Raw genomic sequence first — 72,089 nt, forward strand, 5'->3', positions numbered from 1 at the left:
AAGAAAAACAAGGGAATGATTACCATAAAAGTCAAAAGATTGGTTACCTTTCTGAGAAGAGAGGAGGTGGTTATTGAGAGCAGATTATAGCAGATCTTCAATACCGAGGTGCTGTGTTCTATTTCTTATCCTGGGTGATAGATACACAGTTCTTTGCTTTATGACAAATGAGGGAATTGTACATCTTTCAGTATACTTTTCTATATTATGTTATAAATTATAATTTTTAAGAATAGGATGAGGAAATGAAGAATTACTAGAACTTATTTTACATTTTCAAATATATTTATAAAATATTTACATGTTATTATCAGGGAAGATCTCTCTGCTAAGGCAGAATTTGAGCAAGGACGAGAAGAATGTAAGAGAGTGATGTTACATAGGTAGCTGGGGGAAAGGCTTTGCAGGCATAGGAAACAGGGTATGCAAAGGCCCTGAGGTGGGAACATATTTGGTTTGTTGGCAGAACAGTGGGGCTGGACTATGATGAGTGAGGAAGATAAAGGTAGGAGACAGGAGCATAGAGTTTTTCATGCATCGGAAGTGGATCACGTAGAGTCTTGTAGGACACCATAAAGAATTTTAATTTTATTCCGAGTCAGATGGAAAACCACTGGAGGGCTTTGAGCAGGGAAGTGAAGGGAACAAAATGGCATTTTAAGATCATTGTGGCCTCTGTGTGACAAATAGAGATGTAAGAAGGGAGACTAGCTGGGAGGCTATTGCAGTAGTCGGGTGAGAAATGGTGGTGGCTTTGGCCAGGAAGGAGTGGCAGCGGACACAGGGAGAAGTGGTCAAACTCTGGATACAATTCAAAGGTAGAGATGAAGGATCATCGGAACAAGGAAGTCAAAGGGACAAAACGCCAGGATTTCTGGTCTGAGAAACTGGATGGAGTGTTGCCATTTACTGAGACAGGGAAATACATGAAATATTATCCTTCTCTGCTAGGGTGTAATGTACTATAAAGTCATTAAATGGAAGTATTTCCAATGAATAAATTAGAGCCTCTTGCAAGTTACTTTATTAAAAATAGTAGAGCCAGTGAGGAGTTGAATGGGCCCCATTTACTGGGGTTTCTAAAGCTGTAAACGCTCTGCAGTGTTTTGAAGTGATTAGTATGCTGTTTAATTTCTTAGAAACTCTAATGTGCAATCCTTTATTTTGGGGAGATGAATAATAAAACTTAGTTTTTGAAATAAAAAACAAAATGAGTTAAAAATTAATCGAAGTTTAGGCTACCTCTCAAAATACATATTTCCCCATCCACAGAGATCATGTGTTCTTGAATTTTCCTTATACTTTTCTGAAACACAGATGACTATCCAGGAAACTTGGATCTGGGGCTGAATAATTCACATTATCATACTTGAGTACAAATATTTATAGCCTGGGGTCTTTAGGAACATACTAAGTTCAAGGTATGAGGCTTCAGACATACGTGAATGGGGAAATTTAATGCATCAAAAGGATTAAGCTCATAATCTAGTGTAGTAAAGAGTTTGAGTTTGGACACCTGGGTGGCTCAGTTGGTTAAGCATCTGCCTTCAGCTCAGGTCATGATCCCAGGGTCCTTGGATCAAGTCCCATATCGGGCTCCTTGCTCAGCGGGGAGTCTGCTTCTTGCTCTGCCTGCCACTCCCCCTGCTTGTGAGCTCTCTCTCTCTGACAAATAAATAAATAAATAATCTCTTCTAAAAAAAAGAGTTTGAGCTTTGGAGGAAGGTAGTCATGAGTTCAAATCCTAGTTCTGCCACTTAAAGATGGTCTGACCTTGATCTGTCACCTTGCACCACAGCCTCCCCTTCTGAAGACTTGGGTCAGTCCCAGGGCCCTTCTTGGAGAGTGCTGTGAGCAGTAGGTAATATGATCTACATAAAGAACTTGGCAGAGTACCTGGCACATAATTTGAAATGCTCAATAAGTGTTAGGCGATACATTTGCCAGAAAACAGAGTAAAGATCCAACCCGCTCCAGGCAGAGCACCGGCCCATAGTGGGTAGGCAAGCCCAGTCTAGACTTCCTTCCAGTTGAATTTAACTGCTGGAAATAAAGACCTATAGACAATGTTTTGCTCTCACTTTTTCCTTAAAGGTAGATCAGCACATGTGTTTGAAGTCACATCATTTTGGAGGATTAGAAGAAAGAAATAGGTTGGTCTGGAATGATGATGACGCTCTGTGGCTTTGAAAATCACAACTGTTACTCTTGCTGCAGCTAACACCAGAACCTTCTTCCCTGAATTAAATTAGTTTCATTTAACCCACATTTGGTTCCCCACCCATACAACAGGGAGTTCCAGTGGTTGACTGAAGCCCTGTATAAAGAGATGTATCTTATACCTTTGCCTAAAAATTATTATGTCAGCACCGTGCCTGAATGCCAGTTGAATTGAAATGTATGATTTCCTTAAGAACATGTGTTGACAGTTACTTTCCTCTTTGGTCTTCCCTCTTGGTTCCAAGAGCCCATAAAATCTTACAACCACACAAACCAAAATTATACAGGAGACACGTAGTTATGTTTGGCACAAACTATATTGTGTGTGAGTGGAACCTCACTTCTCCCTTCCAGGGACTCCCCACACTCTGCCCCTGGACATTGGTTCGGCCTCTCCTCTGGTTCAGCTATTGCTTCCCTCTTCGTTCCTCCTCTTACACACCTTCCTGGTCCAGGAGAGGCTGTTGGCCTCTCTCACTTGTTAAGGGGAACAGACAGGTTGCATCTATTCACTTAACAATTCCTATGACATATCACTGAAGTAAACTTAAGCTCTGGATTATAAAGCTTTCTGGCCCTTCAGTGATTTCCAAGGCCACTCAAGGAGCTTTGCTAATACAAGGAGGTATTTAACAGACAGCTCTCACTCAATTCAGCTTCTCCAGCTACACACGCCCAGCTGTTCCTGGAAAGAAAGACTCAGCTGTCTAATGCTACAGAGCCACTTCCTCCTTCTTTTTACACAGTGACATCCATCAATATTGACCCCTCCAAAGCATTGTCCCCAAACATTATTTAATGTGCATTAGGTGAGGTGGAAACGCCAAATATTTAGGGAAGCCATGTAAATGGCCGAAAGTCATTCACAGGACCCGCTAGGCTATCTTGACAGAAACAAGGACGCATCTTGGAACTTCTTGTATTAAAACCTCTTAATGGCTCCAGGACAAAAAAGAAGTGCCATAATTTGGAAGACAAAACCCTTTCTTTCTACTTCAGTCGCCTTACTGCCTCATGTCCCTCGCCCCCTCACCATGCACCTGCACCCACCCACACTGAATTGCTTGTGCCTTCTTCTCCTGGGTCTCCTTCTGGAAAGGTCTCTCTTTCTCTGCCTCATGAACGCTCACTTGTCCTTTACAATTCAGCCTAATCATCCCTTCCTCTAAGAAACCTTCCCTGGCATAATACTGTCCTCCAAGGTTGGTATATTCGCCTGTACTCTGCTTCTCTACATCTGGCTAGAGTTGAAATTCCAAGCAGCTCGGTTCTAAACAATCTACTTTTCACAAACTCTTCAATGCCCAAATGTGCTCCTGAGAAGTTCCACGGAACCAGAGTTCTAGAAACCAGCTATTATTTTGGTTGGATACGCATAAGCAGTATCAATGTGAAGAAGCCAAGTTATGAATCTGATTTTTAAGAGAAACTTTAAAATAGATTTATGTCAATTATCATACATGTATATATTATATTGTATATATATAATTCTATATAAAGATATAACATATATACTATTTATTAATATCATAGTATTTTACATATTTTATACTTTAAAATTTTAGATTAAAGCACACCAAAAATATCTGATATGCTCTAATAGGAGCTCTCCACTTGGTTGGTTGGTTTTGCCACTGATGAGCAGATCCACATCTAAAGCTAATGGATAGGAGGCCATGTCAGCCATGTCACCCTTAAGAATTTTTAACCCCAGCTACCACAGCTCTCAAAATCTTGCAATCCCCAATGTAGGCCCTAGCAAAGCTGCTAATATTAAGCACATTGTTCTTTTTTTTTTAAGATTTTTTATTTTTTTATCTGAGACAGAGAGAGCGTGCGCACAGATGGGAAAGAGGAGCAGAGGGAGAAGGAGAAGCAGACCCCCGCAGTAAGCAGAGAGCCCAACGTGGGGTTTGATCCCAGGATCCTGGGATCATGACCTGAGCCAAAGGCAGACGCTTAACCGACTGAGCACCCAGGCACCCCTAGCACACTGCTCTTTTTATAATATTCTTCTAACAGTTACTAATGCTTGAGAAGAGTGTCTTGGGGGGAAGGGGTGCTGCACTTACATCATAGAGGGGATCTTGGATCTGGAGAGAAAAGAATTTTGAAATTCGGAATGGAGGGTGGACAGATGGCTTCATTTAAAGTCTGCCAAGATCCATTGGAGATCCGAGGAAAGTCACTTTTCCTCTAGGTACCCCAAGTTCTTCTCTATAAAACAGACTCTGTCTCCCATGTAAAAAGAAATTAAAGTACCCAGAGAAGGGAGATTTAGATTGAAAGTCGAACAGCTAATTTAGGAAGAAAAAAAAAAAACAAGTTGAACCTATGGGAACAGTGGGTTGTGGAGAGATAACCCTAATTAGAAATTTCAGAACTCCCAAGGCCTCCCCACCTTCACAGCCATCAAAGTCTGTGCTCGCCCTGACCACACATGCCCACACGCCCCTCCACTGGGCCTGACTGTATGAGAAGATCTTCCCCATTTCAGTCTGTTGTGTGTTTGTGTGGTTAAGAGCTTTCACTGACTCTACCAGAGAAAAATACTTCTCTAAATACACACATGTGTCTGTTCAAATCCAGACCATCAGCAATGACAGCAGCAAGGAGAAACACAGACCCTCAGCGGCCCTGCTTGGAACGCGGTTTAATTGTCATGCTGGTGTTCTGTAAACTGGTGGAGCTTTCAGACAGCTTTTCCCAATGCAAGCATGCTTACGGAGGTATTAATTTTTGGTAGACAACAGACTTAGTCCCCTCTTCCACTTTTTAAAAAATCAACAGCTGTAAATTTCTCTTTTTTAAAAAAGATTTTGGGGCTCCTGGGGGGCTCAGTCAGTTAAGCGTCTGCCTTCTGCTCAAGTCATGATCTCATGGCTGTGGGATCGAGCCCCACATCATTCCCTGCTCAGTGGGGAGGCTGCCCCTCTCCCAGCTTGTGTGCCCATGCTGTCTCTCTCTCTCTCTCTCTGAAATCTTTGATTTCATTTATTTGTTTTGGAGAGAGAGACAGAAAGAGCAGGGGAGGAGCAGAGGGGGAGAGAGGGAGGGGGACAGAACCCCAAGCAGATTCCATGTTAAGCACCAAGATGATTTGGGGCTTGATCCCACAACCCTGAGATCAAGATCTGAGCCCAAACCAAGAATCAGATACAGGCAGAGATGGAGGCTGTGCTCTTGTCAAGGGCTCCAGCAGGGCTGAGCAAACACCTCTGATAGGTTACAGTAAAACAGCCAGAACCCTTGAGGTAGGCATGCCCCAGGATGAACCCACCACATGTGACAATAACACCTCCCATCCAGTGAATGCATCTGACATGTGTACAGTTCAAACTATATTTCCCATAATTTATCTCACTTTGGGGAAACAATAACCTTGTAAATTAAACAAGAAATACACAATCTCCATTTTATCATCGAGGTTATGGAGGCTTAGAGATGTTAACTGCTCATGCTCCAAAGTTAGAAAGTGGCAGAACCAAGACTAAAATCCACATCTGCCTCTTGGATCATTCCAGATCCTAATTGGGTCCAGTCTTGAGGGACCCAAAAACAAAATCAAGACCCAGTTGAACAGATGATTTCCAGTGACTTGCCTTACCCTCCTACACTGACTGCTCCATATCAATGGAGTTGAGAGATTCTCTGTTGTTTGTCTGGTTTGTTTGTTTGGTGGGAGCCATCTCCTCAACCCTCTGTTGCATCTGACAGAGGGAACACAGGGCAGGTGCATGTTTGCTCAGGGCACTCTCGCCCTCTGCCTCCACCCATAAATCACAGAGCCTTTGAGAAGGCAGCCACGTCTGGGCTGAACACAGCCAAGTGTTGAGCTGTAAGTAATAATTTATACCACAGAGTAATTTCAGACTGAAAGTGAAAAAGATTTCTCGACCCTCCCAACGTTGAAAGGGGACGTAAGTCATATAATTTTATGCCAGCAACACATGTATCATAGGAAGGGGGAAATATTCTTTCGACGACCCGAATGTTATGTGTTGTCATTAAAATATGTTTAGCCAAGGCTGTGGCTCAATTTGAAACCCATTTGAGGGTATGTGTCATACTTGGTCTCAGGCCGGACCTGAAGCCAATTTAGAGAGTGTGTGGTATGAGAAGTCTTCATGGTAGAGGTGTGAAATTTACAGTCAATAGAAAGTAATTTTCTGATTGGAACTTGGCCCAAACATTGCAATGGATACAGTGAGAATGCCATGGGGCCTGTAATATCCATCAGTGACAGATTCTGGGGTTTAAATTCTCTCTCCAGGCAAAGCCAGGGCAGACAAGATGCAAAAATGGATGAAAAACATAAAGAAGTTGTGTAAATTAATTAAGTTCTTCCCAACACCATCTCCTATATAAAACTTCTCCAAAAGTTGCCAGTAAGCCTTTGTTAATTATAATCTCGACAAGTAGATCTCCAAGTATGGTTTATATCCTTTATCATGCCCTCCTGCTTCCAAGCCCAGCAATTTGGGGACCTTTTATGTCTCATTTATGTCCACGTGTCCAAGTAGTCTACTTTTAGCCATGCAAGCTTGCTTAGGACCCAGCTATCAACAAAAGTCATCATGACCATTTCCAGAACCTCCACAGTTGTACCTTGGAGAGTTGGAAGAATTTCTCAGAATCCTGGAACTCCATCTCACCACACCCATATTTTTTATACCTTGAGATCCAGCTCGGGAGATCTGAAACTCATGAACAACTTAACAATCTAACACGTGCATATAGCCATACCAGACCATGGGCTGGTGCCTCAATATTTCACACATCCTCATGCTTGGGCTCTATCCAGGCCAGTATAGTGAGAAACTACATATAGTGACCGTGGGCATTAATTTTTTTTAAAACTCCCCAGATGATTCCAATGTGCAGACAAAATGAGAACCATCATCCTAATCATAAGCGTAACCCAAACTTCAAGGTATGTAAAAATCACCTGAGGATCTTATTTAAATGCAGATTTTGCTTCAGTTGTCTGGTTGAGATCAGAGATTCTGCATTTCTAACAAGCTCCTAGCTGAGGCTGATGCACCTGGTCCATGGATCATATTTTATGCATCAAAGTTCTAACCTATTCCTTCAAAACTTAGCTCAAATGAGCTTCTGTACTATAAAGATTTTCTGTAAAGATTTTCATGATATAAAGATTTTCTGTAAAGATTTTCTTCTGTATCTTCTGTAAAGATTATCATGATGTTCTCAGGAAGAATTAAGCACTGTGCTCCTTCTTCTGTGTTCTCATACATCAGTGATGGTCTTATATATGTCCTTTAATTGCTCATTTTCTTGCCTCCCTGCACAGACACATACCCCCAATACACTGTGAGCATCTTAGGGGCAAAAGCAATGACTTATTTATTCCTATTGTTACTTCTATCACAGGTGTTTCAGAAAAGTTATAAAGGAAGAAAGAATGAGAGGGAGAGAATTTAATGACTTCCCTGTCTCTCTCAATCTCTCAAAACAGAGCTGTGTTCATAATAGCTTAATTTCATATTGTAATTCTGCTGAATCTATTACTGAGTCTGTGTTTGCCAATTCAAGGAGCCTCTGATGCACAATTTGTCAGCAATGGAGAAGTGTTTCAGTTAGCTACTGCTGCGTAACGAACTATGGCAAAGTTCAGCTGCTAAAAACAAATAAAGAAGCATTTACTGCTCACACGTTATGGCCAGCTGGTTGGCAACAGGATTTAATAAAGAGGTTAACAAGTAGTCTTTTCTCTCGTAAGAGTATAGTACTTCAGTTACAATACTTAATCACTGGATTGATAATAAACTTCATTTTCTGTGGTGATGAGTCTACTGCCCTACTCTGCATCACATACCAGGCAATCAGAACTCTTTAGACAATTATTTCCTTCCTCAAGTTTGGTTTTTGAAGTACTTCTGCATTTTTAAATGTTATTTAATGAGGTTTATTATCTTATCTGTGTAAAAGAAAGATACTTTTTAATCAAACTGATTGCAAATAATAACATAAATATATATATTCAGTTACGTTATGTTTTTATATGACAAGTCTCTGGAAAAGACCTCTGTGCTTAAAAATATTTCTTTCTAATCCTGCCAAAATGTCTAAAATTCTAACCAGAATATCTAAAATTCCTTTAGTATTAAAATGCAAATATTACTTGGGAAGACTGATGTGTGATTTAATAACTGTCCATGAGTGGCTTAATTTGAGTTCATTAATACGATACATGTGGATGGAACCTTGAAGGAAAGAACCTCAAACAGGTACCTCTGGATTAGAATGGGAGGTCCCACACCCACCCCCTGAGAACAAGGCAAGACATGGAAAAGCTCCTTTGAGATGCAATCCAAAATCTCGAGGAAGCTGAGAGTCAGGGTGAGGCTCCCAGGCTGCTGAGGAGCAGACGGTCAGCTGAATGAGCCCAAGGAGAACAGAAGGGGTCTGTGATACGTTCCCAGCCTTTAACTACCACTTGCCTAGACCTCCTGCATTATAGGAAGAATCCCTTTCCACTGGAAGTCTATTAGTTTTGCAATTATCCCAAAGCAAGAAGGCACTTTGTGATATCTTGCACCTGGAGACCTAGAACGCATATTTATTTTATGGGCTTATTTCTCTCCTTTACCTCCTTCACCTTCCCTTTTTATCTTCTGATGCTTTTCTATCACTTCTTCTCTTACTCTTCCCCTGTGGGTTCTCCCTACCCCTTTCTTGCTCCCTCTTTTAGTCTCTCGTTGTTATAAAAGCAAGGCAATCTCCAGGGAAAAAAGAGAAAAACGGTGAAACAAGTGAGGCACAAACAGCTCCCTTAGAAGGGTCATAAGGAGTTTGAAGTGGAAATGTCATTGTTATTGTGTCACAAAAATAATAGGCCTACACTGCTTGCACCAGACATGGATTTTACTTCGCTGGAACGGGAAATGGTGAAACGCTCCTTTCGAGGTTTGACTTTTCTTCCAGGTTGTGTTTGAAAAATGTCTTAATCCATCTGTTATTCTCCCCACACACTGCTTCACAAATGTGGTGAGTCATTTGGCTTTGCTTCCATACAGTTAGACAGGAGGAGACAAATGCAGGAGGTATCTGGAGTGCTTTGCATGTGTCCTTCTCTAGGCTATTAGAATCTCTGATTGACTCAGGCCAACAGTTCTGATGGGCATTGGAGCCCAAAGGCCAAAGGCGCATTAAACATGTATGCTGGCTTCCCCTCTCTGCCAGACTTGACATTTACCAGGCTCGTAATCCATTAGCATCCCTCTTTCTTTCCTTCTCTCTCATAGCTCACCAGGGACCAAAAAAAGAGCTGATCAGTAGAAGACAGGAACCTAATAAGATGAAGCAGTAAAAGAGAACAGGTCTTTTTAATCTTCAGATAGAGTATGCACATTAGTGCCTCAGTCTGTTTCTTCCTGTAATCTTGGTTGGGAATGAATGGTGGGCAGAAGGAATGATAGTTCTTGGGTCTTCTCTCCCGCGAATAGCAAAAGATCCTCCCTGACTTGTTGGCTGGAAGAGAATGAACAACACTAACCCAAACATCTCGAGGCAAAACTTCTGGTGTCGGGCTGATCAGGTCCCAAGTTAAAGTGCACTGGTCAAGCTGTGGTCCATTTGATGATGAATATCTCATTTGAGGACAGAGACATCCAAGTTTGAATACCAGAGCTGCCATTTACAAATTGTGTGTGTTTGGACCAGTCATTCATTTGTTCTTGCCTTAGTTTCCACATCCATAAAATGGTATAACACTTCATTGGGATATTATGATTTTATTAAACAGATAATGGCTACAAGTGTCTGCCACGCGGTAAGCACCCATTAAATGATACTTATTGCTATTATTATTACTCTTTTTGTATTCATTGTGGTGTAGGCAATACATCCAAAAACATGTGGCTATGATAGAAATTGATAAACCTCTCACTAAGCGATGCAGAGTGGGGTGGTCTGGGTATGTGATAAAGCTCTGCTCCTAGAGGTCACCCAGGGACCCATGTGTTTGTCATCCTTTAAAATCCGGTTATTCCAAGTGTGGCCCTGGACCAGCAACATCAGTATCACGTGCGACCTTATTAAAAATGTTAACAGGGTGCCTGGGTGGCTCAGTCTGGTAAGCCTCTGACTCTTGGTTTCAGTTCAGGTCGTGATCTCGGAATCCTGGGATCAAGCCCCGAGTTGGGCTCCACGCTCAGCAGGGAGTCTGCTTGTCTCTCTCTCTCTCCTTCTCCCTCTGCCTCTCCCCGAGCTCAAGCACACAGTCTCTCTCTCTAAAATAAATAAATCTTCTTAAAAAAATGTTAAAGCTCAGGCCCTACCCATGCCTTCTGAATCAGAATCTCTATTTTAACACCATCACTGGGTAAGCAAATTAATATTTGAGAAGCATTACTTAAGAATATTGCCATCTGCATGGTTAAAATTGGCCCTTTAGCACCACATCCAAGAAAAGAAGAAAAGAAAGAGGAAGGGGATGGAGAGTAATCGATTTCCTCTTAAGGAGATGACATGGAAGTCACACCTATCACTTCCACTCACATTGGCCACACCTAGCTCAAGGGAGGTTGGACAATGTGGTCTCCTGCTGGATGGTTAGATGTAAGAGAAAGAAGGAAAGGAGAAGAGAAGAAAAAAGAAGAAGTCACAATCTTTGTCAAAATTGTTATCTTTGTTTTGTTGTCATTGTTATTATAACACAGGGCGGGCTAATAGGGTTGTGGGGTAGATCTAACTGGTCCATAATTAGGGACTGTCTTTCAAAAAAGTAATATAGTATATTATAATATAACCATGGGCTTTATAGTGCTAAGCTATTCAGACACAGACTTACAAAAAGAGGGGGAAAAAGAGGCTTCCAAGCTCAACTAGCACACTCCCTTTTTTAAGTAGTAAATAGATAACATTTTAGTACCCAAGAAAATGAGTTTAGTAGGGACCAAGATACTCTGTCTTTTAAGGGATACATAATTCACAAGGACCATCTTGATGAAACTCAAAACGGTGGCATTTCTTGGATGGTGCAAAGTTCTTACTGAAAATTCTCCATCTGATTACTAGGAAATTATATACATATATCAATGAGCCCCTCACCGAGACTCAGAGAATGAAAGGAAAAGAGGCACAGAGCATTCACAACAATAATTGTAAAAATGAAAATTTAATACCAGCTTCCCCTATGACAAGTCCTAAAACCTGAATGGTGTCACATAGCAGAGGTTTATTTCTTGCTCAGGTAAAGCTCCATGTGAGTCAAGCAGACTTATGCTATTTTGTAACAATGTCATCTAGAACAGACACTGTCTAGGAACGTTTCAGCAGGAAAGACAAGGGTGGAGAAGACATATCACGTAAGTGCCCTGGGCTGGATTATTTGGCAAGGACTGTCTTTCACAAAGATACCCAAATTTGGCAGCACAAAGAGAAAGTAGGACTAAAGACAATAATTATCCCTTATATTACACTTAAAATAAGTTCCCTCAAACTACTTTTTTTTTCCTTTTACACCTAGATTCCCCTAAACATAAAATTTCCCATCAAGTTTGGAGACTTCTAGAAGTAAATTAAATCAGCAAGCCTCCCTTTGGCTCGTTGGGACTGCACCCTCCCTCCCAAATCAAAGAATAACTAGCCTAAAATCCCAACAAGTACTCAGAAATTTCTTCTGAAAATACACTGGCTTACGTCCGGGTAAATTTTGGAAAATGGACTTCATTTTCCCACTATTGTTGTGAGGGTGCTTTGTACAGAAGGAGCCCATTTTAGAGGAAAGAGCCCAGGGTAAAGGTCCAGACCCAGACTCTTATCAACTGAAGGTGGTATGAGCCTGTTTGCTTGCCTATTAAATGAAAGAAGAATAGATAATCTGTAAGATTTCTTTCAATACTTAAATTTCAGGAATTTAGGACTGAAAGAAAGCAGGTGGAAAATCACCTTCTGAGTAATCTCAAGTTCAATTTATATATCTTTCTTCTAGAGAAATCTTACTATAGACATAATATGCAAACTGACAAAGTTATTTCTTCTGCTTTATTACAAAACATCCATACAGGCCCAAGGAAGGAGACTCAACTTTATAAGACCAGTAAGCAACCCACAGTTCTGATAGCTATGCATCATAGACTTAAGAACTATTGCCTAATGTTTTTTAAAAGGATTAATTTTAGATTAAACCCAGTCCACAGACTGGAAGTGGACAATGATTACAAACCCAAATCATTGCTAGATCATCAAATAGGCAGCATTCAGCTTATCACAAATAGCTGCACTTCATACTCTGAAGTAGACACATGCCTGAAAAGCAGGTTTAAAGAAACTTAAAATAAACCAAATTTGATTTTTCACATTGATTTCCATTTAAGGGGTGAGAGCCGGAATGGATAAGTGCTTTCTATTCGAGTATTGGAGAACCAACTGCCCTCTTAATATGTGTTCAGATATTATATTCAACAAATATTCAGCGTTCCCAACATGAAATTTTAGGCACTACCCTATTTGAGTTCCCTTTCCACATTTGCTGGAAGACAAAGGAAATAAATCCTGATCTCAGGCACTATTTCTTATTTCTTATCACTACCTATTTTCCTCTTGTTGTTCTTGTTCTTATTTCTTCTTTTTTTTTCCTTTTTTGATTATTATCTTTCTAGTTTTATATCACCGCCTTCTGAGGATTCCTTGTAGCATATAATGTTCATACACATATGTATATTTTCTCTCCCATAAACTCTCCTACCCTTACTCTAAAATATCTTCAAGATAATGTGCTCATCTCAGCCTCACTGACACCCTCCCTGGGTGGACCTATTCAAACCTCAGGACTGAGCCCTAAACAAATAGCCTCAATGTCGGAACACTATGTTCCTAAGAGGATGCTTGGGAAAGCCATCCATAATGACACTTCGTTTCTATGCCATGCCTTTTTTTTCCCCCAGAGCAGTTTCTCATAATTTCACTTTATTTCACCGCCACAGTGACTCCAACAGATTGGGCAGGTGCATGTAACCCCTTTTGGAAAACAAGGAAGGAACCTGAGGTTAAAGGCGGGGAGGCAAAAGGCAGGGAGGTATCACTCAGTTGACGTGAAAAGATCATGGGAGCATCTGGTCCAGCGGTTGGTGTCAGTAGAAGGTCAGTAAGCTTTCGCTGACTCTTCAGGGCTGCTTTAGCGCCTCACTCAAGGTCCCCGTTAGGTCTTCTGTGTCTGCGTGTGCGCGCACACGAGCATGCATGTGTAGGGAAAGACGTGTTTTTATTTACGGAAAAAACGGAGTGATATTTATGATCTTGCAGTGGTCTAGAAAAGATACATTTCCTTCATATGCAGCCCCAGAATTAGAGTAATTCCTTTGATCTTCTACCTTTAATTGCTAAATTTTCCTTTCAGTGGATTGACAGTGGGGGATAGGGCTGAAGTCCTGGTTGCCATCGGAGACGAGCCACTGCGTCTGGAGGATGCCTCTCATAACGTTATTTCTTACTCCATCTCATAAAGCCTGTTCTGTATAAATATATTTTAATTAATTAATAAACAGGATGTAATGAATTCTGGCAGGGTGACATTTGAGCACAAAGCAAGGGGTTTAAACAGATCTTGACATGTGTTAGGCAGGAAAACAACCCCCCCCAACACACACACACTCACATTCACAAAAGGTCTTTTTATTCATCGCAGTTATCATGTAAAGTGGAGTTTCATAAGGTTAATTTGACATTTGAGGGGAACTGAGCAAGAGATGCAGAGCACAGGAGAGGCAAATGTTTCAAAATAGTTGACTAGCCATCAATCGCAATGCATCTATATTTCACAACTAAAAACATGAGACCACGTTAGAACTGATTCTTTCTAACAAGCTTGAAATGGCTCATAAATAAATCGGTTTGTTGAGTGAGCAGTTTTATTGTTTCTTACCATAATGTTTTCTAGTAAATCCCATCTCAGTATTCAGTGAAGTGAGTATGGGGGCTTAACCTGGCACACAAGTGTATTCAACAAATATTGAATCATCATTTTCCTCAGCACCTTCCTAAAGCACAGCTACCTTTCTTGTGCAGACCTGGGATGTCCCCCCTGCAGCGATCCCTGTCCTCAGAATACGTATGTATGGAATATTATGGATACATAGTTGGAAATTCAGCTCAATATTGGTAGCCCGTTTTGAAAAAAACCTAGAGAAGAAAGATGACTCTAAGCATCGGAGAACCTCCCTTATGACTTCTCTATGCCCTTTACAAGTTTGCTCTTTCCATAAAAGAAACTCTTTCATATTTTAAATACAATTTGGGTATTCCTTTATCTCTCCTTGTAACAACATGCATGGTAATTGTGCTTCCTTCTTTCCCCAGCTGTACTCTGATCTCCTCAGTGGAAGAGACTGTATATAATATCTTATTCATCCTGTACCCTTACTCTCTGAGTATTGAATGCTCCCAATATATTTATCAAATGAGTGAAAGTTGACCCTCACTTGTATTTATATACTGTTGGGTAAATAACTGCTCCAAGAATCCTAACTAAGAAACTTAATGTGGATTTGCCTATGAAAAATAACTTGACCTATTTCACTCTCCATTATTACCTCCCTCTTGGAAACAAAAATTGGTTCCTTATGGACATCACAATATTAATCATTTTTTAAATTTTGTATCATTTTGTGAATATTGCCCCATGATGTTGCATAATAGCTTGCAAAGATAGCAAGCTATTCACAGTTTTATAATAATTTCTTATTCATAGATTTCTCTATTATTTACTTTTTGTCAATAACTATGGAATAATGGACTATTTAACACCTCTTTTATATAATTTTTTTCTATGTATGAATTGGGTAATTGCAAAATATTCCTACAAATGAAATTATTTTCCAAAACATGTAAACATTAGTGTATATAAATTTATTTCCAAAATAGTTTTACTAATTTTATTGCAAATAACAATGCGCCAGAGTATGTATTTTATCGTAACTTACCGGGACTGAATAATCTTTTGAAAAAACTATTTGCAATTTTGATAAATTAAAATGATAACTTCTTCTTTTGAATTGACTTACAATCCCTACTAGTGGCTGCATTTTCTTACCCCTTATGTGCTCTACTAGGAACACGGTGAACATATTTAGCATCTGTAATTTCTCTTGATCCTTAACTAGACAAAAAATACGTAGATATGAATAAAAGAATATATGGCTGGGCGCCTGAGTGGCTCAGTTGGTTAAGCGACTGCCTTCAGCTCAGGTCATGATCCTGGAGTCCCGGGATCGAGTCCCGCATCGGGCTCCCTGCTCAGCGGGAAGTCTGCTCCTCCCTCTGACGCTCCCCCCTCTCATGTTCTCTCTGTCTCTATCTCATTCTCTCTCTCAAATAAATAAATAAAATCTTTAAAAAAAAAAAAAAGAATGTATGGCTTATGGACAGAAGACTCAATCAGCAAAATGAAATCTACTATAGAGCTATATGTTTAAAAGGTAATATAAAATCTACAGGCAGGAAATATAAGGTCTCGGTTTGGCACCATTGACAAAGGTAAGTGGAAACAGTGAAATTGAAGAGGCCCTCTGTGCAGAGTTAGTGACAGCAACACAAGACTTGACAAGGTCTTTCCAGGATTTACACAAAGGCTGAGCTGGGACTCAACATTTTGGCAGTTGTACGTTGCCATTCTCCAGAATGCTAGCTGATATATCCAATAAACCCACCATCTTTTTAGCTGATTTAAGGGGCCAGGAACAGGAAGCTGAGAGTTCCAGAGAACCACTGTTCCCAACTTGGGACCCTACAAATATGCATAGCTGAGATGGTGGTTCTTGCTTCTGACTTGGCTGGAGAGACAGAAAAGGCCAGAAAGAGCTGGTATTTTCAACTAGTGAATTAGACAGAGATAATAGGAAGGCAGGGGGAAAAAAAGCATAGCAGTACCACTAAGTTTGATTTCATGTGACCTCACTGGTCACATGAAAGCAGAGGAATGAGGAAATCAGACGGTTCAAACCCAAAATATCAAGCATACCTCCTATTTCCTGAATAATTTTAACGAAAGTGTTATTTTGGCCTGATTTATTCCAATAATTGTCATAGAGTCCCACCCCATTTGGCTCCATAGACATGATCACAGATATGAAGTCACTTTTTAACAGTGAGGGTAGGAAAGAGGGAAGTATCACTACATTCCTTATGTCACAGAAATTCTCCTTACTGACAGTTCCCATTACGAGACACTACAATACCAATTTAAATTAAACTTAGGTCAGCTGGTTGCCTAGCAGTAGGAACTAACCTCAACATCAGTCTGAATATAAATCTTAGTTGATATTTATTTCAAGCCTGCACAACTGTGGCTTATTAGTTTATTTCAGGGGTCTTTCAGTGGCCTTTGAGTCTCTGTCGGTAAGGCATACAGAAATTGTCTGTAGGTCATCAACTACATTTGCTTTTTCCCAAATATTAATGCTAAGTGCTCTAGAAACCCTAAGACGTTTTTGTTTTTGTTTTTATCCGGCATGACTGTCAAATCAAAGAAACCCTGGTGGTTTCATTTTATTAAACTAAGTCACTCAAAGGAGGCTATGCAAGTCTCTAAACCACTGAAATAGAAGATGTTTAGAATTATGGAGAGGGGTATTCATTTCAATTAATCACAAATGATTCAAGAATTTTAACCCAAATTGAATTACTCTAAACTTGATATTTATACTAATTCTACTACATATCATTTTAAATCATTTGCAAAACAAGAAAGGGAGAAAATAATGGGATGACTTGCACTTATTGTGGATTTTCCACATAAATATAAATGCCCAGTCAACTAATCATTGATTTTCCTGCCTTGTCAACTAATCATTGATTTTCCTGCCTTGTCCACGTTGCTCCAAAACAATTAACTAAACATAAAAACAGAGGAACCCACATTGCAGTCATTTTAACTTACTAAATGTCATTAGAACCTCATTTATCAGAAAGAATAAAATATTCCTAAATCACTCCCCTTGGTAGATTTTGTCTTTGAGATTTAAAAATATATAGTTACTGTAATTTTCAAAATGCGTGATATCCGTAAGAGCGGGTGCACTGTCTTTCTCACTGTCTACTGGAATATAGGGCCTCATGTGTTCATTGGCTTGTGGTATGTGTGCAAGAATTTGTTGAATTTTTTAAATGTTGCTGATATGTGGGTACTCATTCTAGTTTCAAATGGAACTATAACACTTCAGAGATCAGAAGCCTGGATTTTAGTTTACACACCAAATTTTACAACAAATTTCAAAACTACATAAGGCTCACCAATCCTCATGAAATGAGCATATTTTCTCGCATGTTAGGTTAGAAAAGTATGCCACATCGCAGAGCTTCAAAGAACTTTTTATAATCAATTTATTCCCTGAGAATGTTTTCATAATTTTTTTTATTCTATGTTAATCCCCATATATTACATCATTAGTTTTAGATGAAGTGTTCCATGATTCATTGTTTGTGCACAACAGAGAATGTTTTCATAATTTTTAAAAATTCAAACTCAAATCAAAGATGTAATGTATTGGAATTAAAGGAGAAAAGCCATGTGTGTGAATTCAATCCAAAGATCTAGAGAAAAATCTATGCATCAAAATCAATAAATATTTACCTACTGCAAAAGGTTATAAAGATTTCTTCTATAGTGAGCTTTAGAAATAAGATTAGACTTTCAGACAGATCTATAGTTGAAACCCAGCTCTTCTGCTTATTCCAAGTTACCCATCCTCTTGGAAACTCAATTTCTTCATCTAAAAAATTGGTACACTAATGTCCATTTCACATGGGTGCATGAGAATGAATTTAAATAATGCATATAAAACATTAGCATAGTGTTTGTCAAATAGAAGCATTCCTAGCATTGAACACTGTATCTTGAAATACTCAGGTACAGTTTTGCATGAATGCAGGTAACTATGTGAACTCTAAAGTTTCCTCCAAGCCCTAGACTTCTGATTGCTTATTAAGAACTAAAGTCCAGTGTGGGGGGTGCCTGGGTGGTACAGTCAGTTAAGCATCCAACTCTTGGTTTCCGCTTGGGTCCTGATCTCAGCGTCATGAGATTAAGTCCTACATAGGGCTGCACTGAGTGCAGAGTCTGCCTGAGATTCTCCCTCCCTCTCCCTCTGCCATTTTCCCCTGAGTCTACGCTCTCTCTCTCCCCCTCTAAAAATAAATAAATAAATAAATAAATAAATAAATAAATAAATAAATAAATAAATCTTTTTTCCAAAAAGAATTAAAGCCCAGCTGAGCCACTATATGTAGACTTGATCAGCTATCAGTCACATTGATCCTTATTGGCTTTGCACTGGCCACTGAGGTTTCAGACTGGAAGTTAAAAGTCCAGATCAGGAATGGGGGGGTGGGGTGGGAGGGATGGGGCGGCTGGGTGATAGACAATGGGGAGGGTATGTGCCATGGTGAGCACTGTGAATTGTGCAAGGCAGTTGAATCACAGATCTGTACCTCTGAAAAAAATAATGCAATATATGTTAAGGAGGAAAAAAAAAGAAGAAGAAGAAGATAGCCAGTGGGGAAGAATGAAGGGGGGGAAATCAGAGGGGGAGACGAACCATGAGAGACGATGGACTCTGAAAAACAAACTGAGGGTTCTAGAGGGGAGGGGGGTGGGAGGATGGGTTAGCCTGGTGATGGGTATTAAAGAGGGCATGTTCTGCATGGAGCACTGGGTGTCATACGCAAACAATGAATCATGGAACACTACATCAAAAACTAATGATGTAATGTATGGTGATTAACATAAAAATTTTAAAAATTTAAAAAAATAAATAAAAGTCCAGATCATAAACTGTATTCTTTATGTTAATTGCTCCTTTGAATAAATCTAAATACTATTATAAATACAAAATAAAATGTACCATTATGGCATTAAATAATCATGGAAAATATAACATAAAACAATTTTTTTAAAAAACTTTAATTTCAAGATAATTTCTCACTGGGAAAATTCAAGTTCTGACGATGCTTCTGGCACTCCGCCAAGATCATCAGAAAGCCATGATTTGGCTGGAACAAAAACAGAAAGTATTAGCTATAAGGGATCAACACAGAAGACACTCTGTTTTGAGTTCCACAGATGCGGAATTTGGGGAGTAGTTACTAGCATTCTGCCGGGTGTTGTTGTTTCAATAGTTTACAGAAAGAATGCTGATATGCACAGGTGTGTGTGTGCCAGATACAGAAATGTTGGCAGCTAGACTACTTCACTCTGGAATAAATCTGCGATCACTTTTTGGTCTATAGACAGACCAAGATAAGGCCCTCCTACCCATTTCTTCATGCTTGTGCAACCGTCTAGAAAGATCATGACCATGTAGCGTATCATTAGGCCCCGTTTTCATCCCTGTTAAACTGCAGGGTCCAATTCTCGGCAGCTTCATGAGGATCAGGCTGCTGTAGTTTTTAAGGGATATTAAGTCAAGACAGCTGGGAATGCCAGCTCTGCCAGTCAAGCAGTAGTAAGGGTCAGAGTGTAGCCACCTGCCTATTCCCCCATCCCCTCATCCCTGTCATAGAGTGTGACACTTATCTCTAAGTGAGTCTCAACTCGCTACAAAGGAATGTTTCCTACGTTTCCTTAGCCAATGTGATTGTCACTGGGTAAAATTCAAGCTCCAACTGCGACTAGAACCAGCACAGTTGTTACTAGGCGAGTTTTTCTGACTCTTGAGTTTGTTTTCCTGTTGACTTTCGGAATGGTGCCTATGAGGTGAGAATGTAAGCCAATGCACAAGACGAAGGGGAGGGCCGTGAAACGTAGAGGGTGCAGAGTCTAGCTAATTTCAGTGGTTCTCCTCTCAGAGAGGATTGATATTTCCTGTCTACCTTTTGAGTGATTAATAATACAGTGGCTGATTCTTCTTCACCCAGAGGGTTATTGTCATCCTTGGTAGAGTCTGACATTTTACACTTTAAGTAAGCACACCCTTAGGCGAGGAGACACCAAGAGACAGATTTCCTTATTAAAAGAAGATGTCACCAAAAGAGCAAGTCAACAAATATGCCACTGCCAAGAAACAACCAACATACTAAAGGGAAAGAGAAAATAAAGTAGAAGGAAATAGGAGATTAAAGAGAGAGGGGGGTAGGTGTCACCTGGAGCACAATGCAACCAGAAGACAGGGATGAGCTATTCTCAGCTATTAGGATACAGCTCAGCATACTCAACCAGCTTGCCACTATGAAGTATGAAAACAGGGCTTAATGTTTGTATCATTTATGTGTCGGTGGCCCTCAGTCAACTACGCTGTCATGGCCAGGTAAAAAAACAAAAAAGATAGGTAAAACAATTTCTGGTGCCAGGTTGTGCAGATTTAATTTGCAATTTTTAGGCGGTTAATAGAAACACAATGGCGGGGCGCCTGGGTGGCTCAGTTGGTTAAGCGCCTGCCTTCAGCTCAGGTCATGATCCTGGAGTCCCGGGATCGAGTCCCACATCGGGCTCCCTGCTCAGCAGGGATCCCTCTGACCCTCCGCCCTCTCATGCCCTCTCTCTCTCATTCTCTCTCTCAAATAAATAAATAAATAAAATCTTAAAAAAAAAAAAAGAAACACAATGGCAATGATCAGCTCAAGTGCAAGTGCACGGCACTGACAGCAGTCCCCCAAGAGAGAAGCTGAGAGATTTGAGGTGAGGCATCTCAGGAGGTGGGGGGCACAGGTAGCAGCGCAGGTTTCACATGGATGAATCATACTGACCTGCTGTGACAGTCCTTTCACTGAAAGGACTCCTCGGGTGATGGTCTTAGATCAGGACCCCAGATCTCAGTCACAGAGGAACTAAAATGTACTACACACATTGTGACAATGTATCTTCTATATCTGTATATGTGATATTCACTGAAGTCCTTTGCCCTCACTGAGCTTACAGTCTTGTAAGAAAGACATAAATTAAACAAGACAAATAAAGAAAATATATTACATAATATCAGACAGTGATTAGCACCTAAGAGATAAATAAAGCAAAGAAAGAAGCTAGGAAATGTTGGGAGTGATGGAAAAGAGACATGAAGGAAACTAGCAAATCATGTGGATTTCTGGCTCAAGAGAAAAGGAGAGACGTGAGGTTGGATACAGTAAGCTATGCAACTCTTCACAGAGTTTTATCCCAAGGAAGGGAAAGGATTAGAGTAGCATTTAGAAAGTGGGGCAAACCAGGGTTACTGGTGTGTTTTTGTTCTGCTCTGATTTTTTTTTAATATGGAAGAAATAGCAAACTCTTGAAGAGGCAAGAGAGGGTGAGATGTGATGGACAGGTGGAGGGGCTGGCCTTATGCAGAACACAGGCAGCTCAGGGAAGTGAGATTTCATAAGCCCAGGTGCTAGCAGGACTGTAGACATGATAGCAATTGGGTACGGAAGGTTTTTCACAGTGAAACAAAAAACAAAGTCATCAGTGGAAAGTGAGGACTGTGAGAAGGTATGATTGCAGGGGGGCAGGAGAAGGCATAAAGAAATGGTCTGGTGTCGGGCGCCTGGGTGGCTCAGTTGGTTGAGCGACTGCCTTCGGCTCAGGTCATGATCCTGGAGTCCCGGGATCGAGTCCTGCATCGGGCTCCCTGCTCGGCGGGGAGTCTGCTTCTCCCTCTGACCCTCCTCCCTCTCATGCTCTCTCTCTCTCTCATTCTCTCTCTCAAATAAATAAATAAAATCTTTAAAAAAAAAAAAGAAATGGTCTGGTGTCTAAAAAGGAATGGAAATGAAAGATACAAAATATGATTTCTGGATAGCAGTAGGGGCTCATGTGAGGTTAATAATGACAGTGATGTTAAACTGAAACCAGTCAACACAGTTGTGTGTTCTCCTCCAGCCAACCCAGTTGCAAGTGCAATATTGGTTGAGGGTTGCATTGCTCACAATTCTGATTTATCCGAAGAAATATAGTAAGTGCAAGAAAATGGAAGGTTATACAAAGGAGTGATTACAATGCATAACCAGAGAATTTAAGCTGGGTAAGAAGGTAAGTTTACAAGGATGAGGAGGGAACATGAATATATATCAGTATCAATGGATTCTCTATCTTAGCTGGGTTTAATACTTATAAGACTTGAGGAATCCAAAGGGTTGGGGGAGCCTAGGAAGATAAAAAGTGGTGATCGAAAAATAGCATACATCAAATTGAAATTGTAGAAGTGTTGAAAATTATTGATAATGACAAGGTCTAGGACATGCCTATGGAAATGAATGGCTTATGGAACACAAAGGATAAGATCATCAAAAGAGCGAAGGACACAACTGAAAAGCCAGGGTGTTAGAAGAGACATCAACATAGATATGTTAATCACCAAGAAGGATGTACAGTGAGTGATGATAACACAGGAGAAAAATCTTCAAGGAGTGAGTATTTATTCAAAAGAACTGGAGCATAGAAAATATTGATAATTGCACCAGGAACTTCAAAATGCAGGACACTTGGGGTCAAAAATCTAAATCCAACTGTTTTCTCTTTTGGGAAATCCATTTTCATACATGTTACTATCATTTTGTCTGTATTAGGGAATGCAAACTATGCAGGCTTTTATGTCTCTAATAAAAGACTAGAAAAGAACTTTACTCTCCTGTAGGTGTTCTCTGAACCTTTTAGTGTTGGTAAACCAGAGCTTCTCAAAATCCTCTACTGGAAGTGTTCCAAGGCCAGAAGATCACAAACATGTTCCCAGAAGTTCTTAAGACAGAGTTCAAAGCAGCACTAGGTACAAGTGCCACATACAAGTTCAAGTTCACTGTTCTACTTTAAAAATTACTATGCAGTGTTTATCCTTCTATGTACCAGTCAGAGCAAGTAATAGCAATATTAGCTGATAGACAAATAATCCCCAAATCTAAATGTACAGTTTATTACTTACTCATGTCACCATCCAATGCAGGGTGGTTGCTTCTTAGTGGTTCCACCACCTTGGAGGGGTTTGGAATACCCCACAGGATCATTTGCCTCCAGCCAGTGCTTGAGGAAAAAAAAAAAGTAAACATGAAGAAACTTGTAGAAGTTATAGTTCATGCATGGGAGTGGTAGGATTAATTCCACCCACATTCCATCATCCTGTACCCAGACATATGATGCACATAGAACCTTAATGCAAGAGCAGGTGAAAAGTGTGGTAAGTGCTGTGTAACAAAAGAGACCAAGGGATATTTAATAGTTAGTTTTGTTGACAAGATACTAGTCTATGACATTCAAGATACAGTATAAGAAATGCTTTAAATTAGTCATCCTTGAGCAAAATGGAAGTTCCAGAAAAATAAGGCATGCTATGTTTATCCTGTGGCCCTTCAGACCTCCTTTACAAAGTCTACAGGGGGATCAGAGTGTGAGAAGGCAGTGCTCTAAGCAATGACCCAGGGGAAATTTCTCCCTCCATAAGTTTCTTAGGTGGTTCCGATAAGTCCTATCATGCTTCAGTTTGCCTCTCTGCAAAATAGAAATAATAACTGAACATTTCATCCTCTCTGAGAGGGAATAATCCATTCATGTTATAATATATAGGAAGTCTCTAGAAAGTGATACCAAACTAAACAAATTCCTTACTCATTTCTTTTTTTTTTTTTTTAAGATTTTATTTATTTATTTGACAGAGAGAGACACAGCAAGAGAGGGAACACAGCAGGGGGAGTGGGAGAGGGAGAAGCAGGCTTCCTGTGGAGCACGGAGCCTGATGCGGGGCTTGATCCCAGGACCCTGAGATCATGACCTGAGCCGAAGGCAGACACTTAATGACTGAGCCACCCAGGCACCCCTCTTTACTCATTTCATATATATTACATAGAATCTTTGTGGGGTTTTATGTTGTTGTTCTTTCTTCTCCCGAACTGTCTTATCGGTAACTGTCTCTGAAATTAGTAACCTCCTTTTGTTTGTTAGCCTTTTTCCAGATTATTGAACATTACTAGTAATACTTCATTTCCATGGATCTGTAAGACTTGCTTTCATTCACAAAGTCTGTTCGCTGGGAATTCAATTGAAATCTCAGGGACTTTCTTTTTTATTTTTTAAAGATTGTATTTATTTATTTGACAGAGAGAGCACAAACAGGGGGAGCAGCAGAGGGAGAGGGAGAAGCAGGTTCCCTGCTCAGCAGGGAGCCCAAAACAGGGCTCGATCCCAGGACCCCAGGGTCATTACCTGAGCAGAAGGCAGATGCTTAACTGACTGAGCCACCCAGGTGCCCCTCTCATGGACATTCAACACTCATAAGATATTTCTCTTTAGGGGCGCCTCGGTGGCTCAGTCGTTAAGCGTCTGCCTTCGGCTCAGGTCATGATCCCAGGGTCCTGGGATCGAGCCCCGCATCAGGCTCCCTGCTCGGCGGGAAGCCTGCTTCTCCCTCTCCTACTCCCCCTGCTGTGTTCTCTCTCTCGCTGTGTCTCTCTCTGTCAAATAAATAAGTAAAATCTTAAAAAAAAAAAAAAGATATTTCTCTTTACTACTGATCTACTATGCATTTGATAGTTGAATCAATAATATTTAATATTAAATAAAGATAATAAATTGACTTCAAAATATTCCAAAAAAGGTTATTTAATGAAACAACTGAATCTTCACAATAACTGGATTGTTGGAGTGAGACCTATGTGAAAATATAGCAAATGTGCTTATCATACATTTAATTTACATAAAAAATATCTTTAAAACTTGGAATTTAAATGAGAATTGGAGATAATTTCCACTTCACCCTGATTTTTAAACCTGTCAACTGCCGCAATGGTAGATATAAATGTAAAGTGCAAAATGATAAAGTTTGGGGCTCCTGACAATCTCCCTCTACTATTTATTCTCTCTTAAACACTTACTGCATGAAAACATCCATTTCTCACTTCCACTTCCACGCCCCTACACTTCCTTTGAAGGCAAAAGTGTGACTGAGGGCCTAGGTAACAGTGAGTCAACAGCAGAATCAGGGACTGAGGAAGCAATGGGGCAAAGGAGATGGCAGTGAGACTAAGGGCCACGGAGGCAGCCTAAGTGATTGAGCAATCAGTGACCTACAGGGGATTGGTAAAATAAGTGAATACATTGAGGATATGGGAGTCAGTTTTCACTGTCCAAAAAGAAACTTACACATACAGAAAGGGGGAAAGCTAGAAATACCTAGGAGGTATTGAATTGGACTATGGAGGTAGTGGGATAAGCTTGATTTTTTAAAAATATATATGGAAAGATACGGGAATACAGGTATGTGTATATGTGTGTATGTCCATGTATATGTGTACATATGCATACATATCTCTCCTAGTGCTATCTTCCATTACACTCCAGTAGCAATAAGCACACTTAGCACTAAGGTCTTGGTTTCTAAGTACCAGAACCAGGGCTTCCTGGGGGAAATGTCTGATTTAGGGGAGGGGGCAAGGAAAGTATAAGATGATCCTTGAATACCATGTTGCTCTAGAGATGAAGGAAGTACTCAAAGAATGATGGAGATAAAGCTTGAATGGGCCCTTGTCAATTCTGGGACAATTTGAGCATCACACAAATAATGTTAATGATAAAACAAAATGAAAAGATGGGAATCAAGAGTTCATACAGATAAATAAATAGGAAAGAAAGAAGGGTAAGATCTTCTTTATATTAGAATGCCAATTAATAAAGAAAGAAGGATGAAAATAATTTCATAGAAACAGAAAATGCATCAGACAGAAGATATCAATGTTTGCTAATACTGGTGGGTGGATATTTAATGAGGAAAATGATAATCACATACTGTATTTTCTCACAATGTAAAACCAACGACAAAGGCAAAAATGGTGACTTTATGGTGCATAAACATGGCAGCATCACCTTGATTAGAAGATCAAGTTTACTATCTCCAGTGAAGGAGCAGATCCACATCATATGCATCTGAATGCGATACACTGAGAGTAAACCATCATTTCTATGGTGGTCATGCCCGCTATGCATGACCTGAGTCTGGTCATGAAGACTCGGCTGAGGGACATTCTACAGAATGAAATGCCTGTAATTTTTATGATTTTCAAGGTCATGAGATATATAGAAAAATTGAGGAACTAATTCAGATTGCAGGACACTGAAGAAACATGACATCTGAATGCAAACTGTTATCCTGGATTAAACCCTGGACCAGATAGGAAAAGGAGGCTTTACTGGGGCCGTATTATATCAGTGCTGATTTCATTTGGAAGACTGAATTGTGGTCATGTAAGAAGGTGTCCTTGTTTGGGGAGAAATACATATTAGAGTATTAGGCATTAGGTGCATGATGGGGCATTATGTCTGTAAGTGGCTCTCAACTGGTTAAGAAAAAGAATAAAAATATTCAGTTATTGATTCCTCGTCTCTCCGCTTCAAATTCAACTTTTGTTGCCTACTTTGCAAAAGTGTATCTGGGCCTTGTCATTTTTTTTCTTTGCCAGTCGACAACAAGCTTTTTCAGTAAAGGAAGCTGGAGAAATAATGCAGAATAAAAGAGTTTTGTTTCCTGGTTCCATTGTGTTCCCTTGGCAAGGGTCTTGCAAAGCAGGTGGCTTCTCCAGTACCTGGTTCCTGAGCACAAACCATGTCCTTAGCACCCAGCTCCTGCTGGACCGGCGGCTCCCCAGCACTCAGCTCCTACAGGTGACCAGCTTCTCTGGCACCTGCTGTCTGCAGCCAGTGGCAGCCCAAAGCCCCCAGTAGCCAATAGCTTCTACCAGGAATCACCTCTAGGGATACACCTCCCTGTGAGCAGCTTTCCCTGGCATGCTAGAGGGTAGATTTCCAGCAAATTCTACCAGCACAGCACCACAACAACCTCCCTGCCATTCCGTGAACCACAGCCATGCCCTCTTCGGTGAGGTCTGGATCTCAGCCCTAAAGAGACCTTCCTTGGGCACTTTATCCCAGCTGTCAGGCTAGTGGCTCATCCTTATGTCTGCTATTCCTATATTGTTGACAGTTCTCTTTGCTTCTTCCTAGATAATTTCTCATTCCTACAATCCCCAGTTATAGTTAGTAATTCTTTATATTAAACATTTCCTCTTCAAGTGACTATGTAGTTCTCTATCCTGAGTGGGTCTCGACATACATATTTGGATATAGAGACCGCAGAGATGTTGCTGAGGCAAATGTGCTAAAATGTTAACAATCGAGAGAACTCCATAAAGATAATATGGACATTCTTTGTACTGTTGTTGGAACTTTTTAAAATAATCTCTCAGTTTTAACTGCTGGTGTTCTGAAATTTCACCACGCTGTGCCTTGTTGCTATTTGAATGACTTCTGGTATAAAATGAAACAAAGTTTCTGCCATGTTCATTCAATGGAAAATCATTTATAAAAATGAGCATTTTCCATGATACCTATTTAATATTTATTTTAATTAGATAAGTAACCTCAATACATGAAAATAAAATCTTATTTTATATATCTATGCTGATAAAAACAAGTGTTTACTTTTCTTAAGAAATGGCCAGGACCCCAACTATGCTGCTACCTGAGCTTCCAGTATCCCTCACAGAATCAGAGGCTGAGCTGTTACAGCAGGGCAGGCATTTTACTACAAATGGTTCATGAGGTCAAAAGGAGCCCAGATGGGGCGCCTGGGTGGCTCAGTTGGTTAAGCAACTGCCTTCGGCCCAGGTCATGATCCTGGAGTCCCGGGATCGAGTCCCGCATCGGGCTCCCTGCTCGGCAAGGAGTCTGCTTCTCCCTCTGACCCTCTTCCCTCTTGTGCTGTCTCTCATTCTCTCTCTCAAATAAATAAATAAAATCTTTAAAAAAAAAAAGGGAGCCCATAGGTCATCTGGCATTTGTCTAGACAAGTGAAATTTGTCTAGAACCCCAAATATGAGCTTCAGAAAGACTCTTCCAGAAAATCCACTTTGATAAAATATCTCTATCCCACTCCACAGTGGTTTTATTATGGACCACTCAGCCAGGTTCCCAAATACCCTCCCTCAGCATTCCGTGCTCTCTCTCCCAGTCTCTTATTATCTTTGCTACTGAGGGAGGATTTCTTGGGGGCAGCTGTGTCTTTCATCTCTGTGTCCCCAGAGCCTACACTGATGTCTCAGAAATACCAGGTACTAGATCAATATTTACTGTTGAGTAAATAACTCCTGCAAGAATCCTTTTTTTTTAAAGATTTTTTTATTTATTTATTTGAGAGAGAGAGCGAGAGAGAGAGCACAAGAGAGGGGGAGCGGGAGAGGGAGAAGCAGACTCCCTGCTGAGCAGGGAGCCCGATGTGGGACTCGATCCCAGGACTCCAGGATCATGACCTGAGCCGAAGGCAGTTGCTTAACCAATGGAGCCACCCAGGCGCCCCTCCTGCAAGAATCCTAACTTAGAAACTTAATGTGGATTTGCCTATCTCCCTCTCCATTATTACCTCCCTCTTGGAAACAAAAATTGGTTCCTTAAAGATATCACAATATTAATCATTTGAGACACTGAAAGTTGAAGCCACTGGTTCAACTGTTTTCTGGTCCTATTTTTTTCTTGCAACTGAAAGGCTTTGATCACTCCCTCCAACCTATTAAAATGACTAGAAAGTTAATCTCATTATAGTATTTAAAAGAGTAGAAACACAGAGCAGACTATCTGTTCCATATGGATACTTCCATCAGGTGGATATGGCCATATTATTAAATGGATAGATTTCTGTGAATAGCAGCTCTGTTTCACATGGGATGAATGCCTCTGGCCATGTCTATTTTCCCTACATTGCTGACAAAGGTATTTTGCTCTACTTTATGGAGTATAAGTATCATATACTTAATAGCAGTTAGTGATGTCAGTGCTCTTTGGTATAGTAAATCTCTAGTGTGAGATAATCTTAGTTAATAATCAGCATAAAGCAGAGAGAGGTCATTTTTTTTAACATTGCCATAAAGCCTGCGTTTACTATGATAGAGTTGGAAGGAGGCAATCCCATTAACCTTTGTATTGTATTGATAAAATTATATACCCTCCTGAATATCAAGGGTGGTGACGCTGCTGCTGGTCTTTACCTTTTAATGTTCTCCAATAACATTCCAGCTGGCCCAGCATCATAGGACTTGGCCTCAGGTGACCTAGCCTTGAGCCCAGCCTTGCCATTCTTTTAGGAATGCGACCTTGGGCAAGTCTTAACCTCTTAAAGCTCAGATTTTTCATCCATATTTTTTTCCTTCTTTCTAAATGAAGTATATATGGGTTTATGTGTGTTCTACACATTTTTTTTTTTACAATTATCCAGTATGACTTCTATATAAAGGAAAAAAGAAGGATTTTAAAGTTTTCTTTAAAAAAATTCCTTTATATTACTGTATATAAAAATAAAAGCATGTCTATATGTGGGGAAGTGGGTTTTCATAATCCTCCATTTCTTACTCGCCTTGTAGAACTGGTATACGAACTGAATAAGAAAAAGAATATGAAAACATTACAAAAACTCAAGTTAATATTATTATCAATCTGCACACCCAAAACTGAAGGGTTTTCTTTGAACTTTTCAAGGCACTGTGCATGGACGTTATAGGGCAAAATGAGCGGTAAACTGGGAGGGGTAGAATTGCTCTCTTTTGCAAATCGTAGCCTAATTCGAGATGACATGGAGTAATGGCAAAGAAGGTTTCCCAGGGCATAAAAAGAGATGTAAAGGAAGTGGCAGCTTGGATCCCCCTGCAAGGTACACTGGAGTTTGGGCAATGCCATTTGGCTGTCACCTAGGAAACAAGAAAGGGCTGCCCTGTTGACTTCTGCAAGGGTGCTGTGGGTCGGGTAGTTTCAGCCCTGCATTGTAAGACATGGGAGAGCATCTCGGGTTGTCTTCAGGCCCACCTCCAATCCAAATCTATGAGAATGTTCACGTGGTGCAAAGGATGTTAATGCAAGGCTATAGTTCAAAAACTTTAAAGGTTACAATGACTACAGAAAAAAAAAAATAAAGTGTAAAGGAGAAATGAGGTCAATTAGCAGAAACCCTGCTCCTTAAGTGGCATGCCTATAAATTGTCTCAAAGGTGGCCACGCATTTGAAATGCTTTCATGGGATAGGTTAATTCTTCCTCTTTGTAATTAAAGAGAATGGTGACAATAGTGTTGTATCCTAGGTCACATTCTCCACCATCAGAATTAATTAATTCTCTGAATTAATTAATGTTGGGGTCATTTTAACTATATGTAACCCATCTTTCAAGACTCATTTCAAGCCCTTATCATTCTAGCAAAGGCTTCCCTGACTATTCCAGGTCTCAGTGAAAACCTGCTTCTTGTAATTCTTATGATCTGAAACACACAATTTAGCATTTTATCTAAACTGTCTCTTATTATTTCTCTCTCTCCAATTAGAGCATAAATTCTTGGAGGGCATGAGTTCTGTTTTACACTTCTTTTATTATCCTACCATAGCCCTGAGCACAATTCTGAAAATAGTGCTTAATAAATACTTGTTGATTAATGAATACTTCCTGAATTGCCTCTAAGGCACCATTCACACTTTCTTTCACCTTAGGGTAAGGGCAATTTTTCTATTTAGGGAAATATGTCAAGACCTCTCTCTTTACTTTCTTTTTTGTTCACCCCCTTTTTAATATGTAAAGGCAGATCTTGCAGAGAAGGGGGGATCTGTTAATTTGGCAACATTCAAGACTGCCCATTTCTTCCCTCCAAGAAAATTTTCTCTCTGGATTTTTAGGCATGCAGGTAAATTTATAGAACTTCTGTCAAGACACAGCAGTTTCCTCAATGAGCGCGTGGATCCCAGTTTCCATGCCCTGAGGAGAGACATGAGGCATTTAGCCAGAGTCCCCACTCACAGCCACAGGGGGTAGCTTGCTGCGCCCTGTACCACTGCCCTTTCACAACAGGACATTGTTCTTCAGGCCTCCTGCCCTCCCTGACATACGCCGGAGGAAAATTAAAACAAAACAAAACTGTGTGCCTACCAGGGCTGTCTCTGCAGGCTTTCCTCGGCATTGGAAAATTCCCACCGAGTGACCCTCCTGGTTCCACGAATTGATCACTGGTAGCTCAGGTCCTACCCAAGGCCGAGAACTGAGACACTTCACAGTTAAGGTCAGGAAGTGGGGAGCACAGACAACTGGGCAATGGGGAAGCCCAGGAATACGTCCTAAGGAGAGAACAGGAGGAGTAGCCCACGCAGTTTCCCGTTGCTCTAGCAAGGAGACGCTGATATAGTAACATGGCCAACCAAAATAAAGATGGCTACCATGACCAGGGGCCCTTCTCTGGAACCTAAGTTCTTCATTCACTTAACTTAGAAACTGACAAACAGGATATCAGACAAAGATAAGTTCACGAGGCTAGTAGGCTTCGATAAAGAGTGCCGAAGAGAAAAAAGAAAAGGTAATTTCTGGGTTTACTTATAAAGGACTGCTTAAAGGATCAAGGGCACTAAGAAGCAGAGGGTAGTCCCATGGAATAATGTATCTAGGAAAGAGGAAGGGAAGGGTGACCACACTAAAACTTTGATAGACCTTAAGATTCTACACTGGACTTCAGAGCAACTTCCTTTGTCGATTATCTTGTGGAAGATGGGAAAGTAAATAAAAAGAACTTCCTCTCTCTTTAATGACTTTAGAAAGGGGGAGGAAAGAAAAGATGGTGGATCAGAAGCAGCTCATATGTATATTCAAAACTTCCTTTCTCCATCAGAATTTCCCACAGAAGTAACAATGTCAACTGAATTAGCATCTTGGCCATCCTCACAGAGGCTTCCTCTGAATAATTTAGCTATTGGTCCTGGACAGCTCGAAGACTGGAATCAGCCTTGCAGGAATACACAATAAAATGTGTCCTTTGTGCCACCTTTTGGAGACAGAAGTCAGTAATAAGCTCAGAGTTCCCAGGCTTGGATGAAGGCAAGATGTCCACATCCAACTATGCACTTTCTCCTCCTAGCTAACATTGCAGCACTCTCCTCTCCTCTGAAGGAAAGAGACCACTGTTTTACCATGGTTTTCTTTGGGGCTGGAGTCTATTGTGACTCCCGTGATGATCGCTACAGATATTCTGACTCTTTGGCGCGGCTGGAGCTTTAACCAAAGTAACAAGGCTTCCATGCTAGAAGCATGGGAGCTTCCGCGGTGCTCCCCTGAGTTACGCCTAGAACGAAAAGCAAGATATGGCCACAAAGGCAGGAATGTCTTCGAACAATCGGAACATAGCAATGAAGAGCCCTTGTCATTGTGGGGAATATCACTGCCCTGGTAGCCTTGGCGGTGATTCAGGTTTAGGTATGTTCTAGGGGCTCCCTTTTGAGCAGGAGGAACACTCCAGTAACATTTCAGATGAAGGTAAACACGGTGCTGACGAAGTTGGGTGAATTCAGTGTGGCATTGATTGATGACATCGCAGTATACAGCCAGACATGGGAAGACTATGCGGAGCATGTAAAACAAGGATTTGGTAGCTTTTACAAACAAGCCTGACAGTGGGGCCAAGGCATGTCAGCCTGGCATGCTGAGGGGACATATTTAGGACACAAAAGAGAAGAAGCAAACAACCACCACTGTTTGATAGTCCCCTGCTCTCTTTCTCAATGGGCCATCTCATGAGGAGATGCTAGACAAAGATTACTGGACATGACTGACTAATTGCTAGAGATTTATGATGACTCAGTTCAAATGCCACTTTACTAACCCATCAAGACTGCCTAAAAAGGTGACGGGGCAGGAAATTGCAAGTAGCTTTTCCTTAAGCTTCAAAGGTATTTTTCTGGAGTTCATGGAATTGAAAAAGTACTTCAGGATAATACTCTCTTGCTTACAAGAGTGTGGCATCCCAACTCTCCCAGGTACTAATCATATGCCGCACACATTTCAGTCTCCAACAAGGGTAGGTCCAGAGGGATGATGTTACACTCGAGACAAGGGTCCTGTGTCAGAGCAGATGTGCTTTCTACTGTCTTACTGCTTGGCTGTTTCTCATAAAAAGTCTAACTTTAGAGCCAGAATGGGGTCAGCCACCCAGCAGCCCAGAAATCATGTCCAGTTCAATGAAATTAGCCAGTTCCATAAAGATTCTTCTGGCATAGTTGGTACTGCAAGTCTCTGTTCTCCTGGGGGGAAAGGATGACCTTACATCTTCTCATTATTCTTTCCTACCCTTAAGGTATTTCTTGTCAGCTATTATCATATAAGCCCCGTGTTGTTAGTGACCCTCGATGCACACATCTGATTGCCCCAACTGCATTAGACAGTCCTTGAGGACAAAGCCTGTTTCTTCCACTTCTTGGAACCTGCTATAGTGTGCCCCCCAGTGTCATGCATATAGTTTGTATCAATAAGGGTTTGTTCATTGATTGAGCCATGGACAGCTGTGTTCAGTCCTTCTGTGAAGCATTTGTCTTTATATATATTATAATCTACCTTAGTGGGTCAGGTAGGATTCCAAGTTGCTGTGACAGCCAGCATGTGTCAGTCATGTGAAAGGCAGGGTAAGAGCATTCATGGGCTTTAGAGAAGATAGACCTGAATTTATTTTTTAATTAACTTTTTATTTTTATTTTTTTAGAGATTCTTTTATTTTAAAGATTTTATTTATTTGTCAGAGAGAGAGACTGGGCAAGCAGGCAGAGCGGCAGGCAGAGGGAGAAGCAGGCTCCCCGCCGAGCAGGGAGCCCGATGCAGGGCTCGATCCCAGGACCGGGATAATGACCTGAGCCGAAGGCAGATGCTTAACCGACTGAGCCACCCAGGCATCCCAATAGACCTGAATTTAAATGGAACTTCTGCCACTTCCCAGATATGTGATCTCCGCCTCTGTGATCCTCAGCCTCCTTATCTGTAAAATGTAGACAGCACAAGTTGCCTCGTAGGATAATCGTGGGGATGAAGTAAAATACTAATGGTGAGGGTGCTTGGCGCACAGTGGACACTCAACAAAGGGGAGTCAGTATCCCGTGGCTTGTCTCACTCCCTTTGGCCCTAACACGCTTTGTTCAAATTCTGTTCAGTGTACAGGACCCGTTGTTTCATCATTTTCCAAAGCACAGCATGATGACGTCTGCAGTGATGCCACAGCCATTTTACAGGGGCCAGTTCTCCCTTCGTGCAAAAGGCAAATGAGATCTGTTACGCAGGCTCGCGCGGGGCAAAGGTGGTGTGAACAGAATACCAGTGGTGATTTGTGAACAGTTATGGCACCTGCCTCAGGCAAATCCTCCAAGCTGAATTTACAGGCTTTTTGGTCAATGGGAAAAACACACTGCAGGTGACCAGTCAATTAAAACTCAGCCAACCTCCAAGAAAACCGCTTCGTGGCATATACAAGGCAAAGAAATAAAGATGGGAAGCATAAAGCTTCATTGGGACTTCATTCAAAGTGCCTAGCTTACGGTCTAGAAGTCCAACCCATGGCCCGAAGTTACTCTTTATCAACTTCCTAATTCTGAAAAAGGTTTAAGTACATGACAACATACTTCTCTTGAGTGAGGAGGTTAGACTCTGTCGAGGCCTTCATGTTGATGAGCACCAATTTCTAAGATTTAAAAAGTTTTAAAGGCTGAAATCTGGGCAGATTACCAGGAAGCAAAGAAGCAGGTACCTAATTCTCTAATGAACTCCGAGAGCCATGCAGTCCATCCCCAGTCTGTTGGTGAGCCTGCAGGATAACTGCCAGAGAAAGACATCCAAGGAACAAAGTCAGTCCCTAGATAAGAAGGAAAGAACACTGGACCGGGAGGCAGAGAGCTGGTTTCAGTTTCCTGCACTGGCCCTGATTATCAACAATCCTTTGGGACTGCATTGTCTTTCTCTATAAGTGAGGAGGTAGGATGAGACACTCACTGAGATCCATGAACTCCAAAACCATATGGCCCAATAGCAGCCTTCATGTCACATTCCCACAACCGTAAAAAACATCCTTCTGTCTAACTTCATTCACAGGCTTCATCAGCACCTTCTCCCCCAGGCACTGCTGAGTAGCACTGTGAGAAGGAAGTAGGCAGCTGTGTCATAGGAAAAAGACTTTCCTGTTCATATGAAAACACTAAGTTGAAAAGATATGTGCACCCCCATACTCACTGCAGCCTTATTTACAATTGCCAAGATATGTAAACAACCTAAGTGTCCATCGGATGGATAAAGAAGATGTGGTATATATACGTAACGGAATATTATCCAGCCATTAAAAAAAAGAATGAAAGCTTGCCATTTGTGACAACATCAATGGACCTAGACAGTATTATGTTAAGTGAAACAAGTCAGACAAGGAAAGACAAATGCCGTGATTTCACTTATCTGCAGAACCTAAAAAACAAAATGGAAGCTGACTCAGATATGGAGGACAAACAGGTGCCTGCAAGAGGGGAGACGAGTGGGGGAATGGATGAAATAGGTGAAAGGTGTTACGAGGCACAACTTTCCAGTTATACAGTAAATAAGTCACAGGGACGTAAAGTACATCATACAACATAGTCAGTGATGTCATAATAATTTTGTATGGTGATGGATGGTAACTATTATTGTGGTGATTACTTTGTTACGTATATAAGTGTCGAATACCTATTGTACACCTGAAACTAATATAACATTGTGTCAATTACACCTCAATAAAAGAAAAAAAGGCATTCTTTTTCATATTTCCCATAACCCTTTCCTATAAGCTGACAGCAAGAAGCACTCCGAACTATAAAGCTGTGTTTCGCAGTAACCCTGATCGAGAGGACAGAGAGCAGTGTGTGTTTCAGCGTTGTTATATCTCCTCGTGAAACCAAAACCATGCACTGGGCTCCTGTGTTTCAAATGGTACCTTCTGGGGATTATGGTAAGGGTTATTTGCATTTCTAAGCAAGACAGATGCATTCAAACTGCTTCCCAAAATGATGGGTTGGGGGTTTTTATGTAAAGATGCAGAGACCTTGGGGTGCCTGGGTGGCTCAGTCGTGTCTGCCTTCAGCTCAAGTCACGATCCCAGGGTCCTGGAATCGAGCCCAGTGTCGGGCTCCCTGCTCAGCCGGAAGCCTGCTTCTCCCTCTCCCACTCCCCCTGCTTCTCCCTCTCCCACTCCCCCTGCTGTGTTCCCTCTCTCGCTGCGTCTCTCTCTGTCAAATAAATAAATAAAATCTTTAAAAAAAAAAAAAGATGCAGAGACCTCATAGAAACCGAGACCTTGCCATCCTACCCACAGGAATCACAACAGGAAGCTGGGATGCTTTTAGGAGGCAAGCGGGCATGTGCTCTGGCACCACCCATGGGCTCCCCATCTTGAGGTGCCTCTTTCTGTCCATCCACCCTGTTCTCTATGCTTACTCATGTTTTCTGCCTTATACTTTGAGTTTAAACCTGTTTCCCATTTTTTTAGACCTATTTCTCTCTCACATCTCTCAATACCTCCATTCATCTTCTGGCCCCACCACTACCTCCCTCTTCCTCCTGGTTTCCTAATTGCAAATGCTTGTGAAGAGAAATTTTATGAGACTGCCACATCTTTTTTTAAAGCCAGGCCACACAGGAAAACACATGGCTGGCCAAACTATAACCAGACAGCCCAGAATCTAGTGCCCTCTCCTGGACCAATGTAATTGGACCAAATTGTAAAACCAGTTTCTGCCCATCAGAATGACTGTGTGGAATAGTCTTCCTAGGGTTGAGATGGAGACGGATAGTCACTATTGCCCAGGACTCTACAGAATAGACTTCTCTAAGAGGTAGTTCTCTGAGTCCAGAACCAAGGCTATGTCCTTATTTTTTAAATCTTTTCCTTTTAAAAAAAATTAAAAAGCTGGCCTGATGAACCATCTAAGAGTCATGTCTTGGGTGCCCTCTGTGTGGGGTCCAGCAGGTACAAGACCTGGTCACTGTTTGCCTCTAAACTCATTTAGTTTATTGTCTCTCTTTTAGTATCTGAAAGTGGGCCTTAATGATCTACCTCTGAAGATTATTTTGAAGGACTCCTAACAAAATATTACAAAGCTACTCAGGAAATGCAGCTACATGTTGGTATAGTAGCATTTTCTTATTAATACTACAAATGATGATAATAATAATAATCATAAACCTCTTATGCCTCTTTTTTTTTTTTATGCCCAAGGAGACTTAGTTGAGAAACTGACACCTACTTTGTGAGAAATGTGATCTTTCTACACCACACCAGGGTTTTCATAAATCCTTGGCTACAACTCTACAATTTGTTTTACACCATCAACTCCCACATCATTCCTATATTATTATAAAATCCAAGCAGCTAAGCTATAAATTTTAAGATACAGACTCTGAAGCCCTCCACTTTCCAGTCATCAGGGCCTCAAACACATTAAGAAACCAATCAGAGGAAAGCAGAAGAGAATTCAGGCCTTTTTTTTTTTTTTCCTTTTTCCTTGAAATGGACATCTCTGCAAAAAGTCAGTATGAGAGGAAGAGTGACAAATAAAGACCGTGGGGGAAATCTGTGACTCAATCCAGCAATGCCTCCCAAATATCTTAAGTCCTATTCTAAGTGTTAAAATTTAAAGTCCGTATCGTTTTACCAGGTATTTCCAGGAAATTTTTAAATTTCCCAAGTAGACTCAGGAACATCTTGAGAGTTTGGCGGCCAAAATATTCTGAAGCAGTAAAACCCTTCAGACTCACTTGGATTGAAGACGCCATTTGGGTGGAAGAGTCCTCATCACCTCTGAGAATTCAGGAAGGCTGTCTGGGGATGTCTGATGAAGGTCCTTCAACATGTCTTCAGGGAGAGGCCACCCAGTCTTGGCCCAGCCGTCTTGAGGCTGTTCCAGGAAATCCTGATTTACACATTAGAATCACATCAAGGTTTGCCTCAGAGTTTTATTGTGTCTTGTTTTAATCCGAAGCATTTATAGAAAATCCTGATAAATTCAAATGAAATCTAAAATAGCTTCCTACTTCTTTTGAGAAGGAGAAAAAATTAGCAAGATAACATCAGCTATTTTGCCTCTTGAAAATGCCAAACATCCAAAGAAATGTTTGAAGCCTCTACATGATCTACCAAATCTTCTGAACTTTCTCCACTTACCATTTACCAAATTGTCCCATAACTTAACTCATGTTCAGAATTATCTCACTGAGAATTTTCCATGTCCTCAGAAATCCAAGAAAGATGTAATTAGGCTTGCTGTATTCTCTATATTAAAGCAGGAACACCTTTTATTACCATGTTCTGAGTGTGAGTTTATAAGCTCTCCAGAGACTTGAATTCTTTGCGTCTGAATGGCTAGCTTCCTCTGACATAGACGCTTGTCTGATGCAGAAAGTAGTCAGCTTTTCCACTCAATTTCCCTCATGTTTTTTTTTTTTCTCATTAAAAAAAAATTCCAGTTTTGGGGCGCCTGGGTGGCTCAGTCGGTTAAGCGACTGCCTTCGGCTCAGGTCATGATCCTGGAGTCCCAAGATCGAGTCCCACATCGGGCTCCCTGCTCGGCAGGGAGTCTGCTTCTCCCTCTGACCCTCCCCCCTCTCATGTGCTCTCTCTCATTCTCTCTCTCTAATAAAAAAAAAAAATTCAAGTTTTATTGAGAAATAATTGGCTTACATCTCTGTATAAACTTAAGGTGTACAGGATGATGTGATTTACATATATTGTAAAATGATGACTACAATAGGTTCAGCTAACATCCATCTTTTCCTGTAAAAGTACAATATAAAGAAAAAAGAAGGAAAGAAGGAAAAAAATTTTCTCCTTGTGATGAGAACTCTTAGGATTTATTCTCTTAACAACTTCCCATGTACCATAGAGCAGTGTGGGCTGTAATCTTCATGCTGTACATTCCATCCCTAGTACTGATTGATGTTATAATGGAAAGTTTACATCTTTTGATCACCTTCCTTCAATTCTCCCCACCCACCCACCCCCTCTGATAAACACAAGTCTGATCTCTTTTTCTGTGAGTTTGGTTTGTAGGTGTGTCTGTTTGCTTTTAGATTCTACAGATAAGTGAGGCCATACAGTATTTGTCCTTCTCTCATTTATTTCACTTAGCATAAATATGCCTTTGAGGTCCATCCATGTTATCACCAATGGTAGGATTTTCTTATTTTTTATGGCTAAATAATTTTCTTTTGACTATATATATATATACACCACAACTCCTTTATGCACCCATCAAATGGACATATAGGCTATTTCCATGTCTTGGCTACTGTGAATACTGCTGCTATGAACATGGAGGTTCAGATATCTTTCAGAGTTAGGGGGCCTGTTTCCTTTGGATATATTCCCAGAAGTAGAATTGCTGGACTGCATGGTAGTTCAATTTTTAATTTTTTGAAGACCCTGTATACTGTTTTTCATAGAAGCTATACCAATGTACATGGCCCCTCACAATGCACAAGAGCGCCTTTTTCTCCACTTCTATGCCAGCATTTTTTATCTCTTGCCTTTTTGATGATAGCCATTGCAACAGTGAGGTGATATCTCACTGTGGTTTTGATTTGCATTTCCTTGATGATTAGTGGTATTGAGCATCCTTTCATGGATCTGTTGGCTTTTTGTATATCTTCTTCGGAGAAATGTTTGTTCAGGTCTTTTGCCCATTTTTTTAATTGGGTTATTTGTTTTGTTTTTATTATTGAGTTCTATGAGTACTTAATGTATTTTAGATATTAAGCCCTTATCAGATATAGAGTTTGCAAATATTTTTCCTCCTTCTGTAGGTTGTCTTTTTACTTTGTTGACGGTTTCTTTTGCAGAAGATTTTTAATTTGATTTAGTCCCACTTGTTTATTTCTGATTTTGTCCCTTGTGCTTTGGGTATCATATCCAAAATAACATTGCCAAAAGAAACTGAAGAAGATGTAAATAAATGGACAGATCTCCTGTGCTCATGGATAGGAAGACTCCATATTGCGAAGTTGTTAATACAATCAAAGTGACTTACAGATTCAATGCAATCCCTATCAAAATTCCAACAGCTTTTTACAGAAATGGAAAAAAGCCAATCTTCAAATTCATATGGAAAAGCAAGGGGCTTTGAATAACTAAAATAATATGGAGAAAGAAAAAGAAAGTTGGAGGACTCTCATTTCCTGACTGCAAAAGTAGCCGCAGTGGGGGGGGGGGGGGGGGGGGGGTTATTTTTTTATGGTATGGAATTTCTGTTCAACCTGATAAAAAAGTTTTGGAGATGGTCATGATGGTTGCACAACATGAATGTAATTAATACCACTGAAATGTCCACTTAAAAATGGTTAAAATGGCAAATCTCATGTTATATTTTACCACAATAAAAAAAAAAAAGTTAAAGGAAAATTTTAATGCTGCCACCAAGCAAATTAACCAAGAAACCCAATGCCTCAGCATCATTAGATTTTTTTTTTTTGAATTAGTCTTCAAAAGTTATCAATCTCTGTTTACTCTAACCTTGCTTTATACAAAACATTGAAAAGGTCACTTTTTACAAATTTTTATATTATATCAAAAATCCTCCTAATGCTGTTCTTGGATTTCAGTCCAGATTGAGGTTAAATGACCTCCTGGCAGTGTCTACTCAACTTTCAGCTGGTTTTTGTTTCCTCAATTATTTGTGTGCTATTTTGATGTATGTCAGCCACCAACTCGTCCCCACTCATTTAATAAAGCTATATAAAAGCATGACCACCTATCCATTCTTTTTGACATTTCTGCTCCTGTCCATCCTCTTTTTCCAGCCACCAAAAAAGAAGCAGAAAGAGCAAAATCAGTTCAAAGTAAGTTCCCTTGTCACTGGGACCCCATGTGAATAACTGTTCGGCAATCATAATGTTTCCTGTTTTATATCAGGCCTCCACGTCTCCATTTCAGCAAGAATTGCAAGCTGTTAGATTGTGCTTTAATTTGCTAGTAATTTAAATACATAAATACTACCTTCACGCAGAGAAACTCTGCTTCTTGTTACAGCATGTGTAAGCACAAAAAACCTGACTCTACTATAGAAATGTTACGCAATATTTAAATACAACACAGCATAGACACTTACGTACTTCGATTTTTGTTCTTATACATTTGTAAAATAGAAAATAGAAAATATCAGAAAGTATAAGGAAGAAAATTAAAATCATCAAAATCTCACTACCCAGAAGCCATCAAAGCTGATGTTTTTGGTATATGTATTTACAATTCTCTTCTGTACACACATATACACCAATAATTTGGATCATAAAGGGTTTTATCTCATTATAAAAATCAAATATTAATTACACAAAGTTTGGAAAATATAAAATAAAAAGATAAAATTATTTTTATCAGCATTTAGATGTAATAATTGTTACATTTTTGCTACATATGCTTCCAGACTTTTTCTGTCGTTAATAACTATTTCTGATTCTAGAAGACATAAATGCTAATTATCTAAATTTGGAAAATATAGCAACTTATTAAGAAAACCTACCACTAGTATATATCCTTCATTAAATATAAATACAGTTACAGCATCAGATAAAATTATTTTAAAGTGACTCTACACACGTCACTTAGCAATAGAATATGACTATTTGCTCATGACATCAAATTATTCTGCTAAAGCATGTATTTTAATACTTACATAAAATTTCATAGTCTGTACCATCATAATTTAATTATCCTGTTTTATTTTGTTTAATTGTCCTGTCTTCTGTTCAAATTATGAGGGTACCAATTTTTTTGCACCCTTACCAAAAAACAGAAATTATTATTATATTTTTAAATCTTCACTAATTTCACAAATAAAAATGATGTTGTTGTTTTTCATTTTTAATTTCTCTGGTTTGATAATTAGGGATCATAAATTTTTTTAAATACCTATAGTGATTGTTTCAGTTCTTTTGTGGATTGCTGTGTGAGTCTCATTTATTTTTGCTTATTTTTCCTATTGATTTATAGCTTTTTCTCTATGAAGTTATAAAAACTTTCTATTTTACAAAATTATACAAATTTTACAAACTAGTTCCTTTAATATTAAATGTATAGGTGTTTTTATGTAGAAAGTTTTTTTAATAAAATTAAATCTGCCATTTTTCCACTTAGTTCTCTTTTATAGTTATTCTTAAGGAAGCCATCCCTGCTTTTCAGTTATTTAAATTTTCACCTGTATTTTATTTTTTAATAATTTTTATTTTCTTATTCAACTCTTAATAAATCTGTAATTCAATGTGGTATATTATTTGATATAGGCAATTGAGTTTCCTAGTTTTTCCAATTACTTACCACAAATAATCAAGTTATTTAAATGTCTACACTTATTTGAAATGCTAGCTTTCCCATATACTAGAGGTTTCTGGATTTTCTTGTCTATTCCATTGATAGGTTTATCAGCATTACATTGTTGGAATTATTGTAACTTTATAAATTCCTAATGCCTCTCAGTTCGAGTGGCCTCTTTGTTTCATCTTCAAGAATAATTTTGCCAATGTTATGATTATTAAGTTTTAAAAAACTTTAAAGTCATTTTACACTAGTAGGAAAGTAACTATCATAATTTAATTGAAAAAATTCCCCCAAAGAATAGTAGAAAAATTTAACTGGTTTTATGACCTTGAACAAGATAGTCAAACCTCAACTTCCCACATGATGGTCTTTAAGGACCTCCCTTCTGTGATAGTATTTAGATCCAAACAAAGAGAGATTCTTACAATTTTCCAGAAAACAACTCTAACACCAGCCAGGAAAGCAGCCCAGTTAATTATGTGCTTATGATTACACACACGAACAAACAAGGATGCTTCTGACTTTGACCTGTGGATGAGATTGAACAGGTAAAGTAAGTAGTGGTTCTCTTAAGATCCTCAGCTGCAATTTCTAGATTTTGGTAAAAGAATGAAATTTTGTGTCCTTCAAGAGTCACAATATTTATGGTGAGAGCATACAAGTTGGTGGCTATAATGTTCTCTGAAATGTGAAGTTTTGTTTCAGGGTCCACTTATGTTTTCATGTAAGGCTACTCTTTCTTTAGGTTCTTGAGGAATTGCACACCATCTATTCTTTGCAAAGAAGAACCAGGCTCTAGAAAGCATTGTCTTAAGTAAGTTAATCTAATAAGAAAACCTCAGAAATAGAAAAAAACAAGAAAACACTACCATTATCCTGTATAGGAAGTTTTCTTGTCAACTCTGAGTTCTTTACATCATTATTCTTTTAGGTTTCCTTTTCAAAAAGAGCAAATTTTTGCAGTCAGATTCAATAGTGGGAAATCTGTTTAAGCTGCTAAATTTGAGTCTATCCTCTTCTCTCCCCCAACCTAATATATGCAACTAAGGTTTTGTTAGTTGACTTCTTAAAGTTTATTGCTCTATGAATAGTTGATTTCTGAAAAATCAATTGTGTTGCCAAATTTTCCAAAATGAATGATAGGGTTGATAACACTGAAAGGGCATTAGAGAGAAATAACTCCTCATTTTCTTTTAGAATCTATTACCCACTGTGTGTCCACCACCCCAATCTCCCCCTTCTCTCTCCCTTAACTACAGACAAAAACGCATTTCATTATGTAAAGGAAAGGAGCCTCTCCTTCAGGGTCTACTAGAATCTACAATTTTGACCCATCTGTTCATATATCCAATCATCAAATATTTATTAAACATCTACATTACACTAGATATTATGCTACACATTGAATTTTAACTTTTGTGATAATCTTTGATTTGGGATACTTCAATTTGCTAATATGGGGTCTACAATCAGAGTCTAAGGAGAAAGCAGAGAAACAAAAATACATTTTAATATACCCCTTATGATCATTTATCACTGTCAGCCTTTATCACTTGACCTTCTCTTATTTGTCTGACTTTCAAAAAGTGAAAATATATTAACTGTTTGATTCAGCAAGTACATTTTCTACTGCTGGCCTCTGTGGTGTTTACCTGTTGAAGCCTACATTTTCAATGCACTGTTTTATCTCCTGGCCTGTTCACCATGCGCCAGCCTAACAAAACATATCTGACTCAGGATATAAGATGTCATATCAAAAAGACCAGATGATAATTATGTTTCCATGACCTATGCTAATAGATATGTTAAAAGGCATTCTTCATAAAGGAAGAAAAAGATACCAGATGGGACCTTCAATCTCCAAAACGAAAGAACTGTTGTGGAAATGGCAAATAGGTGTTGCACACAAAAGATTTAAAAATAAATTTTGGTAACTTTAAAATTTCCATTAAAGGTCAGTGACCACATAAGGCAGCATATTCATGGGTCTGTACCATATGTAGAAGTGAAGTGAATGATTAAAATAACACCAAGGATGAGAGGGTGAGAGGGAGAAATGGAAGTATACTGTAGGAAGTGTTACATCATAGTGTAACTAAGAGGAGATGAAACAAATATAAAACAAATAGAAAAATGGTATATTTAAGCACATCAGTATGAAAACTTACAACTGATGACATTAACTGTGAATTATCTGGGCCTGCATCCACATTACCTCCCCATTCCTGCCTCCCTCCTGCCAACTACAGGGTCTCCTAAAAGGACCAGACGTGGAAATGCAAAGGTCCATCTTCTAGTTCCTCCTGCTCACATCTTCTGGTCACCCCACTGCAAATCAACTTTTGACTCATCCTCTTCCTTCTGCTCTTGGAGACTATCCCCAAGGACTGTGTGTCCAACCAGTCTGATGGGATACCTAAGAAGACCATAAGATATGAAGATAAATGGCTGCAAACTCAGGGATGCTGATAATAGAGGAATCACTGGATGTGACATGGCCAGGAGTTTGGGCATATTTTTGGATATTTTCCAAAGGACTTTATCCAAGTAGTTTATGAATACACAAAAGATGACCTAGGCTTCTCATTAAATAATTGACAAATGATTTCAATAGACATCCCTCCATATAATACATACAAATGAACAGAAAGCATATGAAAACATGCTTAACATCATTAGTAATCCAGGAAATGCAAATCAAAATCACAGGGAGATACTACTTCATATCCACAAGTATGGCTATAATAATGATAAAAAGACATCTGTACAAATGTTGGTAAAGATGTGGAGAAGTTGTAAACCTCATACTTTGATGTTGGGAATGTAAATGGTGCAATGATTTGGGGGAAAAATTGGGGACAGTTTCTCAAAAGTTAAATATAGAGTTACCCTATGATAGGCAATTCCACTTCTAGATATATACCCAAAAGAAATGAAAATACATATCTACACAGAAATGTGTACATAAATGTTCAAAGCACTTTTATTCATAGTAGCCAAAAAGTAGAAACAACCTAAATGTCCATTAACTGATGAATGTACATATAAAATGTGCTATATCCATACAATGAAGTATTATTTGGTCATAAAAAACAATAAAATACAGACACATGCTAATACATGGATGAGGCTTGAAAACATTATATTAAATGAAAGAAGCCAGTCACAAAAGGCTATGTATTGTAGGATTCCTTTTATATGAAATGTCTAGAATAGGCAAGTCCATGGAGACAGAAGTTGGATTAGCACTTGCCAGGGGCTTGGTGGGAGAAAGAATGGAGGATACCTTTTAATGGACACAGGGTTCCTCTTGGGGTGATAAAAATGCACTAGATTTAGATAGCAGTCATATTTGCACAAACTTTTTAATTTATTAAAAAGCCATTGAATTGCATACTCTAAAAAGGTGAATTTTATTGTATGTGAATTGTATCTCAATAAAGCTATTATAAAAAAGAAAGAAACATGCAGATGATATAGATTTTATAGGCATAGACTGGAAGACAGTTACTTTCCATAAAGTTAACCAAATAGATGACAAGATGAAGTCTACAAAGAAAGAAAAGATAAAAATTCTGAAGCTAAAAAGTCAAATTTAACTATAACTAATACCTCCTAGATGGGTTAAACAATATTTGAGCACAGCAAAAGAAAGGATTAGTGAACTGAGACATATATCAACTGAAAATATCCAGATAAACACAAAAAGAAAGAAGGATGTAAAATTCAGAAGTGAAGAACAGAGAAATCTGGGGTATGGTACAAAATTCAAATAAATAGTATTTAATTGGAGAAAAGGGGGAAATAGAAAAGAGGTAATATAAGAAGAGATACTGACCAAAAAATTTTGAACTGACAAAAGGCAGTTCAAGAATTTCTACAAATCCCAAGCAAGATAAAGACAAAGAAAACCACATTTCAGCCAATCAGAGTGAAACTTCTAAAAGAAAAAGCAAAGAAAAAAATTTAAAAGCATCCAGAAAAATAAAGACTATCTTCAAAGGACCAATGAGATCCAAAGTTGACTTTTATAAATGAATTATGGAAGCCAGAAGAAAATAGATTGGTATCTCTAAAGTGCTAGAAAAACAGCAGCCGGATTTCCAGGTAGCCAAGGTAATGGATGTGGCATCAATTTGAATCTCTTACTATATCCTCCAAAAGAAAACTAATTACAATAATAAAAAATAGAACTGCATAATCTCATGAAATTAGTATAATTACAGCACACAGAAAATTCCAACTTCAAGGCTCTTGTAACTAGGAAAACACACACCAAAGCCAATGAGTTATCTCTCAAACTGCTGCTACAAGCCTTCCCTAAGAGCAAATGCAGCTCAAAACAAAACAAAACAACAAAAACACTACAGAGGTGAGAAGAATGGAAATGTCATCAGACCTGAGATGAATGTAAATCAACCTTTATGAAGAGAAAACCCTCACTAGGTGTGAAAACAATAGCAAATATACTCAAAGATAAGCTTACTAACTACAGGGAAAGGACTCAAAAAGTTCGTGTGAGACAACATTGAAATAATAACACTTTGCCTAAGAAGAGGGTAAAAAGAAAGGAGGGAAGCCCTACGAAGGGTTCCTGGTAGAGGGAAAAAGCAAGAGGAGGAAACAAAAGATTTCACAGGACAAAAGAAATCAAGCAAATTAACACTGAAGGACACACCATCCTTCCCAATGAAACAAAGCTCCATAAGACAAAGGCTGTCAGTAAGGAGCTATATTTCACTGCACTAATGGAAGAGGATGGTCTTAAAATACGAATGCTATAAAACACCCCAAACTACCCGCCATCTCCATAGAAACACTAAGGAACAGCTCTCATCTATTGAAAATTACTATAAAAATAAAACATAAAAGGAGAATAATTCAGCTAATGAAAACCTCCACACCTCTAAAGACAAAAACAAAACAACAAGAAAAGGTGACAAAAAAGGAAACACAATCCTTCAAACTGAATTAAAATATCATAAGCAAGTATTTGGGGAGATGAGGGGAAAACACTCTGCATGAGAAATTTTAAAACTTAGAACAGACATGGAAACACACACACAAAAAGGGCAGAGATGAAATGAGAGTCAAGTGAGCGGAGAGAAAAATACAGAAGAAAAAGACAAAATCATTTCAGGAAAAAACACTAAGTGAAAACTTAATTGAGGAAGAAGCAACTAACCTGAAAGCTACTAAGGAGCATTAAAGGCAAGAATGGAAATGAGGAAAATGAAAAAATTTTGAAAGATTTAAGGAGAATGTGACTGAAAGAGAAGAGAGACAAAGAAGACAAAATTGACATAAAATTGGAAACCCAGAAAAAAGGTGGTTTTAGAAAAGAGATTAAAATTAATATTTAAAAGTCTAATCCAAGAGGGGCACCTGGGTGGCTCAGTCAGTTAAGCATCCGACTCTTTTTTTTTTAATTTAAATTCAATTAGCCAACATATAGTACATCATTAGTTTCAGATGTAGTGTTTCAGTTGCTTGTAACACCCAGTGCTCTGACTCTTGATTTCAGCTCAGGTCATGATCTCAGGGTCATGTGATTGAGCCCTGTCTTGGGCTCCCCGCTAGGTGTGGAGCCTGCTTAAAATTCTCTCTCTCCCATTTCCTCTGCCTCTGCCCCCTCATTCTCTGTCTCTCAAATAAATAAATGTCTAATCCAAGAAAGCTTTCCATAAATAAAAGAGGATCTGAATCTTTTAAAGAAAGGGCCCATGAGGTACAAGGGAGTCACCACAAAGATCAACTCTGAGACTGATCCCAGGGAAACTGTGAGACTTTAAAGATAAAGAAAATATCCTCGGGATTTCCAGGCCAAAAAAAAAAAAAAAAAAAAAAAATTTTAAGTCAATTTATAAGAATAAGAGAATTAGACTGTAATTAAACTTTTGTAAAATAATATACAAAGTAGGTAAATATGGAACAGTATTTTCAAAACACTCAACTAAAGAAAGTCTAAATCAAAGACTGTATACCCAGTCACACTGTCCTCTGAGTATCAAGGCTATAGAAGAATAGTTTGGTTTTTTTTTAAGATTTTATTTATTCATTTGAGACACAGAGATACAGAGAGAGAGAGAGAAAGCATGAGCAGGGAGAGAGGCAGAGGGAGAGGGAGAAGCAGGCTCCTCGCTGAGCCAGGAGCCTGATGCGGGGCTCGATCCCAGGACCCTGGGATCATGACCTGAGCTGAAGGCAGACACTTAACCATCTGAGCCATCCTGGCGCCCCTAGAAGAATAGTTTTAAACATGCAGGAATTCAAGGAATTCTAAGCTCATTATCCCTTCTTGAAGAATCTAGAAAATAAACTATACCCAGTCTAAGAGATGACTAGGGAAATTCAGAAAAAAGATGGCTGGTGAGATTTGAATGTAATTAAGTGCAGATACAAGATTAAAACAAAATTGAGACTGAGGATGGAAAAATAATAAACCATATCTTACATGGTTCATGCTTTATCTTTTGTATTTTATGTTCTGAAAAATTTGAAATTAGGCAACTCATAAATCAAAGGAAGTAAAAACAGTAAATAGATATAAGTACAAAGATACCTAATAGAACAAAAATACAAACTTCCCTATATACCAACAAATTTATACAAATTTATAAAGAATTTTTAAACTATCATATAGAGAAAGGAACATGACAAACATACACAATGATTATAACATAAAATAATACAGCATAAATGAAATAAACTTAACTGACCTATTAAAGGAAGATTTTTAATTTAGCTCATAAAAAAACAAATATTTGCTACATATACAAGATATGCCCCAAACCGACTGATTCTGAAAGGCTCAAATTAAAGAGATGGGCAAAGGTTCACTAAGCTAATAGAAACAACAGAAAAACAAGTATAGCATTACTGATATCAAAGCAAAATTTGAACCAATATCATTGAAACATAACAAGGAATGACACCTTTTTATAAGGGCACGATTCACGATGTAGGTAAAAGGATTATGAATATCTACAGCAAATAACACTAGCCAATTACATGAAGCAAAAATTTAGATGTAAGGAAACAGAAATAAGATAATAGGAAGCTTTAACACACTACTCTCAGCACAAGACAAATTAAATAAACAAGAATTAAGATTATAGAGAATCTAATAATATAGCCAATAATAGACCATGGGGATACAAGTAGCTATACATATTCTATAAAATAATAAACATATATATCAGAATGTCTACCCTACTAGTAATGAAGAATTCCCTTTCTTCTAAAGTGAACACCCACAGACACAGTTTATATATGAGATCACAAAGAAAACATTAGTAAGTTTCATAATTTAGAAATATCACGATCAACACTATCTGATCACAGTGCAGCAAAACTAGGAATTAAGAGAACCACAAAAGTTGCTTTCCTAACTGTTAGTTTAAAAACTTCCATTAAACAACTCTTGGATGAAAGTGAAAATGCATGCTGCAGTTAGAATCTGTAGGATCCATGTTAAGCAGTGATGAAAAAAGTTTTTAGCTTTAAATATATTTATCAATATAAATGAAAGAACAAAAAAATTAATTAAATTCTCAGCTCAAGAAGTTAGAAAAAGAACAGCAAAATGAACCAAACACACACACATACACACACACAGAAATAGAGAGGGAAAAAATAAAATAGAATTGGAATTAATAAGTTAGATAATAGAAAATTTTTAATTTTTAATTAAAAATCAAAATCCTGAGTTTTTAAAACTTAACAAAATAGACAAATCACCTAATTTAATCAAAAAAGAATAAAAGGACAATATATAACATGAGAAATGATGTGAGGGAAATACCATAGAAACAGAGCAAAAATAAGAGGAAATATAAGAAAAAAATTAATAAATCTACAATCATACTTGGAGATTGCAATACACTTCTTTTAGTAACTGAGGTAAAAAGCTGACCAAAAATGACTAAAGGAGTAAAGTATTTGAAAACACAATTAACAAACTTAACCAAATTGACATTAATAGAATCCTGCATCCAACATCTGCCTGAAACACATTGTTTTCTAGTGTAAGCTAAACATTTATCAAAATCGACCATATGCTGAGCTATAAAGTAAGTCTCAAAAATTCCAAAGTATTGAAATCATACATGGTGTATTCTCTGACCACAGCGGAATTAAATAAGAAATAAAAACAAAAAATAACTGAAAAAAACCCCAAACGTTTGTAAATTAGGCAATCTATTCCTATTTAAGCCATGGGCCAAAAGAGAAATCCTAAAGGAAATTTAAAAAATATTTTGAACTGAATGAAAACAAAAACATAAAAAATCAAATTTTATGGAATGAAGTTAGAGTGAAGCTTGGGGGAAATTTAGTAAGTGTTTAAATGCATACAGAAGGGAAAAAATGCCTAATCTAAGTATCAATCTCAGGGAGCTGGGAGAAAAAAGAGAAAATTAAACAAAAATCTATTTAAAGAAGAAAAGAGCACAAGTCACTGAAATAGAAAGAAAAGGGACATATGAGGAAAATCAAGATCAAACTTAATGTAAAAAAAACTAATAAAATTCATAAACCTTTAGCGAGATTGATCAAGGAAAACAAAAGGCATAAATTACCTGTAACGGGAATGAAAATGCAGATGTACGATAGGTTCTACAGGCTTTACAGACATTTAAAAATAATAAAGGAATATTAGCAATAACTCTATGCCAATAAATTTGGAAATTCAGCCAAGATAGGTAAAATGCTGGAAAAATCTGACTTTGTACTCACAAAGAGAATTTCTGGACCATATGGCTTGCTGAATTCTTCCGAGCATTAAAGGGAAATGTAATATTACTTTCATTACACATTAAAAACAATAGGTTCCTAAGAAAGAAAAACAAAACATACTTAGCAACTTATTCTATGGCTTCTTGACACCAAATGTAGATAAGAACCTTACAAGAAAAAAAAATTCAATTATAAGATTGGCCAGTAGCTTTTATAAAAGTAGATGTAAAACACCCTATGAATAATTTAACAGTCAAATCCAAAAATATAAAAAAGGAAAATGCATCTTGACCAAGTTTAATTTGTTTGGGGGCTGTAATACTGACCAAACTTCTGAAAACAAATCAATACAATTCATCACATCATCAGAATAAAGAAGACAAATCATATGATTTTCTCAGTGGTTGGAGAAATGCATTTAATAAAATGCAAAACCTATGCATAATTAAAAAAAAAAAAAAACTTCTGGCACCCTAGAAATGGCAGAAAGTAATCTCTATACTCAGTGTGGAGCTTGAACTCACAACTCAACCCCGTGATCAAGAGTCATATGCTCTGGGTGTTATGCAAAAACAATGAATCATGGAACACTTCATCTAAAACTAATGATATAATGTATGGGGATTAAATAAGAATAAAAAATTAAAAAAAAAAAAAGAGTCATATGCTCCACCAACTGAGCCAGCCAGTCGCCCCAGGACAAAAATTATTAACAATAAAATAACCATAGATAAATTGAACTTCATTAAAATTAAGTACTTCTGTTTTCCAAAAGACACCAATAAAGGTGTGAAAAGGAGGCACATACTGGGAGATTTTTTAATACATGTATGTCATAAAGGACTGGTATCTAGAATATATTTTTAAATGCTGGTAATCAATATGGAAAAGATAATCAGCCCAAAAGAAAACAGGCTACCGACTCAAAGAGATACTTCACAAAAGAAGGATATCAAAGGGCTAATAAGTATGTAAAACAACGCTCACCGTCATTAATCACCAGAAAAATGCAAATTAAAGCCACAGTGAGATTCTACTACATACCCACTAGAAGGACTACAATCTTACAAAATGGCAGTCCAAAGTGGTGGCCAGGATGTACAGTATCTAGAAGTCTTAAACACTTCTGATGATAGTATAAATTCACACAAATTCTTCAGAAAATTGTTTAGCAGTGTTTATTAAAGCTGAATATATGCATCCCCTATGACCAAGCAATTGTACTTTTAAGCATATGCCCTACAGAAAGGTCTTCATATATGCTACAAGGGACAAATGTAAGAATGTTCACAGCAGTGTTAATAGCCCCAAACTAGAAACAACCCAAATGCTGATTAGCGGTAATAAGCAATATAATACATTATGGTATATTCATAAAATGGAATATTATACAGCAGTAAAAACAAACTGCGGCCACGTGCCACAGCATGCGTGAGTCTCACAAACATAAGGTCGAGTTAAAGAAGGCAGACAAAAAAGAAGACATACTTTATGATTTCATTAGTCTAAATTTCAAAACCATCAAATCTAACCTACAGTGGTAGGACTCAAGATACTGCTATCATTGAGGAAGGCAGGCATAATGACTGAAGGGACATGGGGGTGGGCTTTTTGGGGTATTAGAAATATTCTAATTCTTGATCTGAGTAGCAGTTATACCAGTATGTTCACTTTGTAAAAATTTGTAGAGCTCTATACTTAATGATTTGTGTAAAAATATAAATACATAAATTTATATATTCCCAATATCTATAATTATATAGGTATGTATGTATATTGATGTATATATAAGTATGTGTGCATGTATACATACATATATACAAACTTACCCAAATAAAAAGGATCCCATAAACCAAATAGTAGAGTACCCTTCTAGGAGGTATTCGGGCTTTATATGGTAAAATTAATAACCCACAAGATTGTCAGATACAATCTAGCTTTGACCCAAGACAGACATTGTTAGACAATCTTACTACTCTTTTCCAATGATGTTTTTAGCAGCTGAGCAATCTTAAAGATGCAGTCCCAGGGGCCACTGCCAACAAAGGAAAGTGAAATGAAATCTATTGCCAGCCCTGGATACAGCGTAAGAAGAAATCATTAACACCAGGATTGCAAACTCTGTAGTAATATTAGGCTGACGGGAGAGGGCTCTGAGTTATAAGACTTTTGTAGGTCTCTGATCACTCTGGTCGGCAGGCACCTAGTTCCACCCCAGAATAAGGCCAGCTTTGCCCTGAAGCTATAGCAACCTGCCAGGCCTGACGAGCCTGAACTTCAAACTGAGCTCAGGCCCATCATTTTTGCAAAAGGTCCTATTAGAATGACCTTACAAAAATAGTCACCACCATGACTGGGTGATAGACACTGGGGAGGGTATGTGCTCTGGTAAGCGCTGTGAATTGTGCAAGACTGTTGAGTCCCAGATCTGTACCTCTGAAACAAATAAAGCAATATATGTTAAGAGAAAAAAAAAGGGGTGCCTGGGTGGCTCAGTCATTAAGCGTCTGCCTTCGGCTCAGGTCATGGTCCCAGGGTCCTGGGATCGAGCCCCGCATCGGGCTTCCTGCTCCGTGGGAAGCCTGCTTCTCTCTCTCCCACTCCCCCTGCTTGTGTTCCCTATCTCGCTGTGTCTCTCTCTGTCAAATGAATAAATAGAATCTTAAAAAAAAAAAAAAGAGAGAGAAAAAAAAAAGAAGAAGGTAGCAGGAGGGGAAGAATGAAGCGGGGGAAATCAGAGGGGGAGACGAACCATGAGAGACGATGGACTCTGAAAAACAAACTGAGGGTTCTAGAGGGGAGGGGGGTGGGAGGATGGGTTAGCCTGGTGATGGGTATTGAGGAGGGCACATTCTGCATGGAGCACTGGGTGTTATGCACAAACAATGAATCATGGAACACTACATCTAAGTCTAATGATGTAATGTATGGGGATTAACATAACAATAAAAAATTAAACAAAAATCATAAAATCATATAAAAACATATACAGGATTATGCTGTCATTGTTTTGAAAAACTAGAATTATTACATATTCTATTATATATAAATATAATGTGGACGGGCACCTGGGTGGCTCAGTCATTAAGCATCTGCCTTCGGCTCAGGTCATGATCCCCGGGTCCTGGGATCGAGCCCCGCATCGGGCTCCCTGCTCTATGAGGAGCCTGCTTCTCCCTCTCCCACTCCCCCTGCTTGTGTTCCCTCTCTCGCTGTGTCTCTCTCTGTCAAATAAATAAACTCTTAACAAAAAATAAATAAATAAATAAATAAAAAATAGTTACCACCAGAGTTAAGTTTTGATTAAGTGTATTAGGAAATGGAATTTTATCTTACAGGGATTATAAACAACAGAAACTCTCCCTAGAGGAAAAAAACCAGAACTTTTAACATTTAAGAGAGGCCCTCAAAGTAAAAAATATATATATATGTGTGTGTATAAAATCTCCATTTTAGTGGCTGTATTCACAATGCTCTTTTAGAATTTCTGTAGCATATACCTCAGTAGCAAATAGTTCCAGAAAATTCTTATTTGGCTTACTCAGCAATCTTTACGTTATAACTTACCTTGTGATTCACATTTTCCATACATTGGAGATTCACATTTTCTTTTGGTAAATTGTTTCCTTAAGGGAAAAAAATCATAAGCAAGTGTTTATTTTTGCGTTCAGTAATTATTTGCTTTATATTTATATACATTTCTCAGTGTTTCATAACACAGCTCCTTGAAACAATGTCTACTTTCTCCTACACTTTTAATCCTTATGAACCACTTACACAATTGATTACAACATTCATCATTCTCCCCTTTTTATGATCACATGAGGTTGGAAAAAAGTAATTTACCCAACAGTGGGAGAAATGAGCCACAGCAATTTGCACAAAGTTGTAGGTTTTTGTCACGTTTTTGAAATTGAAGGAAAAAGCATATTTTGTCTTCTGAGATTTTCATGTGTACCATGAGAAGGTGGAAACCTAATTTTTGATAAGATAATCGTGACTATGCTGTCTTCTCCGTACGCTGATGGACTTACCGAGTGAAGGATCATGACCTAGAATATTATGAACACCCAGAACACTAAGGCTCAAAAATATTTGTTTCAATCTTTTAAAATGGAAAAAATATTTTTAAATTGCTCCATTGATGACCTGATGAAAGTATCTTTCCCTAGACACTTAACTCAGTGTCAGCCAAAGAAATTCTTTTCTATATTCTACAGAAAAAGTAGATCACCTGTTCAGGTGTGCTGAAGACAATGCACTTCCCTCCTGAAATCCTAACAAGCTAATTTCTTACAAAAGGTAAGAGCTTGGGTGTTGCTCCAGATGAAACCCATCCTTAAGGTTACACCTGTTATTCGAAGTCCATCTTATTCTACCACCTGAAATTCCTAAACAGGGATTGAAACCTTTTTATATACGACTGTATTTAATTGCTCTAATAGCCATTTAAGTGTTTGCTTAAGAAGGTCAGAGGGACCTTGAGCGTTTGTACCTAGTAAGATAACAAAAGACCTGTAAGATGGTTAGTGAAAAATAGAATGAAATAGAGAAATCTTAGTCTGATAGGCAGAGGTTCCAGCTCAGTGTTCTCTGTGAATTAATTCTTTTATCAGGAATGGTTTTACAAGCATTTTCCTTCTCTGCAAACCAATTCCAGAGAAGTGGTTATACCAGACTGGAAGGCATTACATTCAGCCAACTCAGAGCCATTTATTTATTGAAAAGTTTATCTCTGTATTAAATTCTCACTGAAGAGGATTTCATTAGACCCACAAGACCAGTATAAACAGGGAGCTGAGGAGTTATTTGGAAAACGAATCGGGATCTAACTTCTCGGTTTGTTTTTTGTTCCCATTGTTCATACACCAGGGCTGCCAACTGCACCAAGACAGAAGCATGTATTCAAGTTGGAATTTTTTTTTTATTTCCTGCATTTGAGCAGGCCACAATTCATATCACTCAGGTCTCCTTAAATTAGTCCAAGAGGATTTCATTTTACAGGCCTGCTTGACTGGATCCTTTTGGCACGATGGGTTCAGCTTTGTATACAACTGAGATTCATATTTTATGTGTGTGTAAAAACCCCAGCCATGAATCTAACAGCTCAGAGCTTCACCTTCATTCTTTACAGCTCAGTTCAGAGCCTGGCACATTTCCATAGACTGAGTCTCAAGGCAGCTCCTAGCGGAGCTGAGAGGACAAAAGCTAAAAATAGATTAAGAAACTCAGGGGCGTAAGAAGAAAAAAAAAATGGAACTCTCTCAGTTCTTCTTCACAGAGCACAGCCCAAATTAATATGATGTGGACATAATGCTTCCTCTTCACACATTTAAATTGAAATAGCACTTTTGGCCATTGTTTTCTGCTTTTAAGTTAAAGAAAGCCATGGAATTGTCAGGGGTTTCTGAAATCCTATCCCCCTCGCGGAGCTCTTTGGCTAGGCTGCGAGGCTTCAACCTACTCTCTCCACTCCTTTTTCCCAGATACCCTCCAGCTCCTGGTCCTATCTCCTTTTGTGGTCTCGCTTTTCTCCTACTTCATTCCTAAACAGCTTCCACTGAGCTAGGAAATTTTGCTTTGTTACTCTTATAATTTTGTGGGCAGTTTTCAGAAACTCCTACCAGTGTGTATCCACTGATACCCATTAGAATACAATGTTGTTCAGGGCAGAATAGAAACCGTGGAAGTGAATGGCGCTGAGTGAATGCATGTATGTTTCAGGTACCAGAACAGAGAACAATGTCCAGAGGAGTGAAAAGATCCATCAGAGTTTTGTTTAAATTTCTGTTGTCATCTCTAATCATTTGTTTATTTGAACTAAAGCTGACTGCCTTCTGGGCACTTCTTGGCACTGTTAATGTCTCTAATGAGGTGTAAAGCCCACAGGTCTATAGAATTGTCAATATTGTAACAAAATGGAAGTTGTGCTCCCAATACCATATCTCTCTTAAAATAATAGAAATTGTCTCTAAGACCATAATTCATGAATTTTCTAGTGAATTCTTTCACTAGTATAAAAACCATTTAATTTCCATCAACATGCAAATATGTTAAAACATCATAAAATTATGATAGATAGGAAGTCTGTCCCCTAGTAATAACTATGGAAACCTATTAGGTCTCCAGCATCCATTATGTGCCTGAAAACCCAATGAATAAAGAACAAGATACCGTCTCAGTCCTCAAGGAGCTTTCCATCTAGACACACAGAAATCTAGATACACAGAAATAAAAATAATATCAAGCAATAGAATATATTGCTAGTTGAAAAATGATTAAGAATAGACAAAATGTGAGACTATGGGGAAAGATCAATATGTATCAAAATCATTTATGAAGACATTATAAAGTGAATAGGATTTGAGTTGACATTAAGGAAAAGAAAAAAAATTATATTAAAAAAAAGATGAAGACATGAACAGACATTTCTCCAAAGAAGACATACAAATGGCCAACAGACACGTGAAAAAAATGCTCCACATCACTCGGCATCAGGGAAATACAAATCAAAACCACAATGAGAGACCACCTCACACCAGTCAGAACGGCTAAAATTAACAAGACAGGAAACAACAGATGTTAGTGAAGATAGAGAAAGGGGAACCCTCTTATACTGCTGGTGGAAATGCAAACTTGTGCAGCCACTCTGGAAAACAATATGGAGGTTCCTCAAAAAGTTAAAAATAGAGCTACCCTATGACCCAGCAATTGCACTACTGGGTATTTACCCAAAGGATCCAAACATAGTGATTCAAAGGGGCACATGCACCCCAATGTTTATAGCAGCAATGCCCACAATAGCCAGAATATGGAAAGAGCCCAGATGTCCAATGACAAATGAACGGATAAAGATGTGGTATATATACACACAATGGAATATTACTCAGCCATCAAAGAATGAAATTTTGCCATTTGCAACAATGTGAATGGAACTAGAGGGTATTATGCTAAGTGAAAGACAAATACTATATGATTTCACTCATATGTGGAATTTAATAAACAAAACTGATGAACACAGGGGAAGAGAAGGAAAAATAAAATAAGATGAAAATAGAGAGGGAGGCAAACCATAAGAGATGCTGAACTCTAGGAAGCAAACTGAAGGTTGCTGGAGGGGAGGTGGGTGGGGAGAGGGAGTGTTACGTGCAACTGATGAATCACTAAATTCTACCCCTGAAACTAATAATACACTATATGCTAACTAAGTTGAATTTAAATAAAAATAAAGAAAGAATAAAAAAAGATGGAGAAAATATTTTCTTAGAGGAATAAGGAGAGAGTGATACTTCCCAGGAAGAATAAGGCCTCAAAAGGCAGAGGAGTATATTCTAGGAATGGTGACCTATGGTATATTAAGAAGTGTATTTGGTCTTTTTCCCCAATTCCTGGCACAGAGCTCCTAAAACCCTTGGGATGCCCTGAGTGATAGGAGTGTGTTTTGTTATTTATAAGGAGCCCTTTTTGAGCATGAAATGACTTAACATGGGGTCACTAGATAGCTTTAGGGTGGGACTGGTCACCAAAAACATCCAATCATTAGAAGGTTGGAACTTTCAGTCAACCCAGCCTCTGGAAAGGGAAAGGGGAGATGGGAGCTGCAGATAAGACCCGCAAAAACTCCTGAATGATGAGATTCGATGAACTTCTGTGTTGGTGAACACAGCCACCTGCCCAGAGGGGTGGTGCCCTCCAAAACCCTGGGGACAGAAGCTCCTGCACTCGGGACCTTTCTAAACCTTGCTCTATGTACCTGTTCATCTGGTTGTTCATTACAGCTTCTATCATATCCTTTATAATGAAACTGTAAACCTAAGTAAATATTTCCCTGAGCTTTATAAGCCACTCTAACAAAGGATCAAGCCTGAGGAAGGGATCATGGGAACTTCTGGTTTATAGCCGATCCATCAGTCAGGAGCACAAATGGACTTGCAGTTGGTGTCTGTAGTGGGACTGAGCCTTTAACCCATGGGATCCAACACTATCTCCAGGGAGTATCAGTATTGAGTTAAATTTGTAGCACACAGTTCACTAAGAATTGGATAATTGCTTGGTGGTTGGAAAACATTTCAATGACTACAATAGGACCATATGTCCCTATTGGTGTTTATATGTCACACGGTGAGTATCCTTACCTGTGAGCCACAAGCCAGAGCATGTACAAGATCTGGGATATGTATCCAGAGTTGGGACTGGTATAACTGCAGCAAGTATTTTTTCTTATCAAAATGACATATCTAAACACCAGTCCAACCCCCTCCTCTCCTTCCTTTATTCTGTCTTTTTTCCCTCCCCCCTTTCCTTCTTCTACTTTCCATATCCCCTCTTTCCTCCCGTTTTATTATTTCCATCCTGGTGACATCCAACACCTTTATCAAAATGAAAGGAAGACCTGGTACAATGATATATTCATTTAAATCAATAAAATCAGCTATTGTAACAAAGACCCCCCACTCTCAGTCATTGAACACAATAAGTTCAATGTTTATTGTTGCAGTGCAATGCAGACTGAGGGAAATGAGGGAGTTCACTTAGAGACCCAGACTTTTTATATCCAATGGCTCTGCCATCCCATAAGACCTCAGAGTCTTCCCTTTAGAAGTAGCATACATCACTTCCATTGGGTTGACCAGAACTCATTCTTATGGCAAAGGAGGCTGTCAGAAGTAGTCTGGCCATGGTTCCTGTGGAAAAAGTGAATCAGTTTGATGCACAACTGGCTAGTCTCTCGCACAGCTACTAAGAGCTGGGATTTTACATCTTTATAAGAAAAAATGAGTGCAATTGTTCACCCTGAGAGAAAGCACATAGCCTGACGGAGTGGCATTACTTTTTACTTGTACCTGGAGAACACAACGCCACCAAGAAGATCCAAATAGGTAAGTTTGTCCTCCGCCCATCAAGTGATGAGTGGATGTGTTTAATCCTATGAATGGTAGCTGTTGAATTAGTTACGCTGCAGAGTGCCTCCAGAGAAAGGAGAACACGGACACGGACAACCACCTACCTGAGGTCAGGACGTCAAGAGTGGCCAGTGGCACCATCAGATTCACCAGGCGTGTCTTCCATGTCACATCCCATTCCTCACCCTCCTACCTTCCAAGCAGCACTCTGCTGGAAACAGGAGAACAGATCAGAGCACTTTGGTGAGACAGAGTGGGAAGAAGGTAGGAGGAGATGGTTCACTTCCCTCAAGAAGCAGCTATAGCAGGAATGGCACCTGATGTGGGCAAAGACATTGCAGGTAGGCCTTCTGGGAACTGCTGACCAGCTAGAGTGAAGGAGAGCAAGAGACACGCTTAGCTGCGGTGCCCACCAGAGTCAAAGAGCCCCAGGAGATCGACTGGGGCCCTTCACCATACGCCATGATGAGAGGACAGCAAGACCTTCCAGGGCACTAAGAGCATGGCACAGATGCTCCAAACACCCCTCTTTCAGCCATGAGACCCCTTGGGCTACACAGAAGCCCCCACCCCCAGAGCTCCAGGGCCTGGAGGAAGGCACATCCCAGAGAGGGCGATCTGTAGCCCATGAAAGCAGTAAGAGGGGGATGGTTTCAGAGACAAAGTCAGGCAGCACCAACAGAGAAACAGAGCATCCAAAGCATCAAATAACAAGGCATGACATCATGAAAGATCAGGTCAAAGCTGAGAACTTGCTCTGAGTGTCTTGCTGTATGAATGATGGGTATCTACCTTATTAGATGGAAAGCTTGTATTAGATAATGCACAGAAAGGGTTCAATGTGGTGCTTGACACATAGCAAGTGCTCCATTAAGGCCGGCTAATTATAACAGTTGTCATTATGGTAGAAGTAGTAGTCGTGGTGGGGGAGGGGAAGTAATTAATCTGTGAGGTTGACTGTGAAGACTGTTGAGGTCCAGAACTGATTGGATATGGGGAAAAATAGACCCTTGGTTATGAAAAGTGCTTGGCTGGAGCTTTCAGGCTGCAGTAACGGATGTTTATTCATACACTCAACTCCCAAGTTTTCTGAGGACTTAGGTTTAAGGATGGGAATCAAGGAAGGTCATGTTTTGGGGCCCGATGCTTAGCCCCTCCTGCAACAGAGCCAGCAGCAGGAAGAATCAGGAGGACAATTCCACTCCGGGAATATATTAGAAACACAACAAGGAGCCATTTGGAAGTTGCAAGAGGTTATAAAACATTAAGTTGGGAGAGGGGAGGAGAGGCTCAGATCTGATTCCGGTGCTCCCCTCTTCCTGGCCCCCCATCTTCTACAACAGATTCAGGTCACACAGGTCATTCCTGTCCTTTCCCCAGACCTCTTTTCCCTCCTCCACAGAATGCAGGGCAATGGCCCCATTGCCATTCTTTTCAAAGCCCCCTGAATGCCAGCTTTCTCGCCTGATACTTTGAGAATTTCTTTAAACTAAATCAAGGTCATCCCATCTGATCTGCTCAAATCAAGCCAAGGGACCATCTTCACAAAATAGCACTATTTCTAACAAGAAAAAGGAACAAGCAAAGTGATACGTTTCATTTCTGTTTATATAGACATAAATAAAATATGTCCTTCCTCAAGGTAGAGGAATCCCTGCTTAACTAGCCTTTTGCACTGTGTGTGTGAGGTTCAAAGGTGCCTTCAACGTGTGTGAGGTTCAAAGGCACCTTCCATGTGCGCTCCCTCTGAGCCCATTCCCATGCAGCCCCACCCCGACCCTCGGCTTTCAGCTTCCCCGGCCTTGCTGCCACATCCTTCCAGCCCTTTCTTCTGAACAGCTGCTCCCTGATTACGGTTTTACCTTTTGGTGAGATTGTATATATTTCTTCCTCCTTCATCCTACCCAGCAGGTAGACTTTAGTTTCAAAAGCCATATATTCAATTATTCCCACACCCTCCTTTTCTTTCTTTCTTACTGGAAGGTCCAAAGAAGCTGAAAAGGAGTGGAGAAACACTGATAACTTCAGGGGTGCCTGGGTGGCTCAGGCGGTTAAGCATCTGACTCTTGATTTCAGCTCAGGTCATGGTCTCAGGATCATGAGATCAAGTCCTGCATCGGGCTCTGCGCTGAGCATGGAGTTCGCTTGAGATTCTCTCTCCCTCTGCCCCTCCCCTGCTCTTGCATGCACTCTCTCTCTAAAATAAATAAATCTTAAAAAAAATACTGATGCCTTCAGAGGTAATAGAATCTGCAGTGGAGAGAGTAAACCGGTTACAACCTAAATATCTGTGCAAATATTTGTGGTCTTCACTGACCACAGAGGCATTGCTCTTTATCTTGTCAATTAAATAAAACTAAATGTAATGTATAAGCATTTTTTAACTATAAAAGAAACAATCATTCAAATTTCTGCTATCCTGACAAACTGAAGATCTCAAAGCACTTTCAAAACATTATATTAAAGAATGGTTGTCAACAACTGTCTCAGCTGGTAGGCCACAATTTAATGCAGCCTGGCCACATTTAAGAGTATTAAGCTGCAGTCAAGTGAAATGATAATTATGTACACTCCTTAAAAAGTGTATCATTAAATGGGAAATTTGAGTACTAACTGGCTTACATTTTAGCTGAATAATAAACTAACTTAACAAGGAACTGGGCTGAGTGAGACTATAGTAAGAGAAGTTGTTATTTAAAGGCTGCCTGGTGTTCCTCTAAGAAAGGCAGAAAGTCACCTCAAAGTAAATCTTATTGTTCTGTGTCATGTATGAATTTCTCCTCTTCATTATGCAAATGTAAGTTAATTTGGCTATCACGGCTGTGCTGAAGGGTGAATAGAAACCACTTATGCCTTTAAAAGCACTGCCCTTGGATGTACAGAGTCCCTCTCTGGGGAAAAAAAAAAAAAAAAGATGATTGTGTTTCACACAGGAATTAGGGAGCCAAGGGGAAGGAGAAGGCTAGGGATCCTGGACACACCTGTTTGGAAGTCCAATATTATCAGACCCTTTCTGATGAATTGAGATAGCTTTGATCAAGATGCACTGGAATTAGAGAACATTAGTGGTGCCCAAACTGAATCCATCATGAGGAGAGGAGGATCTGGCAGGTGATCCAGCCTCAACACTATGGTGTAGGCAGTGGTGTAGAGAGGGATGGTTCTAGCACATTGGGGTAGCTGCTCAAAGACCCTTCCAATCCAGCCACCAGGAGAGCTGTGCTTTGAGAACGGTGGCTTAGAATGAGAACATAGACTAAGGACTACTCTTAGCCAAGAGGATGGACTCCTATCTCCCTCCCTTGAAGAAACCATGTTGTCTGCATCAGCATGAGCGTTTGCCACTGCAGAAGACACCTGGATAAGGCTCACGTTTGATGATGAGTGGCTAGTTTCAACAGCTACTCTAGGTCAGCAGCAAAGGAAATGGAAGTTAAAGCTGGGGGATCAGGTGGCAAGATCAGATTGTCACTATTGGTCACTAGAACAAGGGAAGTTGCACGCTGGTGACTGGACCATCCAGAAGGACTCATCCCTGTCCATCACAAGCACTATCTTCACTGACTGCATCTCAACCCCTTCTGGCCACGTCCATTATCAAAAAGGCAATGAAAGTGCCCCTTCTGAACCACTACCAGGAAAGGTTGTTGAATCACCAGTCAGACACCACCCTGCCAATGGAGATGATGCAGATCCTATTCATATTTGAAATCTAGCCAGGAAGTTCCCAAATTCTCATCTGTGGTGGGTCGATACCTCATCAGCAATGAAATTTCCAGCCGTCTACAATGAATGAGAGGAAAAAAAAAAAGACCATATATCAATTTTTCAGGCAGATTACGTTATATCAGAGAGTTTATATCTTTCCTGATAATTCTGGTGCCAAAATAACGTTTGTTTCATGAAATGATGAAAGAACCAGATAATTTTGTTTATCATGGCATTATTTCGCAAATAAAAAATTATCAACTACTGTGTTGCTCTTTCTCAGTTTCTCTCTCTCTCTCTCTGCCCCCCTCCTAATTTGTCAAATATACAAGAATGGAAACAATGGTGTAGCACACATGCCTAGATGGTGTTTCAATTTTGGCTTCCCCCCCCCAAAAAAGCATGCATTTTTCCCCCAAATTGATGGTCTTTCCCAGGATATTCTGGGCGGTCCCAAGAAACTGAGTCAGCAAAGCCAATCCAATTAATAGAGCATTACTTAAGGTTTTATTATGGATAATGTGTCCATGGAATGTAAAATTGCCTGCGTGCACATGAACTCATGAAACTACTTAGAGGAGGGGCGCCTGGGTGGCTCAGTCGTTAAGCGTCTGCCTTCGGCTCAGGTCATGATCCCAGGGTCCTGGGATCGAGCCCCGCATCGGGCTCCCTGCTCGGCGGGAAGCCTGCTTCTCCCTCTCCCACTCCCCCTGCTTGTGTTCCCTCTCTCGCTGTGTATCTCTCTGTCAAATAAATAAATAAAATCTTTAAAAAATAAAAAAAATTTTAAAAAAAAGAAACTACTTAGAGGAAACAGTTTTGTCCTGGAAAACAAGCTCCCAGGGCCAGGTGGTCAGCTGGAGTACAGCAGATGCCTCTATTAGAGCCCCCAACACCAAATTACAACTATCCGTTTACATCTCTGTCTCACCTACAAACTGTAAGCTTACTGAACATACAATTTCCCCAGATCCAGTCTTCTATCACTAGCACCTAAAATGCTTTTCACACAGTAGGTCAACAAATATTTGCTAGTTAGGTCAATAGGTAACAAAACCTTTCAAATGACTGACACGTGGAGAGAAAAAGAAAAGAAAAAAGGATGGGAAACTGTTATAGTAATAAAGATGGTGAGTTGCTTGAATAATAATTTGGGTTTTTTTTTAAAGACCCACCTCAACCCCAGAACCTACTTTTTAAATACCCTTGCCTAGTATAAATATGCAAATAGAGAGGTTTCGTTTCTCTAGATGAGGGCTTGGCCAACTCGGGTTGGCTATGGGCCCAACCCAACCTGTCACCTGTTTTGTAAATAAAGTTTTATTGCAATGCAGCCAGGCCCTTGAGTTACGCATTCACTGTGGCTACCTTCATACTACAATGACAGAGTTGAGGAGCTGTTACAGCCATCTATGGCCAGGCCCACAAAGTTATATTTATTCTCTGCTTCTTTGCAGAACATGCTTGTTGATCAAAAGTTGCTATAGATCCTAAGATTAATTAAACGCCAAGTTTGATTTCATATCTTACAACTAAAATGAATTTATTGTTCTTGTGATTGTTTCCTTAATAGATCTTCAAAAAGACCATCCATTGGATCAGTCAGTAAAATGGCCCAAAACATCAACCCTTATTCTCCCAGACTCATGCTCAAGCCAGCGGATCCTAAAGGCAGGTATGTGCCACTTCTTCTGGAAGCCCTCTCTTAAGCACACACAAGGGTCTTCTTACTTCCCATAGAATTTTGGTCTGAACTGAGGAGAACTAACTGCATCTGGGGGAAAGTAGACCTTTCCATGAAGATGTTATAAGATCAGATGGTACCACTTGGGGCAATTGAGATATCAAATCTTATAAGGGTACCAATAATAATAGCTGCCATCTATTGAAAGTGCACTCTATGCTAATCACTATGCAACTTTCCTTTTCTTTGCTTCGTATCATTTTGTCCTCTTAACCAATGCATATGAGGCACATCTTCCTAGTTCCTCTTAACCACTGACTAAACCTTAGTTGGTGATGAATCTGAGGCTTTAATACATTTCCCAAAGTTATACAGTTAATAAAAGGCAGGATTTGGATCTAAAAGTGGGCAGATTGATTACAGATCCTAAGTTCTTCACCACTCTAGCATAACACCTTCATTCTACTACATCATGGTGTGATAGTTTACTGAGCTAACTCTTAATTTTCTTCCACAAAGTCTTTCAATATATCTCAGGTATTGGGCCAATGATTTTCATTTGTTCTCAGCAGAGTACTGATGAAGCATATCTCCCTGCTGTAAATGAATTTTCAGGGCAGTTTCAGAGCAAATAAACTCTTCCTTGATTCCCAGGGAATGACCTCTCATAATCTGACTTCAGAAAGGGCCTGTGAACTGGAGACCAGTCAGCTTAAATCCATTAGGCTGTGGTAACCCTCATCTGATACCACCATCACTCTATACTTAGGTTGAGCTAGCCCTAAATTTCCCAGATTGGACCTTACCTAAGAAGAAGTTTAACCACAGAATGGCCTGCAGTACCTTTGTCCCTAACTATTTGTCCCCCTAGGGACACCAAAGCACAAATTCTCTTCCTATGCTCTGGTGACCAGAGCTTTGTTGGATGGCTCCAGGACCCCCCACCTGTTGGATCTGTATCTTGTGTGTCAGCCAACCTACATATCCTAAATAACGGGATGGTCTCTGTCTTATCTCAAGTTACTATAACAAATTTACACAGATTGGGTGGTTCAAAGAACAAACATGTATTTCTCACAGGTCTGGAAGTTACGAATTCTGAGATCAAGGTGCTAGGAGACTTGATTCCTGGTGAGACATTCTTCCTAGCTTGTAGACAGCCACCTTGTCTCTGTGTCCTAACATGATGGAGACAGAGCTCTGGTTTGTATTTTCTTATAAGGACACAAATTCCATCATGGAGGCTTCATTCTCCGGACCTCATCTAAACATAATTATCTCTCAAAGGCCCCACCTCCAAATACCATCACATTTGGGGTTAGGGCTTCAACATTATGATTTTTGTGGGGACACATTCAGTCCATAATAATGTCCAGTAACACTTCGCATGTTGCAGCACCACTGGACAATGCCCTGTAGGAATTACAGAAGTGACATCACACTTTCTGAAAACCCCAATGTCAGTCTGCTCATTACATACATTTAACTAAGATAATGCCTGGCTTTCTCTGCCAGAATGCTCCCACAACTAAAGAGACAATTGCACCGTATCTACAGGCCACCCTTCAATCAAATGGTAATGAGACCAAATAGTATCTGACTGGGAGCCACAATCGATTTCCCAGTTTTAGAAAGTACAGTCCTCTCCTAATATAAAGTCTGGCTGACAATACAATGCACTCATACCAATAAGCAGATCAAGATAATAATTAGACCCTAGAGCAACACCCATCAGGTTATATATACTTGCCTCTATCAATTCATCCATGGATTCTGCTATAACAATATAATATAATCTCTCCACCCGTAGTGTGACATTCCCAATAATTTTATTGATTCTACCTCTGGAACTCTGCACTCAGACAATGGTGATGTACCCTAGCCAAGGCTTTTGCCACAAGTTAGCATTCATAAACTGCCTTCTTTACCCCATTAACCTCCTTTTCCATCTGGTTGACTCATGAACTACCACACGAATAATCTTGTGTGGATATTGTCCTAGTGTTACAAGTACAGTATTTGGAGATTATAACTACAATATGAGTTACATAATTAGTCTGGAAATACAATTAACAACCTAAGAAAGTGTTAAAAGACGGCTACTATTAACAAAATTGGTCAAAGCAATGACAATAAATCAATAAATTTTATTGTGATAATAAAATTACTAAGACTGTAGGTGAAAATTATAGGGATTCAAATTTAAATTTCAAGGGAAGGAATACTTTTCTCACAGTGAGAACTATTTTTAAAAATAGAATCAGTTGTCCCATGAGATAGGCCTTCCACTGTACTAAGAATAAGTAGACACTAGATGTCATAAAGCAAGTTCCAGCCTTGGGTGTACACGGCTGACTTTCTAGAGCTGGAGCCCGAGAAGGTGTCAGTCCTAAAGATATGAGGATCTACCTCACAGGCTATCCATGGAAATGAGTCAGTAAGAAAGAGTCCCAAGTAAACACCAGAGAGTTCAAATGCTTGGAAGACAGAGCCACGCTGAAGAAGGTAGAGAAGAAAAATCAATGAACTGGAGCTCAGAGAAGTGGTTTTATCAATGTTCCTAGGCTTAAAACAAGCCTGAAGGCAACAGAACTGCAGGAGGTCAAAGTGGGACCAAACGGAGGCAGAGATGGAGTGGGTTGTGAACAAGGAGTAATAGGCCCAGTGGAGAACAGAATCTTGGAGGAACTAGCATGTGAGTGTCGTGGGCCTTTCCATATGAGTTAGTACAGACAATGTCCATTATTCATGGGTCATACGTGTGACTTCACCTGTTCATTAAGGCTTACTTGTAATTCCCCGATCAATACACATAGTGCTTTCACAGTTATTCACAGACACATTCACAAATGGGAAAAATTTGAGTCATCCAGTGTGTGCGTTTCCAGTTGAGGTTGAGCAAGGCGATGCTCTGCCTTCTTGTTTCAGCTCTCACACTGCAAACAAGCGTCATCCAATCATGGAGAAGTGGGTCTGCCAGGGTGAGACCTCAAGACTCTCAAGTAGAGGCAGGGCACGGGAATTCAGAGAAACCCGTCTTAAATGGCTGAGGAAGAGCAGGATCAGGAGACAACGTGGTCAGTGTCCAGATATCCACCTAGGGGAGAGGAAAGGTCATCTCTACAGAGTGAGAGATATCTGAGAGATATCAGATAGAGAAACCAGTTACCCTGTTGACCTAAACCAGAGATGGGCAAATAGATGGGAGTCTTCAAGAAGATGGAATCAAGTACCTGTTCTTCAGTACTACCACTGAAAATTAACGGACTAAGTTCATCATCCTCCGAAAGCGCACAGATTTAACACTGCAGGAAATAATAGTAATAGTTAATACGATGGCGCTAGGAGTTTTTCAAAAAAAAAATTTAGATGACAAAAGATTAAAGAGGTTGTAATTTCCCTGGGGTGTCTCGTATATAGGGGTGTCTAGGGCCCTTTTCAGAATAAAGAAGCTTTTGATAATTATGCTGGCATAACAGACAGAAGCTGAGATTGTCCAGGGCAAGCCAGGCACATGATCACCCCGTGTGTAAAATAAGGACTGGAGCTGGATTTCAGGTCCAAGCAAACTCTCCTTCACCCCTCCGCTTACCGAGGCAAGAGTGCTAATATTATGCTCAGCTAGACCCCCCGGTACTGAGACAATGTGCCCGGCAGCCCATAGGAGGTTGAGTGTAACTCTGGGATAAGACCTGGACCAGGCAGAGAGTGACTGTTTGAAAATGGTGAATTTTAGGGGCGCCTGGGTGGCTCAGTTGGTGAAGTGTCTGCCTTTGGCTTAGGTTATGATCCCGGGGGTCCTGAGATCCAGCCCCTCATCAGGGAGCCTGTTTCTCCCTCTCCCTCTGCCCAACCCCCCCCCCCCAGCTCACACACATGTACTCTCTCTCGCTCTCTCTCTCAAATGAATGAATAAAAACTTTACACAAAAAGAAAATGGTGAATTTTAATAAAGAGATTTCTTCAAGTTGCAATATTCCAATAACATATGCCAAGAGGCCTAATAAGATTATATTACTTACAGTTACAGGAGCTGAAACAAAACAGACATTGAAGAGTATCAGACAGAAGTCAGGCAGTGCAACTATTAGACTGGTTCCATACACACTAAGAAGGTGAAGCACTGTCATACCCTGGCATCAAATTAGACTCCTGCACATCCGACATAGTTTTACCTTAAAACAGATCATTAAAATATACCTAGATAATGTCTTTATTGTTATATTGTGTTAAGACCCAATTAATCCAAGCAATAAAAATGATAATGCCTTAGATTTATATGACTTTTTTCTTTTTCTATTTTTTGTCTTCAGAGCTCGTATTGCTTACCTCATAATGATTATCTCATGTATGTATATAGTCACAGAATCATCCATAGAAAGAAACAGTGGGATATAACTCTCCCCAATTCTTTGCCTGCTCCCTCTATTTTATCGATGGGGGAACCTGATTATAGCAAGCATAAAGGGCTTCATCGTGATGCAGGAGAGAAGAGAAAGAGAAATCTCATTATGTGCATCCATTGATGGTACAACCTATGTCATCAGTCAGTGATAAAGAAATCCACCTTGCATTGAAATTCCGCAACAGGCAAGATCACGGTTGCAGCAAAGTGTAGTGGGAAGACCCTGGACAGAGAATCAGGAAACTTTGGTTTCCAGCTCCAATCCCACCACTGTTTTAAAATCCCCCAGTGTCTATTTCTGATTCTGTAAAATGGGGGAAATTGTCCCTACCTCTCTTTACGAGAAGGCGGGATCATTACAGGAAAAATGGGAGAATGTACTTGGTATACCTCTAAACGTCGCAAAAAAAAATAACCAGGCATTTGAAGAGTGTCTGTGTCCCAGGAGGAGAAACAAAGTCAATTCAGGACAATGTACTTAGAGCCAGGAGTTGAAGTGTCATAAACAGAGGAATGAATAAAGCCTTGCAGAACTCATGGCCCCCATCTCAAGCAAGAGTCTCACCCCACTTCTGAAAGACAGACTCCGAGCCAGATTTCAGACCCACTGAGCTCCTCTCCATCATTGACACAACTTTTTACATTTACCCCAATGCTGGTCCTTGAGGGCTATCTGCTTGATTTCCAGTTTTTCCTCCCATTGGAAATGAGTGAAACATTCCATGCAGAAGAGCCCTAGGGGTACAAAACAAGAAAAAATGTATAGGGCACTGATACACTTCAAGTCCTGAGCCAAATATCTTCAAATGCCCCCAGGATTTTTCTTTTTCCTCATAAAGTAATGGGAATTGTTAAGTGCTTTTAGAATTGCAGTTCAGAAGATGCTGTGCTCCCGCTCACACAAGGGGCCTGGGGTCTCTTCCAGGAAGACAGGAAATGCAGTGAATAGATACTCAGTTTCCCGATCTCATAGAGTTTCTGATCTTAGAAGTGTTGCTCCTTGCGTCCCTGTCGCTGTGGGTGTGCAAAAGTCAACAGACACAGAGTTTTGTGGGTTTGTGTGGAGAAACCTGGAACTCTTATTTCAAGTCTTCACAATGATGGGAATGACTGGACCGCCAGCCTCTCTTGCCACCATATTAGTTTTATGTGTCCCAAAGCTGTGCACTTCTCTGGACCAGGGAGATTGGGTAAATAACCTCTGAGGACACTCCCGTTAGCAACTCTGCTAAATTTCCCTCTCTCTCTCACTTCACTTCATGGGACGGTTTCTGTGGAGCCAAACTTAAGAAGGGTTATCTTCTGCAGTTAAAACCTTCCACTTCCCATCGGAGGGGTAGACGAACCATGAGAGACGATGGACTCTGAAAAACAAACAGGGTTCTAGAGGGGAGGGGGGTGGGAGGATGGGTTAGCCTGGTGGTGGGTATTGAGGAGGGCACGTTCTGCATGGAGCACTGGGTGTTGTGCACAAACAACGAATCATGGAACACTTCATCTAAAACTAATGATGTAATGTATGAGGATTAACATAAGAATAAAAAAAATAGTAAAAAAAATTAAAAAAAAAAACAACCTTCCACTTCCCTGTTTCGTATTCCCAGACCCTGAACACGTGCCCAAGAGAAGGAAATTTTGCCAAAATCTGAGCAACCCTTCTGAAAAACTGAGAATCTGTAAGTGACCCGCCTATGCCAGACATGATCCAGACACTCTAAGATACTCCGCATTCTCATGAGTTGAATATTTTTTGTTGATAAGGAAAAGTATTCTCTGGAGGCAATCACTGCACGAGACCACCTCGTGAGTGTACACTCAACGTGATGCTAAAACCACAAATACCCTAGAAAAGATGAACAAGATGACCAAACCACACTGTTCCATGGTTTCGCTGAGAATGAAATCAATTCAAGAAATGTGTGCTGAGCGTGTTTGTGTGTCAGCATACCACCACCACGTTAGTATCACCACAGGAGAGAGAAAGAAGATGGCGGAGGGACGTCTTCCTGAGCATGTGTTTTGTGTCCAGCACTGCGCGGGGCACTCTAAGTACTCGAATTCGTATAGTCATCGAATAAGCGTTAATGGTCAATTTTCATTTTCTCTGTTTTAAAGGTGGGAAGACAGAAGATCCAGTGGATTAGGCAAATTTCCAAATGTCTCACCAATGCTACACCAAGACAGGACGGAACCTCAACCCCAGGTCTAATCCAAATGGAATGCCTCATTCCCCTTCTTCTGGAAGACGTTCCTGGAACCTCTGTATTCTGGGGTAGATGTTTTTACTATTTCCACCTCTGGCACTTTGTACGTCTCCTGTCAGTGTAATTATCATGTGGCATTGTAACTGCTTAGCTGTCTGTAACCG

The 72,089-nt window shown here is 39.6% G+C and overlaps 1 long non-coding RNA gene across 1 annotated transcript; it reads right to left on the reverse strand.

Annotated features, from left to right (window-relative positions):
* Nucleotides 1-13,656: 13,656 nt before the first annotated feature.
* LOC118014043 lies at nt 13,657-51,103 on the reverse strand. The gene is made up of 4 exons (XR_004680178.1): nt 51,022-51,103; nt 37,737-37,891; nt 23,073-23,170; nt 13,657-13,699 (listed from the first exon to the last, which is right to left on the reverse strand). It is a non-coding gene; the product is annotated as an uncharacterized LOC118014043 (long non-coding RNA).
* Between the last annotated feature and the right edge of the window lie 20,986 nt (nt 51,104-72,089).

Source organism: Mirounga leonina, unplaced genomic scaffold, assembly GCF_011800145.1.
Source record: "Mirounga leonina isolate KUSES-001 unplaced genomic scaffold, KU_Mleo_1.0 Mir_154, whole genome shotgun sequence".
In the NCBI taxonomy this organism is placed as follows: domain Eukaryota; kingdom Metazoa; phylum Chordata; class Mammalia; order Carnivora; family Phocidae; genus Mirounga; species Mirounga leonina.